Consider the following 72,089-nt stretch of genomic DNA (forward strand, 5'->3'; position numbering starts at 1 on the left):
TAAGTCTATTCTGCTAAGTACCGTCCAAGCCTTTGTGACCCTATTGATCACAGCTTGCCAGGCTCCTCTGTCCATGGGATTCTCCAGGCAAGAATGCTCTCTTCCAGGGATCTTCCCCTCCCAGGGATCAAACTCTAATGGAATATGTTAGGGAAAGAGATGTCTGGTGGGTGGAAGTGGGAGTAAAGAAATAAGAAAATAAAAAGTAAAAAGACACTCAGATCCTTAGGAATCAGCCCTGTTTATGAAGAGAAAGAATGGGACGAATTAAGAAGGTTAGTTTTCAGTGGGGACACTAGATGACGCCTGAGGAACTGTAAAGGTGTTAGACTTACTTTCCTCAGTTAAGTTCAGTCGCTCAGTCGTGTCCAACTCTTTGCAGCACACCAGGCCTCTCTGTCCATCACCAACTCCCAGAGTTCACTCAAATTCACGTCCATTGAGACGGTGATGCCATCCAGCCATCTCATCCTCGGTCGTCCCCTTCTCCTCCCGCCCCTAATCCCTCCCAGCATCGGAGGCTTTTACAATGAGTCGACTCTTCGCATGAGGTGGCCAAAGTATTGGAGTTTCAGCTTTAGCATCATTCCTTTCAAAGAACACCCAGGACTGATCTCCTTTAGAATGGACTGGTTGGATCTCCTTGCAGTCCATGGGACTTTCAAGAGTCTTCTCCAACACCACAGTTCAAAAGCATCAATTCTTCAGCGCTCAGCCTTCTTCACAGTCCCTGTCACACCCATACATGACTACTGGAAAACCATAGCCTTGACTAGACGACCTTTGTTGGCAAAGTAATGTCTCTGCTTTTGAATATGCTATCTGTGTTGGTCATAACTTTCCTTCCAAGGAGTAAGCATCTTTTAATTTCATGGCTGCAGTCACCATCTGCAGTGATTTTTGGAGCCCAAAAATATAAAGTCTGACAGTCTCCACTGTTTCCCCATCTATTTCCCATGAAGTGATGGGACCAGATGCCATGATCTTCATTTTCTGAATGTTGAGCCTTAAGCCAACTTTTTCACTCTCCTCTTTCACTTTCATCAAGAGGCTTTTAGTTCCTCTTCACTTTCTGCCATAAGGGTGGTGTCATCTGCATATCTGAGGTTATTGATATTTCTCCCGGCAATCTTGATTCCAGCTTGTGCTTCATCCAGCCCATCATTTCTCATGATGTACTCTGCATAGAATTTAAATAAGCAGGGTGACAATATACAGCCTTTACGGACTTGCTTTCCTACTTGGAACCAGTCTGTTGTTCCATGTCTAGTTCTAACTGTTGCTTCCTGACCTGCATACAGGTTTCTCAAGAGGCAGGTCAGGTGGTCTGGTATTCCCATCTCTTTCAGAATTGTCCACAGTTTATTGTGATCCACACAGTCAAAAGCTTTGGCATACTCAATAAAGCAGAAATAGATGTTTTTCTGGAACTCTCTTGCTTTTTCCATGATCCAGCGGATGTTGGCAATTTGATCTCCGGTTCCTCTGCCTTTTCTAAAACCAGCTTGAACATCTGGAAGTTCTCGCTTCATGTACTATTGAAGCCTGGCTTGGAGAATTTTGAGCATTACTTTACTAGTGTGTGAGATGAGTGGAATTGTGCAGTAGTTTGAGCATTCTTTGGCATTGCCTTTCTTTTTGATTGGAATGAAAACTGATCTTTTCCAGTCCTGTGGCCACTGCTGAGTTTTCCAAATTTGCTGGCATATTGAGTGCAGCACTGTCACAGCATCTTTCAGGACCTGAAATATCTCAACTAGAATTCCATCACCTCCACTAGCTTTGTTTGTAGTGATGCTTTCTAAGGCCTACTTGACTTCACATTCCAGGATGTCTGGCTCTAGGTGAGTGATCACACCATCGTGATTATCTTGGTCATGAAGATCTTTTTTGTACAGTTCTTCTGTGTATTCTTGCCACCTCTTCTTAATATCTTCTGCTTCTGTTAGGTCCATACAATTTCTGTCCTTTATCGAGCCCATCTTTGCATGAAATGTTCCCTTGGTGTCTCTAATTTTCTTGAAGAGATCTCTAGTCTTTCCCATTCTGTTGTTTTCCACTATTTCTTTGCATTGATTGCTGAAGAAGGCTTTCTTATCTCTCCTTGCTATTCTTTGGAACTCTGCATTCAGATGCTTATATCTTTCCTTTTCTCCTTTGCTTTTCACTTCTCTTCTTTTCACAGCTATTTGTAAGGCCTCCGCAGACAGCCATTTTCCTTTTTTTGCATTTCTTTTCCATGGGGATGGTCTTGATCCCTGTCTCCTATGCAATGTCGCGAACCTCCGTCCATAGTTCATCAGGCACTCTATCTATCAGATCTAGTCCCTTAAATCTATTTCTCACTTCCACTGTATAATCATAAGGGATTTGAGTTAGGTCATACCTGAGTGGTCTAGTGGTTTTCCCTACTTTCTTCAACTGAAGTCTGAATTTGGCAATAAGGAGTTCATGATCTGAGCCACAGTCAGCTCCCAGTCTTGTTTTTGCTGACTGTATAGAGCTTCTCCATTTTTGGCTACAAAGAATATAATCAATCTGATTTCAGTGTTGACCATCTGGTGATGTCCATGTGTAGAGTCTTCTCTTGTGTTGTTGGAAGAGGGTGTTTGCTATGACCAATGCGTTCTCTTGGCAAAACTATTAGCCTTTGCCCTGCTTCATTCTGTATTCCAAAGCCAAATTTGCCTGTTACTCCAGGTGTTTCTTGACTTCCTACTTTTGCATTCCAGTCCCGTATAATGAAAAGGACATCTTTTGAGGGTGTTAGTTCTAAAAGGTCTTGTAGGTCTTCATAGAACCATTCAACTTCAGCTTCTTCAGCATTACTGGTTGGGGCATAGACTTGGATTACTGTGATATTGAATAGTTTGCCTCAGAAATGAACAGAGATCATTCTGTCGTTTTTGAGATTGCATCCAAGTACTGCATTTCGGACTCTTTTGTTGACCATGATGGCTACTCCATTTCTTCTAAGGGATTCCTGCCCACATTAGTAGATATAAGGGTCATCTAAGTTAAATTCACCCATTCCAGTCCATTTTAGTTCACTGATTCCTAGAATGTCGACATTCACTCTTGCCATCTCCTGTTTGACCACTTCCAATTTGCCTTGATTCATGGACCTAACATTCCAGGTTCCTAGGCAATATTGCTCTTTACAGCATCGAACCTTGCTTCTATCACCAGTCACATCCACAACGGGGTATTGTTTTTGCTTTGGCTCCATCCCTTCATTCTTTCTGGAGCTATTTCTCCACTGATCTCCAGTAGCATATTGGGCACCTACCGACCTGGGAGTTCCTCTTTCAGTATCCTATCATTTTGCCTTTTTAATCTGTTCATGGGGTTCTCAAGGCAAGAATACTGAAGTGGTATGCCATTCCCTTCTCCAGTGGATCACATTCTGTCAGACCTCTCCACCATGACCCGCCCATCTTGGGTGGCCCCACAGGGCATGGCTTATTTTCATTGAGTTAGACAACGCTGTGGTCCTAGTGTGATTAGATTGGCTAGTTTTCTGTGAGTATGGTTTCAGTGTGTCTGCCCTCTGATGCCCTCTCACAACACCTACCATCTTACTTGGGTTTCTCTTACCTTGGGTGTGAGGTATCTCTTCACTGCAGCCCTTCTGGATATTGAACGTGGAGTAGCTCCTCTTGACAGTTTCAAGGCATGCTGGGAGACAAAAGGTGCACTGGAAATACGTTCTGTTTGCTTGAAGAGGACTTTTTTTTAGGATATCACAACATAAGACTCTTTAGGGGAAAAAGAGAGGCACCTGCCATTTTCCAGAGGAAGAACTCAAGTTCTATTGTGAAAAAGCAAACTTTTCTTCCTGCCATGAGCCTCCCGCCATGTCACAGGACCTCTGGTGAGGATGGAGGTTTGCACACCCGCAGATTATTCCCAGTGCTTGTCTAGCGCCCCTATGCCAAATATCTACTTATCTTTGGTTTATAATGGAATCAGAACCCTGAATCAGGACAATTCACACAGTTTTGCTGAACCACATATAAAATCAGAAAGGAAGGGCCAGCCAGATCAAAGGTCTGAGTTTTCAGTCTTCAGGTCATTTACCCTTCAACTCTAACCCCCAAATCTCCAAGCTTCCAAAAACCAGCATGAACCAGAATATAAAGGTGTTCTATGAAATTTAAACTGAAAGAAAGAAAAAAAAATGTTAGGTTTTTGTTGTGTTTTGTTTTCTAAACTTAGCTGAGCCTTCCTGGAAAGATTACAGAACCATGGAGGAAAGTGGACCAGCAGGTCATATCCCATTATTTCAGGCAAAGCTGTAGTGAAGGCAGTGCTTATTCCTCTGAAGTTTCAGAAGTTAGTCAAGCCCAGGAAAAAAAGAAAGGCGAAGTCCAAGACAGAACCCACTGTAAAAGTGTTGATTTTCACCAGGCTCCTAGGAGCACATCAGAGACAGTAACAACAGTTTCAAGTCAGGGATCAGAACAAAATTTATATGCTTAGGCTAGAAGTCAGCAAACCTTTCCTGTAAAGGACCAGCTTTAATAAGTATGTTAGTCTTTGTAGGCTATACAATCTGTTGCCACTATTCAACTAGGTCTTAGGATGTGGAAGAAGCCACACCCAATGCAGGAATGAATGGGTATAGCTGTATTGCAATAAAACTTGACATATGGATGTCAAGCTTGGTTTCATATTATTTTTATGTCACAAACTACTATCCTTTTGATTTTTCAACCATTTAAAATGTAAAAATCATTATATTTTTCAACAAATGTGATAAGCTAGTGATATGTTTTATATAAATGTAAATGTAAGTCTGCGCTTCTCTGGTGGCTCAACGGTAAAGAATTCACCTGCCAATGCAGGAGACATGAGTTCAATCCCTGGGTTGGGAAGATCCCCTGGAGAAGGAAATGGCAACCCACTCCAGCAGTCTTGCCTGGGAAATCCCAAGGACAGAGGAGTCCTGGTAGGCTACAGTCCATATATATATATATATACACATATATATAGTGGATTGGATTCTGCCCCCAGGCTGTAAACAGCCTACCCTCTAGTTTAGACAATTGCAAAACAGACCATGGTAACAGCCAGTGTAGTAAAGGACTAGAAATGCCTCTCATGGGAACAAATCAGAAGCAATTCCTTATAGGGCTCACATTTAGTTCTACACTGGTGTGTGTGGCAGAGAAGCAGGCTTCAAAAGGCAGTTGGGAGTAAGGAAGCTTTGAATAGGCTGAAGAGGAAAGAAGGGCATCTCAAATAATTGTCTGGGCATGGCACTTGGGCAAATTTCTAAATTTTACAAAAGCTGTTCTCTGAGACAGGAAGCACTATGTGTTGAGGAACTTCCTCCAAAATACAGTAAACACAGGGCCTGATGCCATAGTTATTCCATAATTGACCTCTGAAGGAAGATTCTCCTGAGTTTCTATTTGGTCATCGTGGTCTCCAAGCAATTGGCACAGACTGACTGATACCTGGGTAAGGTTGAGATTCATGGGACTTTCTCTTTGCATCATGTGTTTCCACTGTCTCTCTTTCCTTCAAATACCCCTGAAAGTCTGGTCAGGAGCACACCAAGGTAAGGGTTTTGGGAAGATCACCTTGCTTGTAATAATTATTCAAGAGGCAAAGGATGTGACTATTTTTTAAATTTTTTGCTTGATAACTGTATTTATATGTGACCTATTCAGGTTTTAGACTCCTTAAAAAGTGGGCCTTTTGAATGACTGTAAGTAAGTAAGTAAAGTCACTCATTCATGTCCGACTCCTTGTGACCCCCTGGACTGCAGCCCACCAGGCTCCTCAGTCCATGGAATTCTCCAGGCAAGAATACTGGAGTGGGTTGGTTGGATTAATTCAATCTCTGTATTCCTGAGAAGGCGTATCAATCAGGATGATACTGTATCTGTCAAGATTCTCCATCTACACTACATGTCTATTGCTAGGGAATTCTACCAATCACAGTAAATCAGGGACCCCATCCACTGGATGTTCCACCTCAAGCCAAAATTTCCACAAGCGCTGGGGCAGAAGGACTAAGCGAAGTGCTCACTGGCTCATAAATTTTCCACCAGAAAGTAACACATTGTTTCAACTCACATTCCATTGGTCAATGTGAGTCAAATATTTGGGCTAATTTCAAAGATAGCAGAAAAGTGAAATCCAGCATGTGTGATGAAAGTGCAAAGCAGAAAATCTTGAGTTCACCATGCTGATGATTCTCACAGAAAATGGTACTATTCCAAAAGAAGAAGCCAGAGCTGCCAATGGCAAAGTTTCTATCCAGAGTCTGAGTGTAACCCTTCTGAGATTAAGCAGAATAAGTCGGTAAGAGCTATAACTTCTTTGCACTTAAATTTATATAAAGGAAAGAATTTAGTTCTTGGACTTTCAATGTGGGGGATTTTTTATATTTTTGACACTATATTACTTGAAGGATTTTATGTTGTAATCTGGGCTTACTGCCTGATTTCTGATATACTCTATCAACTAGCAACTGAGCATAAACTGAAATGAAAAATAGAATAGGGACTTATTTTCAGCCAAGAATGCACCTAAGATAATTAAAGATAAAGTTAGTTTAAGATAAAACCTAAGATAGTTTAATTCATGCTCCTCCTCTGTACCATTCTAGAGCTTTCGGGTAACAAAAGCTACAGCTCCCACCTGCGGTCACAGGAGGATACTCAGAGGAGTTGGGGTTAGTATGAAGAGTGTGGTTTCAAGAAATAAGGAGAAGAAATTTACCATCTTCTCTGCCAAGGGAAATCATCACACTGGGCATGGAAACTTTAAGAATTAATAAAGAGAAAAAGCCAGGGATTCTCAGGGAAGATCATTACCTGTCGAGGTCCAACCCCAGTGGATCCAGGGAATTCGAAGGGGAGACAGAGTCGGCGTCTTAGGAAAGAACTATTTAATCAAAAAAGAGAGATTAGGAAAGAATGTTGTAGATAAGAAAATAGAGGAGAGAAAAAGGCTGATATTCCTTGGTTTACATAGAGAACCAATAAAACTTAAAGACAAGAAGTTTGCCCTGTTCACGGAGGCCACAGGTGCCCTCCCGGTCTCCCGAGAGAGTGAAGACACAGAACATCTTCCCATTCAGGTCTTAGAAACCAGGGCAGATAAGTGAACACAGGGAGCCTCTATGCTCCAAGGGGTCAGCCTGAAAAAGAGAGTGAGAGGGAGAGAGAGAGAATGATTGACACGGGGAGACCAAGCTGCTTCATTGAGTGAGGCCCAATAGCTTTATTTTCAAAAGGACTTTTATATCTTTCCCACAAATGATGTGTACATTATCTTCTGGCCTTGGAGGCCTGTGAACATTTTAAGACCCTCTTTTGATAAAGGCTGCTCAACCAGAAAACTTATTTTCCCTTGAAGTGTTTTTCTTTACATTTCTAATCTATGTCAGCCTCAGGAAGTATCAAACAAAGTTACATTTTCATGAAGCAAAGGTGCAGTAAGTCATAACAAAGAAAGAACCAATTAGCTCAAATGTCTGATGTGTTTAGTTTCAAGACTACATTTGTTTTTTCTTACATTCTAACTATGTTAACAAGTGTACTCCCAGGTGCACAGTGGGTAAGAGATATGGGAACTTAGCAACAAGTATTGGCTCAACAGTGAAATCTTACATCAGCACTACTCTAATAACTTTTTTTTTAATTACATGCATTCCCAAACATGAACTCCCCACCTATAACATCTTTCTGTCATTTACCAGGCTGCTGCATCCAGACATAGACTGGCTTCAATTCACGTATTACTCAGCAGTTGGAATCAGGATGAGATGGATGAAAACTGGAATACAGAGTGTGTATAACGGACTTTTGGACTCAGAGGGAGAGGGAGAGGTCAGAACTTTTAACTCTTTGAAAGGCTCTAAGTTAACTGGAGCTCTAAGTTAACTTTTTCCAGAGAAAGATGGTCAGGGATATCCCCCCTGTAATGTCAGAAGAATAGGTGGAAAGCATAATGCAGTAAGGCAGGTAGACTCTGGTTTTGGGGGTAGATGCTCAAGAAAGCCCAGGGAGGGGGGGTTCCTCAAGGCCTGATCTCGCCTTTGCGTTCTGTCAGGCCCCTTTCCTCATGACATTTGCCACGGGCAGGATTCCCCACGCTGGCTCCCAGCAATTACCCCTTTGGATGAGCAGTCCTAAGTCAAGGCTTAGAGAAACAATATTAGGATACCTAGTTGTTGCCATGGATCCAGACTGCAATCCCCAGTTGAGTGTTACTCATAATAAAGCTGATTTTTTTAATTTATTCATTTATTTTAATCGGAGGCTAAATACTTTACAATATTATGGGGGTTTGCCATACATCAACATGAATCAGCCACGGGTGCACATGTGTCCCCCCTTCCTGAACCCCTCTCCAACCTTCCTCCACACCCTATCCCTCTGGGTTGTTCCAGAGCACCAGCTTTCACTGTCCTGCTTCATGCATCAAACTTGTATTGGTCATCTATTTTACATACAGTAATATACATGTTTCAATACTACTTTCTCAAATCATCCCACCCTCACCTTGTCCCACGTAGTCCAAAAGTCTGTTCTTTACATCTCTGTCTCTTCTGCCATCTTGCATACAGGGTTGTCGTTTTAACTCTCCATCTAACTACTGCGTCTACTTCTCAAATAGTTTGAAACTTGGAAGAGGAAAAGATGTGACTAAAACCAGAACAGACACACTTAGAAAAGCTTCAAGCAGAACATGTCTTTCAAATATAATCTTAGAGCCTGAAAATATAAGACAAATAAAATTGGAATCATTTTAGTAAAAGAAGAAAAAGGGAAGTTAGGAAGTCCATCCATTCAGCATGCCCCTCATCTCCTATGGAGCCTCTGAGTGCTCTTAAGAGCACAGCTTGAAAATCACTGCCTTACATTGAAACATGTATACTATCATGTAAGAATCGAATCGCCAGTCTATGTCCGATGCAGGATACAGCATGCTTGGGGCTGGTGCAGGGGATGACCCAGAGAGATGTTATGGGGAGGGAGGTGGGAGGGGGGTTCATGTTTGGGAACGTATGCACACCCGTGGTGGATTCATGTCAATGTATGGCAAAACCAATACAGTATTGTAAAGTAAAATAAAGTAAAAATAAAATTTTAATTAAAAAAAATTTCAACCTAAAAAAAAAAAAAAAGAAAGAAAATCACTGCCTTAAACAATTAGAATCACCAGTCATTTGATGCATATGGTGGACTAGCCAAAAACGGCAACCCACTCCAGTATTCTTGCCTGGGAAAACCCATGGACAGAGGAGCCTGGTGGGCTATAGGCCATGAGGTCACAAGAGTCGGACATGACAACAGCTAAATGACAGCAGTAGATTGGCCAAGGACCTATGAGCTGTGCTGGCTCAAAACCCTGAGCACAGCTGATCAGATGATTGGCTCAGGGAGTCCAAGAAGACCACACACACAAAACTAAGGCTATTAATGTAGGTGACCCTGAAAGGGTACTAAGAAGGGACATGAACTTGAAAAGAACCATAAAGCATAAAGAAAATGAAGAGGCAAAAGCTGTTAAGAGGGAAAACCTAATCCAGCAATTAAGTCAAAAGGAAGCAAAATATGCAGAATGTGAGTCCCATTAGGGACTTCCCTGGGGTTCAGTGGTTAAGACTTCATGCTCCCACTGCAGGGGGCTTGGATTCCATCTCTGGTTGGAGAACTAAGATCCCACATGCCTCTGGGAACAGTAAAAAAAAAAAAAAGTGAGCCCCATTAATAGTGAAGCTGCTGCTACTGCTAAGTCGCTTCAGTCGTGTCCGACTCTGTGTGACTCCATAGACAGCAGCCCACCAGGCTCCCCTGTCCCTGGGATTCTCCAGGCAAGAACACTGGAGTGGGTTGCCATTTCCTTGTCCAATACATGAAAGTGAAAAGTGAAAGTGAAGTCGCTCAGTCATGTCTGACTCTTAGTGACCCCATGGGCTGCAGCCTACCAGGCTCCTCCATCCATGGGATTTTCCAGGCAAGAGTACTGGAGTGGTTGCCATTGCCTTCTCTGTAATAGTGAAGTGCTTAAGTAGAAATCTACCAACGGTTGTAGCTGAGGTCCCTTCACAGGGCATTGGGATTCCTTCCTCACCTGCACACAGTCAGCACTTAAGAAATAGATACTTTAAGAATTGAAAACAAAGACTGTTGTGTCTTGTCCCATTCTCCAGTCCCTGTTCTTCTTGAAACCTTGATGCTTCCTTTCCCCAGTTTCCCACATCCTCCTCTGACATGCTCCTCATTGCTTGGCAGCTTGGATGAGAATTTGTTCACACCAAAGCGAAAGAATGTGCCTGAAGCAGGGACATACCACATTTAGAGTACTTTCAGAAAATGGAGGTATAGAGGACAGAACCCCTGGGAATATATTGAGAGAACTGGAGCTCAGGAGAGAGGCCAAGGCAAAAGCTGATCTGAAGGTCATGCCCATAAAAGCTCTACAAAGCAGATCACACAGAGAAAAGGAATAAGCATGTCCTGAGGAAACCCTTCACTTAGGGGAGGAGAAGAGACACAGGAGGTAAAGGAGACAGAAGTCATATTTTTGGAAGGCCCCAGCCTGTTTTGCATTCAGTTCAGTTCAGTTCAGTCGCTCAGTCGTGTCCAACTCTTTGTGACCCCATGAATCCCAGCACGCCAGGCCTCCCTGTCCATCACCAACTCCCGGAGTTCACTCAAACTCGCATCCATCAAGTCGATGATGCCATCCAGCCATCTCATCCTCGGTCGTCCCCTTCTCCTCCTGCCCCCAATCCCTCCCAGCATCAGAGTCTTTTCCAATGAGTCAACTCTTCGCATGAGGTGGCCAAAGGATTGGAGTTTCAGCTTTAGCATCATTCCTTCCAAAGAACACCTAGGACTGATCTCCTTTAGATTGGACCGGTTGGATCTCCTTGCAGTCCAAGGGACTCTCAAGAGTCTTCTCCAACACCACAGTTCAAAAGCATCAATTCTTCCATGCTCAGCTTTCTTCACAGTCCAACTCTCACATTCATACATGACCACTGGAAAAACCATAGCCTTGGCTAGATGGACCTTTGTTGGCAAAGTAATGTCTCTGCTTTTGAATATGTTATCTAGGTTGGTCATAACTTTCCTTCCAAGCAGTAAGCATCTTTTAATTTCATGGCTGCAATCACCATCTGCAGTGATTTTGGAACCCCAAAAATAAAGTCTGACACTGTTTCCACTGTTTCCCCATCTATTTCCCATGAAGTGATGGGACCAGATGCCATGATCATCGTTTTCTGAATGTTGAGCTTTAAGCCAACTTTTTCACTCTCCTCTTTCACTTTCGTCAAGAGGCTTTTTACTTCCTCTTCACTTTCTGCCATAAGGGTCGTGTCATCTGCATATCTGAGGTTATTGATATTTGTCCCAGCAATCTTGATTCCAGCTTGTGCTTCTTCCAGCCCAGTGTTTCTCACAATGTACTCTGCGGGTCCTCTGTACTCCTTTGCGCTGACCATTCAAACACAGCTGCTTTTATCTTATACAAAACACTGTGGTAGGAGACCTCTTTCCCTGGCTTCATGTTTTCATGGAGAGGGACTATTGCAGGAGAAACTATCCTGGCTTCTTGCCCACCCCGTTACTCACACCTCCCCAGGCAAGGAGAAATGACTTACCTAATTGGTAAACAGGAAATTGAAATAGGCTTAGTGGGCAGACTCTGAGTAAATGCAACTGGGGATGACATATGAGTGAACCCATTAGCCTCTCAGCTCTGCAATAATCAGTCTAAGAGGATCTTTTGAAACCATGTGCCAATCTCTCAACTAGTTCTAAAATTCGGGCAGGACAAAGAAAGGTGTTTTAACTTTCTATTGTAGACTCGTTACTCATTACTCATTATTGCAGACTTTGAGACCGAGGTCAGCATGCAGGAAGGTGGCTGGGGAATGAGGAAGAGAAGAGGGAAAATAGGAGATGAAGTTAGGCTGTGATGTCTCTCGGGGCTGCCAGATTTAGTAAATGAGCATGCAGGGTACACAGTTAAACTCAAATTTCAGAGAAATAGCAAAAAGAATTTTAGCAGCAATATGTTCCATGCAATATGTGGGACACACTGATTTTTAAAAATTATTTAGTGTTTATCTAAAATTCAGATTTACCTAGACATGCTGTATTTATTTTATCTGGCAACCCTACAGCCTCAACCAGCTGACAGGGGGCCCTGGACCTGGGACAGCCCTTCCAGTCTGTCCTGAGTAGGACGAGTGCTGGGATGTTACAGCTGCACTCAGGCTAGTCAGCGGACACAGAGGCTCCTGAGGAGAGGGTGGAAGCTTGAACAAAGTGGTTCTCTTTAGTCACAAGCAATTCCTGGAAAACGACTGGCAGCTGGAGAGCGTCAGCCAACTATGATCCCAACAGCTCAGGGTGGTGGGAGGATGTCCTTCAGACCTGGAGGGGGTAGTCTAGGTAATGCAATACAGCTTCCACATCCTATGTTTCTTCCCCACAAAAACCCTCTAACAAAGAAACATTATTTATTTAGTCCCTTCTGTGTTTTCAGCAATGTGCTAAGTACCATAGATACTTATCTCATGAAAACTGTCACTTGATGAAAAGAGAGAAGCCAATCTAAATGTCTGATGAATGAGTTCTCAATTTTTTTATATTGAGATTCTCCTGCTTTTTCCCTTGGTGTTTCTAAATGGGTGGACCCTGTCACAGTTTTCTTTTCAAAAAAATTTTTGAAGACACATTTAATTCTATTCCCATCTTAGATGGTAAAGAATCTGCCTGTGATGCAGAAGACCCAGGTTCTATCACTGGATCGGGAAGATCCCCTGGAGAAGGGAATGGCTACCCACTCCAGTATTCTTGCCTGGAGAATTTCATGGATGGAGGAGCCTGGTGGGCTACAGTCCACGGGGTCTCAAAGAGTCAGACACGACTGAGAGACTAACATACTCAAATAAAAATTTACAATAAGATAAGGAAAAAAGATCCTTCCTTAATTTGGAAAGTAGTTTCTACCAAAAATCTAAAACATTTTGTTCTCTTTTATTTATTTAACTCTTTTAACTCTTTATTATAAAAGTTTTCAAACATATACAAATATAGGGAAAACAGATTAATGAGCTACATGTATCTATTACTCATCTTCAACAATTACTAACATTTTGCTAATTTTCAAATGTCATTCTGAAAAAAAAATTAAACCATATCTTCATAAAAGTCAGGAACAATATATAATGATACCTACGGTCAATAATTTTGTCCTAGAGTTACTAGTCAACACAAATAGGGCAGAAAAAAATAAATATGAATATTGGCATGGTAGATAGATACCAGGAAAATTCAAGGCAATCACATAATATCTATATGGACTACTTAAATATTTCTAGAGACACAGAAACAAGATTAACACATAAAAATCTACAGCTTTTCTATAATACGAATTTGAAAACGTAATAGAGAAGAAAACCAAATTCAGTTTCAATGAATCTCTGAATTAATTAGGAAAAACTTAAAATTATGAAACTTATTGAAGATAACCATATAATTTTAATGAAAGCCATAAAAGATATTCCTGATTAAAAGGTTTAATATTATCCAGATATTAATGTTCCCCAAGTTAAATTTAAAATATGATGCAATTTGGGGGTATTTAATAGAACTGGGCTTCCCAGGTGGCTCAGAGGTAAAAAATCTGCCTGTTAATGCCAGAGCTACAGGAGACGCAGTTTCGACCCCTGGGTCAGAAAGATCCCCTGGAGGAGGAAATGGTAACCCACTCCAGTATTCTTGCTGTGATAATCCATGGACAGAGGAGCCTGGGGTTGCAAAGAGTCAGACATGACTGAGCACACAGTTTACAGAATTGGCATGCTAGTTTTAAAGTTTATGAGATGAGCCAAAAAAGCCAAGGGTTTTTTCTAGAACAAGAAACAGGGCTAACTTCAGCAGGTATCAAAATGTATATTATAAAGCCACAGTAATTGAAATAATGTGGTACTGTGAAAAACAGTCAATGATCTTGGAATATGATAAATGAGGCATTTAAAAATCAGAAAAGGTACTGGCATATTATTTTAAAACTGGTGTTAGGACACAGAGCCTTTCTCACATCATACATAAAAAAACATAAATTCCACATGTATTTAAGATGCAAATTTTTTAAAGGATAAAAGAAAATATGGGAAAATATATTTATACCTTGGGGAGAGAAAGCAATCTTTTTTTTGGCCACAGGGCTTGTGGGACCTTAGTTCCCTGACCAGCAATTGAACACTGGCCAGAGTCTGAACTACTGGATTGCCAGGGAATTGCCCAAGAGAAAGCTATCTTGACAAAACATAAAACTCAACATACATTATGTGTATGGCAGAAGACATATAAACAAAGTCGAAAAGCAAGTGAATTATGACAAAATACATTTGCAACTGATATAATAAAATTTTATACTTTATTTTACTTTAAATATATATGTATCTCAGTTTATTTGAGTTATCTAAATACAGACAAATATTTTAAATACATATATATTCATACAAAGAATCTACAGATCAGTAAAAAAAGCAACCCAAGAGTTGACATCTATCCCTATGGGGTTTTTCTTATAGACTCGCATGCTCACATTGTTGGAAATGCCTCATGGAGTTCACTAGATGGTTTTGCTTCATTCACAGAACTATTTGTTAGATCTCTGGAAAGAACTATAAGAACCATTAAAAGTATGAGAGACCTAGTAGTTAATCTGTCCACCTTAGGTATTAGCATATCCCACAGTCTGTAATATTCTTGGGTGTAATAGCTTTGAAGTGTTTATGACTTGAACTCATTAAGTTTAAAGGGTGTCTGAAATTGAAAACCTAGGCAAGTCCATCTACACTGACCCTAAAAATCACCCTAAAGTAAATTACTTGAAGAATTAGGTCCCAAAGATCCTAGGTGGGGAAATGTTTGATATTATCAGTGTGTGCATATTCAAGTGGAGATAAAACAAGTCCAACTAAAAGAATTATGGGCTGACTGACAGGACAACTGCGGATTAAGCATAGATTATTTTAAAAAGAGATATCTTCTTAAAATTGCTTCCTAAGTTTCTTTTTAAATTATCATCCCTTTTGAAGACACTAAAACTAAAAGTTAAAAATGATCAATTACAGATTATTTATTGGAGAATGATTACATGGTATTCAACATCCAAAGACCTTGGTCTTACATACAAATATCTGTGAGCTATTACACTTATCTGTTTTAAGTTAAAGTAATGAAAGCATGTATGTGCATTATTTATTTATGATTCTTTGAGGCTCACAGACAATTTTCCATTAATTACATCTTCATAGAAGGTAAAGGTCTTTTCCAAGTTCACACCATTCAGGAATATGGAAATGACACTAAAACTTCATGCTACTCTTGGAACTCTGTACTCAATCCTAGGATCAGCACCAGGCATCATTTAGAGATTGAAATAAAGCAAAACTTTGAGGGTGGGAAAAGGGCTGTCTTGAATTAAACCCTGACTCAAGCTTTGGAGGACCTAAAGTGACTTTGATGGAAAGTGGAAGCAATCACATGTAAAATTCTTTAAATAATGTACTGACTTTAAATAATTTTGCCTAATGTTACAAACAAATTTTTAAAACCCTTATACTGTTAAAAAAAATCAACCATCTAATTAAAAATAATTTAATATATTAATTAAGAATATAAGAATACAACTTGCAGATGACAAGATACAAATATCCAAAACCATATATGAACTATTGTTCATATGATTAAATTTAGTTAATAAAATAATGAGATATAAAGTTAATGAAAGTAAGTTAATAAATCATTAATAAAATAATGAGAAATCAATTTTTTAAACATTTGTTTATTTAGCTGAGCCAGGTCTTGTTGTGGCATAAGGTATTTTTAGGTGCTGCCTGCAAACTCTTAGTTGCAGTATGTGGGACTTAGTTCTCTGACCAGGTCCCCTGGATTGGGAACACAAAGTCTTAACCACTGGGCCACCAGCAAAATCCATGAGATATCAATATTTTTTTAATTTATGACATATCAATTTTTGACCATCATTCTAAGTTAGAAACTGTAAAAGGCCTGTGATTTTACCCTACTTGAAAGCTGACAAGTTAGCTTACCACAGTGTTATATACATTCTGACAAAAGAATATAAGGCCCTCCCGACACACACACACACAAAAAAAAGATGCTCTGATCAGCAAATATACGTATAAAATATGTTTGGTGCTTATGTTCCTAATTTTAAGTAACTAGCGTTCAGGTATATATATTGGCCTATTAGAAGTTTGGTTAGTATGGGTCAATTAGCACATACATGATCACCTCTGAATGTTGATTAACTGATATAGTGATATTCTTGGACCTGTAAATCTAGGAAACAGAGTCAGAACCCATATTGATTAGACCAAAGTATTGTCAACTTGCTGGACAATCAACCTTTCCCAAAGACATCTATCTCTTCAACTCTTTGCAAGCAGGCCTTCATCAAATCAAAACTTTTCAGCTGTTCCTCTTTTGAGATTGCTTCCAACCTCTCTTGTTATCATAGTCATTTCCAGTTTGTTGCATGCACACATACTAAGTAGCTTCAGTTCAGTTCAGTTGCTCAGTCGTGTCCAACTCTTTGTGACCCCATGAATCGCAGCACACCAGGCCTCCCTGTCCATCACCAGTTCCCAGAGTTTACCCAAACTCATGTCCATTGAATCCGTGATGCCATCTAACCATCTCATCCTCTGTCGTCCCCTTCTCCTCCTGCCCTCAATCTTTCCCAGAATCAGAGTCTTTTCAAATGGGTCAGCTCTCCACATCAGGTGGCCAAAGTATTGGAGTTTCAGTTCAAGATTAGTCCTTCCAACGAACATCCAGGACTGATCTCCTTTAGGATGGACTGGCTGGATCTACTTGCAGTCCAAAGGACTCTCAAGAGCCTTCTCCAACACCACAGTTCAAAAGCATCAATTCTTTGGCACTCAGCTTTCTTTATACTCTAACTCTCACATCCATACATGACTACTGAAAAAACCATAGCCTTGACTAGATGGACCTTTGTTGACAAAGTAATGTCTCTGCTTTTTAATATGCTGTCTAGATTAGTCATAACTTTCCTTCCAAGGAGTAAGCGTCTTTTAATTTCATGGCTGCAATCACATCTGCAGTGATTTTGGAGTCCAGAAAAATAAAGTCTGACACTATTTCCACTGTTTCTCCATCTATTTCCCATGAAGTGATGGGACCAGATGCCATGATCTTTGTTTTCTGAATGTTGAGCTTTAAGCCAACTTTTTCATTCTCCTCTTTCACTTTCATCAAGAGGCTTTTTAGTTCTTCTTCACTTTCTGCCATAAGGGTAGTGTCATCTGCATATCTGAGGTTATTGATATTTCTCCTGGCAATCTTGATTTCAGCTTGTGCTTCATCCAGCCCAGCGTTTCTCATGATGTACTCTGCATATAAGTTAAATAAGCATGGTGACAATATACAGCCTTGATACTTCAGTCATGTCCAATTCTTTGTGACCCAATGGAGTGTGGTCTGTCAGGCTCCTCTGTCCATGGGATTCTCCAGGCAAGGATGCCGGAGTGGGTTGCCATTTCCTCCTCCAAGTCCACTTTCTTAGTTAAAAAAATATATCATCCAAAAAAAAAATCATCCAAACTTCAACACATCACTCCAGATACAATCTGAACAGCACAGATAATATCTGTACTGGACCCTATTTTTGTCTGAACGTGCCCTAAATATGAACAGCCTTTTTCACTGGTTGCTACACCTGTAGAATCTTCTCAAGCTTGTATTTAACCCCAACTCCCAAGTCCATGGAAAAGGAAGATAGTGAAAGTATTAGACGAGAGCTTGTGCTGTGGAGTTAGACTTCCTACGTTTGAATTCCAGCTCTGCCATGTGCCGACTAGGTAACACTGGGAAAGTTACTTCATGTCTTTAAATCTTAATTTTCTCATCTGTAAAATAGGAGTGATAAAAACATCCACTTCAAAGAGTTGTTTGTAAAGATTAAGCAAGTTACCTCAGGAGAAATATTTGGTACAATGCAGGCTATTTTCCATGCATCTCACATTGCACTGAATACATCTTGCTTAAGCCTCACAAGAATGCTATGATGGATATATTACTGCATCCATTTTACATACGGAAAATCTTGAGTTGCATCAAGCTCAAGCAGCTTGCCTAAGGTCAAATAACTGCTAAATGGCAGAGCCAGGGTTGCAATAAGATCTTCCTGACTTCAAAGACCAAGTTATTTCTCTTGCACCATTTAAAGGCATTCTCCCCTTTCCTGTATTACTACATTTTTTAAGCCTTTAGAGAGAATAATAAAGGGGTTAGGAGGGCAAGCTCTCTCAGAGCAGACTGTCTTGCTTGATGATCTGGGACAAGTTATTTAACTTCTTCATGCCTCAGTTTCCTCACCTCTAAAATAAGAGCTTTAGTATTTTATTACCTACCTCAGAGATTTCAGGGCTGCCTAAATAAGACAGAATTAAACACAGTGCCTACCGACTGTCTAGGATATAACAGATGTAAGGTGTGTTATTCACACTCCAGGTCACCTTGCTGATATCAACCAAGTCTGCTTAGGAAACCATTTTTGAGTATTTCCAGGAATCCACTTCAAATTTATAAAATTTCTCTGAACTTTCTCAAATACGCACTTTACTATATTTAAGATATATCAGACTATGTCTAGAATTCTTTTACTCACTTTTATGAACCCAAGATGACAGGGTTGCAAAGAGAAAGAAATAAAGGCTATCATAACTCAAAAAAATGCGTAATGAGGCCCAGAAATAATAGACAGTTGGCTTCAGCTATGACTCATCAAGGGCCATTTGCATCAGTTCCTACTGCATTACCACAACTCACTTCTCTTATTGCTCAGCCCTGTATATTTATCACTCTCAACTCACATTTGAGGGTACTGATTACAAAACGTCCTTTTGTACATAGCCCAGCTGCCAGGAGATCCCACCCCCACACTCAGCAAAAGTGGGTTCAGATAACTAAGCTTTCAGTGTTTCAAGACTGAAGGAAAAGGAATTCATAAATCCCACATAAGTTCTGTGAGATATTTATTACTGGCCCTGTTTTACTGCTAAGGAAGATGGGCTTGTCATGGCCATTATTTGTATCTTATCCAAATCACAGCATTGATTAGGGGTAGAGGTAAGAGCTGACTCAAATCTTCCATAATGCCACTCCAGGTGGAAGGAGGAGCCTGTGGGTTGCAAAGAGCAATGCTTCCCGAACTGGTCCTCCATCCATGTGGCACCCGCATCACTTTTGCAACATCTTCCTACCTCCTATGGGATTATTTACTTAATTTTTTTAAAGCAATGCACTTTTTTGCTACCTAAATTAATTAGGGAATTTCTGTCTAAATAATAATTATTGTGAAATAACAAGTTCTATACACCATGCATATTTTATATAATAAATTTTTAAATGTATTCATTTCCTAGGGCTACCATAACAAAATACTGTAAACTGGGTGGGTTACAACAACAGAAATGTATTCTCTTACTATTTACGAGGCCAGAAGTTCAAAATAAAGGGGTCAACAGGGTTGGTTCCTCCAGGAGGAGAAACTATTCCACACCCCTCTCCTGCATTTATGCTCAGTCATGTCCGACTCTTTGCAACCCCATGGACTGCAGCCCGCTAGGCTCCTCTGTCCATGGAATTTTCCAGGCAAGAGTACTGGAATGGGCTGCCATTTCCTTCTCCAGGGGATCTTCCCAACCCCAGGAATGAACTCCCATCTCCTGAATTGCAGGCAGATTTTTTACCACTGAGCCCCATGGGAAGCCCTACACCCCCTCTCCTAGCTTCCTGATGTTGCTTGGCTTGTACACACATCATTCCAATCTCTATCTACATATTTGCACGAGCTTGTGCTCTCTCTGATGTCTCTGTCCAAATTTCCCTCTCCTTTCTCTTATAAAGACACCAGTCATTGTATTCAAAGCCCACTGTAAGTCTAACATTATTTCATCTCAAGATCCTTAACTAATTACATCCGCAAAGACCCTGCAACCACTTAAGGTTACATTGTGTAGTTCTGGGTGAGTCTCTGGAATTTTGAGAGGGACACAATTCAACCCACTACAAGTGAATAATGACCACAGGTTTTTTTTGAAAGTTTATCCATATACCACCAAAAATCATCTTGCATTCTGATAGTGGGTTGCAAACCACACCAGGAAGACACTGATATACATGGTATTCGGAGGTCCTTGGGCACCTCCCCTACTTTTAAAAGCAGCAAGCTTTATCGTCTAGGTGGTTGCACTTCCTTCACTCATTTAAACCAATGCATGTTTTGGTAAATCAAGAAGTTTGTCCCCTAGAGACTTCCCTGGTGGTCTAGTGGTTAAGACTTCACACAGTGGGGTGTGGGTTCAGTCTCTGGTTGGGGAACGAAGATCCCACATGCCTTGCTCGCAGCCAAAAAGAAAAAACAGGGAGTTGTGTCCTCTAGCTAGAGCTGATTCTCTGGTTTTGAGAACTCAGGAAACATTGTTAATAATAGATTGTTTCAAGTGCTATTTCAAGAAGGTAGATGAACACTAGCTTATTACATGATTCATTATTTTCAGAAATCAGCAGCTGTACATGTACAGGTCTCTGTGGGGTTGTATGTGGGGATTTATTACATCTTCTCTCCATAGAGATGACCAAAGGATCTTAAGGCAGATTTGCAATATAAAAGAAGCCACTAGTCAACACTGGACATGGTGAAATTCCATCCTGTGCAAAAAGGCAGGATGCCTGAGAGCACTGTAACCAGGAACCCAGAGTAAGTCCAAATTTTCAGTCTGGAGAAGAAGGATGGAAAGAGGAATTTCATTCTCAGCAGCCTTTATGTGAACTTCCATGTGAATCACAGGTTGAATAAACTTTGGTTTTTCCATCTGAGATACTATTCAGAAGACCTGACACTTCTAAATGCGCAGACTTCAGTTCTCCCTAAAAACTACATATTGGACAAAGGAAATTAAAGATCTCAGGAAAGACATTTTTCCTAACTATTCTTCTCTTTAATGTAGATGCTTTTTTGCTCCCAAATATTAAAAACATAAGAGGGAAAACTATATTAAATTAAAAATTATGAGGTGGTAGAGATCAATTGTTGTATGGGTTTGAGGCAAAATATAATAAAAGATGCATAAGAGCAGATGCTTGGAAACATGTCAACAAGCACATTTCCGTAACCACATATGGTGCAGAGCTTTCACATACATACTACCTTAGTGTTTACACTGAGTTAAATAATTCAAGATGGTGTAACCAGGAAGCCCCAGAAATGTGATAAAACATTTTAAATAAATTGGATTGTTGCCATAACAAATAACCTACGCAAAAGAAACAACAACCAAAAAACAACCCACTTAGACAAGAGGAGGTGGAGAAGGTCCCAAAATGAAAGGTTCAGTATTTGCTGGCAAAACCTCAACGTACAAGATCATACTTTGTGGATCGACCCACAAATATATCTTAAAGAAGCCACCCAGTCGTAAATGTAAAAATGACTGCTGGTCTTCAGTGTTTGTCACTATATGACTCAGTATTACCCAGTGCCACTGCTAAAAGAGAACTTCAATAAAACTCTCTGCAGAATTTCCTCAAACTGTCCACTCACCTCATAAGAAAATGTGTCCCCTTACTTTTTAATCATGCGTAGATTCTCGTGATGTGCATTGCCCAAATGAACAGGAAGGTGTTGAAGGGTTGAGGATGAGCAACTTCAAATCAAACTGTATTGCTTTGCCAGAAACACACTTTTTTAACAAGGGACAGGCAGCATTCTGATATGCTTTTAGAGGGAAGGAACTGGGGGTGAGGGAGGGCAGAAGGGCCCCCTGGAGGAAAAGCTGAAGAATGAGAAAGAAATTGTGGTTGACTTCTACCCCTCTTCAGGAATTCAAAGCAGGTATCAATGTACTAAAAGGTGTATGGAAACACTCCAGGAAAGACATCTGTTTAACTTGGTTTAACATAACCTTTCTCAAACTGACTTGACGGCAAATCCCCTTCCTCACGTAATAACTTTTAACATCCCAAGCCTTCAGGAGGTGTTTTAAGGAAAGTGTTAGCCTAAGCTAGCTCCAAGATGGCCCCTCTGATTCTCACCTCCTAGGAATCACACCTCTGTACAGCCACTTCCCACATTTAATAGAGCTGACCAATACACAGAAAATGATACTGCAGAAATGAGATAGTGTGACTCCTAAGGCTAGGCCATTAAAGACACTATGGCTTTCACCTTGCACCCTCTTGGATTGCTCATCCTGGGAAAAGCCAGCCACTATGTCATAAGGACACTCAAGCTGCCTTTGAACAGAATCACATGTAAAGGGACTCAGCACCATGGGAGTGAGCTGTTGGGGAAGTGAATCCTGCAGCCTCAGTCAAGCTTTCAGATGATTTCAGCTGCAGCTAACATCAAATTTCAAACCACAGAAACTATGTGAAATCACAAATATTTATTGTGGTTTTAAACTATTAGTTTAGAGGTAATGTATGCAGTAGATAACTCATACAGGGAATACTGGGCTTCCCAGATTGCGCAGTGGTAAAGAATTCACCTGCCAGTGCAGGAGACACAGGAGACATGGGTTCTCTGAGTCAGGAAGATCCCCTGGAGGAGAAAATAGCAATCCACTTCAGTATTCTTGCCTGGAAATCCCATGGACAGAGGAACCTGGCAGGCTACAGTTCATGGGGTCACAAAAGTCAGACATGACTTAATGACTATTAATCTAAAGCACTGAGTGTTAATCATTTTGGTTTGTCATGTAACCATCATGAAGCTATAGTGTGGAATGTGCTTTTACACTACTCTACCTCTCTAGACACAGTTAATTGATTAAGGGATGGATTCATACCTGAAGTCAAGCCAATCAGGAGCATTCCGTAGGATTTCTGTAGCTGCCACTGGACAAAAAGATTTATTCTCTGGTGATGAGGCCAAGTATATGGGACTAAGGAGCTGCCAATGGCAATATTTCAAATTTCAAAGTTTTATTTCTAAGGAAAAGAAGTTGACAACACAGAGAGAAGCAGGGTTGAGAGATTAAGGAAAAAATACATAGTAATATTTAAGTTCTTAATTCCAGAGACCCCTGATAGCACCTGCCCTTCACCCTTCTCAATGTGAGGCTTCCAGCAAGTTCTCCTTTTTGCATAAGTTGGTTTCAGCTGGGTTTCTAAACCTTGCCTCCAAAAGAATCTTGACTGATACACCCCGACACAACTTTATGCTTTCTCTAGCACAGCACTGGTGACACTAGGCTGTAACTGCTGTTGCTTATCTAATTCCCTGTCCACAGAGAGTGCCTTCAGGTTCACAGCATCTGCCCTTCCCTGCAAACTGCGCTCAACAGTGGAGGCCTCTGACCACCATGTCTGTATTTCATCACCTTGGGCCCTGCACCATAGTTGATTCACTCAAGATGGACCAATCGGATTCTAGGAGTTTGGCACTGAGGCCTACAGAATCCGGACACAGAAACCCCTTCACACCAACAACAGCATTCTCAGAGAAGACTGTAACTCTAGCCAGAGAGGTGCCCCAAGCTGCCGTAGTCCCTGCTCCTTCTGTGAAATCTCTAAGAACCTCCAGAATTCTTCTAACAATCTTACGCCTGGGTCACTTCTGCTCCCCAGAGCCAAAAGAAACTTGACTAGTGCATGTTCCCATTACTGAATTCTCCATGCAATCAGGAGAGCTCACAAGTTCATCATTACATCTCCAAGGCCAGCACAGCCCCTCGGATGGACTCAGAACTTGATAAATATTTCATGAATGACCGAATCTCACTGCCCTCAGTGGTATATCCTCTTCCTCCCACCTAGATGGGAACATCTCAATTCGCTTATTCTCTTGCCTTCCAGGTAATGAAGTCTTCTGTCCTGGCCTTAGTTCTCCCTTGTGCTACCAGCTACAGGGACCAGTAAGTCCTTTGTAGGTAGCACATCACATCCTTGATCAAGGAAATACATTAGAACTGGAAGTTCCAGACCTCCCATCATCCAAGAAACTTGACCTGTGACTGCACACCCAGGGTCACAAGTCCCACCACTTGCTTTTACTGTGTATCTTGTCTATGCTGACCACATGCTTTCCATGGCCATTGCTGGAGTTATCCTGCATGCCATAAATACAGGTGGTTCTCACCTTCAGATGTTTTTACTCTTCTGGTCCTTGTTCCCAGCACTGTTGCTGTGGCTGTTTTGCAGCCCCATGGACTGGAGCCTGCCAGGCTCCTCTGTCCATGGAATTTTCCAGGCAAGAATACTGAAGTGGGTTGCCATTTCCTTCTCCATCCCAACACTGCAAAAGAGGCTTTTTATCATGACCTCACTGCTTTGGGTCGGACAAAATGAGTTCCAAGGAAATTTCCACCTTCTTATAGAACCATCCTTCTAAAAACAGACTTTGTGTATGATATAGAATGAGAAGAATTGGTGGGGAATGGGACAGAACAGAAGGATTATTAATCAAGTTCAAGAACTTCCAACTGCAAGAACAGTCGTTAAGAAATCATGACTATGGGACTTCCCTGGTGGTCTCATGGTTAGGACTCTTGAGTTTCCACTGCACCGGGGCACAGGTTTGATCCCCAGTCAAGGAAATTCTGCATGCCATGTGGTGTGGCTAGCAGAGGATACAGAAGCAAAGTGCAGTGGGCAATTGTTGAGTTGACTACCTAAAACTTCCCCTTTCTAAAAGTACTCAGAGTTTCCTTTGGGGAGCTCCTTCTCCTCTATGCTTAGTGATGGGGGAACTGATACCCCTTCAGCTCCAGACCTAATTAGCCTGAGCCAGTCACCTTTTACCTCAGTGATCTATCATCATGTAGCACTTCTCTGGTCACAGCAATTACTGACATGACCCAGAGTGGTTTAATCAGAATGAAGCCAAGCATTTTATTTGATATTTGGAGGAGAAAGTCTATCTTTCTCTGATACAAAAGTACATAGGTCCAGGAACTATTGACAGTCATCTTGCAACTATATGGGCAGGAAAACTTTGGATAAAGCTGGCACTTGAAAGGTGAACTTGAAAAGTGAACTAAGTCCCAAGTGACATAACTGAGCTCCCAGATCAAACTAACCCTGAAGGCCATTATACCTCAACTTTGCAATGCCATAGAAAAGCAGAGATATTACTTTGCCAACAAAGGTCCGTCTAGTCAAGGCTATGGTTTTCCCAGTGGTCATGTATGGATGTGAGATTTGGACTATGAAGAAAGCTGAGCGCCAAAGAATTGATGCTTTTGAACTGTGGTATTGGAGAAGATTCTTAAGAGTCCCTTGGACTGCAAGGAGATCCAACCAGTCCATTCTGAAGGAGATCAGTCCTGGGTGTTCATTGGAAGGACTGATGCTGAAGCTGAAACTCCAATACTGTGGCCATCTCATGTGAAGAGTTGACTCATTGGAAAAGACCCTGATGCTGGGAGGGATTGGGGGCAGGAGGAGAAGGGGACAACAGAGGATGAGATGGATGGATGGCATCACCAACTCAATGGACATGAGTTTGAGTGAACTCCGGGAGTTAGTGATGGACAGGGAGGCCTGGCGTGCTGTGATTCATGGGGTTGCAAAGAGTTGGACACGACTGAGCGACTGAACTGAACTGAACTGAAGCCAATAAACCATCTAACAGGTTAGATGAGTTTGAGTTCAGCTTTCTGTTGCTTAAGACCTAAAAGGTATGAACCAGTTCACAAGGGCTAACTAGCAGGAGCCACAAGCTAGACTCTGCACAAAACTACGGGGATGGTTTTCTATACTCTCTCAGCCCTGCCCCTGAGTGGGTAAAAACCTACTGGTTTTAAAAGGGTGGACTTATAGCTACTCTCTCAGAGCTGTGCTTGTACAGTCTCTTTTAGCAAAGCTAAAAAATGTTTCACCCCCCTGAATCATCTATACTCAGTTTTTAAAAAGGTGTGGTATGTACATATATGCAATGTAATTTTATTCAGCCATTAAAAAAATAAGAACTCCTGCCATTTGCAAAAACATAGATGGTCCTTTAGGGCATATGTTAAGTGAAATAAGTCAGATAAAGAAAGACAAAGAACTGTATGATCTTTCTTACATGAAAGTGAAAGTTGCTCAGTTGTGTCCAACTCTTTGATACCCTGTGGACTACACAGTCCATGGAATTCTCCAGGCCAGAATACTGGAGTGTGTAGCCTTTCCCTTCTCCAGGGGATCTTCCCAACCCAGGGATCAAACCCAGGTCTCCCACATTGCAGATGGATTCTTTACCAGCTGAGCCACAAGGGAAGACTCTCTCTTAAGTGGGGAATCTATAAACAACAGCAGCAAATAACCAGGCTCACAGATACAGAGAACAGATTGGTGGTTGTCAGAGGAAGGGGGTGGAGGGTGGAAGAACTGAGTGAAGGGGGTCAAAAGGTATATACTTCTAGTTATAAAATAATTAAGTCCCAGGGATGTAATGTACAGCATGGTGACTACAGTTAATAACCCTGAATTGCATACTTTAAAGTTGCTAAGAGTAGATCTCAAAGGGTCTCATCACAAGAGAAAACAATTTTTTTAACTATGTAACAGATGTTAACAACTTATTGCGGTGATTATTTCACAATATATACAAATATCAAATCATTTTGTTACACATCTGAAACTAATATAATGATAATATATGTCAACTATACCTCAATAGAAAAAAATTTTAATTAAAAAAAAAGAGCTACCCCACTGCTACAACACAATGTAAAAAAGATAGTCTGTTCCCTGCGAGAAAACAGTGAGGCTCTTTTGCAGTTGACAGTACAAAGAACTGCAGTGAAATTTCCCCTTTAGGTCCTACAGAATAAACATGACACTGGACACTTGTCTCACTAAATTCTACGTTTCCATAATGCTGCACACTTAAGACATGCACAAGTGCAAAAACTACTGGATTTATTTTACTCTTGGACCATTTTATATACTGTCCTATCAAAACTTGAGAACTCTGTATAAATTCAGCAGATTTATTTAGAACACTATTTCTTTAATATTAAGACAATAAAAATTGGATTGTGTTTCCACATTTTCAAGGATTTGAGATGGAGGAAAATATTAGCAAACAGTAAGGAAATTAGAGCAATATAATTTCTTGCAATCAATTTTTCTTGCAAATGGTATTTATGATAATAAATATGTTTCTACCCTGCTCACTGTTGAAACTTTAAAAACAATCAATGAATATAAACCTTTGGAAATCAAAATGCTACTTAGGTTTTATTTTGACACATAGGTCTTAAGATCCTACAAAAAAGTGTATAGTATGTATGTATACATACATATACATATATATGTATCTGCATATATATATATATTCATATGTATATGTATGTTTATGTTCATATGTGTATATGTGTGTGTGTACCTGTGTGCGTGTGGGTGGGTGGGCTTTCCTGGTGGCTCAGCTGGTAAAGAATCTGCCTGCAATCTGGGAGACCTGGGTTTGATTCCTGGGTTGGGAAGATCCTCTGGAGAAGGGAAAGGCTACACACTCCAGTGTACTGGCCTGGAGAATTCCATGGACTGTATAGTCCTTGGGGTCTCAAAGAGTCAGACATGACTGAGTGACTTTCACTTCACTTAAATCAACAGGTTACTTAAGAAAAACATATCTGTTTTTCCTCTCTAAAAGGTTCCCTTCTGGATGACTTCCATGACTTAATCCTGGTATTGTACTGATTTCAGCAACCTGGGAGCTTCCTCTGACTCTTCTTTTATTTACACTTTACAAGTTTTAAAACTTGGTTTAAAACACAAAATCAAAACCACACATTCTCCTTTCCCAGTGCTCTCCTAAAAAATCTCATTTATCCTCAAGGAGCCTGGCATCTCCAAGGGAACTTCCATTTTCCTCTGTGCTGGGTTGTCCAGGAGTGCCAAGCTCTCCCTCATAGATGATGTTGGACAGTCATGTCAGCCTGGCGGCAAGAACTTGCTCTGGGCTGAAGAAATTGCCATGAGGCTGCCAAGAAAAACAGCACTGCCATCTCCACTCCCTCGGGGCCTCTGTGGGCCTGAACCAGAACTGTAATCTGGGCTAGGATCTAAACTTCTAGCCGAGGACAAACCAAATGCTCCAGGCCAAGCATCTAGGATCTGTCCCACCTACAAGTGACTCAGGAGTAGGCAAGTTAAAAATCCACCAACCTAAAAGCTAACCTAAAACAGGGGCTGCCTCTGAAACCAAACCACCATTTACTCTTCCTCCAGTGATTTCATTAGCCTCTGAAGCGAGTTATAACTCTACTCTTTTTAAATACACACCCTGAATATCCTATTGGCAATATATACCAATGTTTGATTCAGTGCTATTGTATCACACTAATTGCAGTTCATCCTGCTGCTGCTGCTAAGTCACTTCAGTCGTGTCCAACTCTGTGCAACTCCATGGACTGCAGCCTTCCAGGCTCCTCCGTCCATGGGATTTTCCAGGCAAGAGTACTGGAGTGGGGTGCCATTGCCTTCTCCGCAGTTACATCCTAGGATTGATTATTTGATTTAAAATTGTGATTTGCTACACCTGAATTACATGGATCAGAAATTTTAATCATATAAGTACATTTTACTCCTTCAGAGTATAAAGCTTAGAAATACAAACCAAAAGAAATGGAATATCAACAGGGAAACAGGTAGGGTGGGAGGAATTGGGAGATTGGGATGGACATATTTACACTACTGCTGCTATGTATAAAGTGGATAATGATGACCTAATGATGCCCTACCATATAGCACAGGGAACTCTACTTAATGAGCTGTGGTGACCTGAATGGGAGGCAAGTCCAAAGGAGAAGGGATATATGTATATGTATGGCTGATTCATTTTGCCATGCAGTAGAAGCTAACATATATTGTAAAGCAACTATAGGCAATTAAAATTAATAAAAAAATTTTAAAGAACTAGAAAAAAACCCCCAAGATTTTCTCATCATCCAAATGTACATCATTCTCTTTCCTAAGCATATATAGCAGGATGATATATAAAATATTAACTGCTTTGCTTTCGAAGACTGTGTTTGTTGCTCCTGCTCCCAGCTAGATGGGTGGGCACCCATTACTTTAGAGATTTTTAAGAGAGGTACTAAAAAGAACATACCAAAATTTTTAAAGACCAAAGCCACATTGCAGTGTAAAACAAAGGATTGGAAAGGATATGTAAACAGCTGAGAAAAGTATTTCCTGGGCACTCCCCCACTCTCCCTCCTACTCCCTACCTGGGGAAGGACCTTGGAGTTGGGAAATGGGCAGGGGCCAGGCGAGGGAATTCAGACTTAAATTGAAGAGAGTAGGGAAAACCACTAGGTCATTCAGGTATGACCCAAATCAAAGCCCTTATGATTATACAGTGGAAGTGATAAATAGATTCAAGAGATTAGATCTGATAGAGTGCCTGAAGAACTATGGACAGAGGTTCGTGACATTGTACAGGAGGCAGTGATCAAAATGATCCCTAAGAAAAAGAAATGCAAAAAGGCAAAATGGTTGTCTGAGGAGGCCTTACAAAAGGCTGAAAAAAAGAAGGAAGCTAAAGGCAAAGGAGAAAAGGAAAGATATGCCCATCTGAATGCAGAATTCCAAAGAATAGCAAGGAGACATAAGAAAGTCTTCCTAAGTGAACAATACAAAGAACTAGAGGAAAACAATAGAATGGGAAAGACTAGAGATCTCTTCAAGAAAATTAGAGATACCAAGGGAACATGTCATGCAAAGATGGGCATGATAAAGGACAGAAAATGTATGGACCTAACAGAAACAGAAAATATTAAGAAGAGGTAGCAAGAATATACAGAAGAACTATACAAAAAAGATCTTAATGGTCCGGATAACCACAGTGGTATGATCACTCACCTAGAGCCAGATATCCTGGAGTGTGAAGTCAAGTGGGTCTTAGGAAGCATCAGTACGAACAAAGTGGAAGTCATGGAATTCCAGCTGAGTTATTTCAAATCCTAAAAGATGATGCTATTAAAGTGCTACACTCAATATGCTAGCAAATTTGGAAAACTCAGTAGTGGCCACAGGACTGAAAGAAGGGCAGTCCCAAAGAAGGGCAATGCTAAATAAAAAATGTTCAAACTACCACACAAATGCACTCATTTCACATGCCAGCAAGGTCATGCTCAAAATCCTCCAAGCTAGGCTTTAACAGTTTGATCACAGAAAAATACAAGAGAATTCCACAAAAACATCTACTTCTGCTTCACTGACTATGCTAAAGCCTTTGACCGTGTGGATCACAACAAACTGTGGAAAATATTTAAGAAGATGGGAATACCAGACCACCTTATCTGCCTCCTGAGAAACCTGTGTACAGGTCAAGAAGCAATGACCCAGACATGGAACAACAGATTGGTTCCAAATTGGAAAAGGAGTACTTCAAGGCTGTATGTTGTCAGCCTGCTTATTTAACTTTTATGCAAAGTACATCATTCGAAATGCTGGGCTTCATCAAGCACAAGCTGGAATCAATATGCAGATGATACCGCCCTTGTGGCAGAAAGCAAAGAGGAACTAAAGAGCCTCTTGATGAAGATGAAAGAGGAGTGTGAAAAGCTGGCTTAAAACTCAATATTCAAAAACCAAAGATCATGGCATCCAGTCCCATCACTTCATGGGAAATAAATGGGGAAACAATGCAAATGGTGAAAGACTTTATTTTCTTGAGCTCCAAAATCACTGCAGATGGTGACTGCAGCCATGAAATTAAAAGACACTTGCTCCTTGGAAGAAAAGCTATAAACAACCTAGACAGCATATTAAAAAGCAGTGACATTACTTTGCCAACAAAGGTCCATCTAGCCAAAGCTATGGTTTTTCCAGTAGTCATGTATGCATATGAGAGATGGACCATAAAGAAGGTGGAGTGCCAAAGAACTGATGCTTTCAAATTGTGGTGTTGGAGAAGACTCTTGAGTCCCTTGGACTACAAAGAGATCAAACCTAAAGGAAATCAACCCTGAATATTCATTGGAAGGACTGATACTGAAGCTGAAGCTCCAATATTTTGGCCATCTGATGTGAAGAGCTGACTCATTAGTAAAGATCCTGACACTGGGAAAGATTGAAGGCAGGAAGAGAAGGGGACAACAGAGGATGAGATGGTTGGATGGCATCAGCGACTCAATGGACACGAGTTTGAACAAGCTCCGGGAGATGGTGAAGGACAGGAAGCCTGGCGTGCTGTAGTCCATGGGTTTGCAAAGAGTTGGACATAACTGAGTGACTGAACAACAACAGGAGAGGAAGCGAGATGCTCAAGCGCAGAGTGTGTGGGGTGGCTGGGAGCAACTGGGCCCTGCAACAGACTCTGCTGACTGTGCCCTGATATCCACCCTCTTTCTTACTCTCAGAAGCCCAATTCTGTCTGGGTGCCATTTTCCCAAACTTCTTTGCAGTAAAGCATGCCCAGGTGACATAGTACTAGCCAATCAGATATAAGCAAAAGTCTGCTAGCGATTTCTAGGAAATGTTTTACTTCTGTGATATAGACTTCATCTTCTCCTTCTTCCTTCCTTAAGTGCAGACTTCATACCTAGCATGCAGCAGCCACTTTGTAACCATGAAGCAACAAGCTAACAGGCTAAGCTAGGTTATCAAACAAAAAGATAAAAGCCCAAGATGTACACCACACCGTCCAATAAATAGCCACTTGTTACATGAGGCTATTAAAGAATTTAAATGCAGGAGTTCACATAAACATGTGCTATAATTGTAAAATACACAGTGAAATTTGAAAAATTAACACCCCCAAAACCTAAAACTGACTCCTTAGTGATTTTTATACTGATTGCATAGTGAAATGAAAGCTTGAGGATATGTGGATTAAATTATATTATTAAAGTCAATTTCAACCTGTTTCTTTTGCTCTTTTTAATGTTACTACTAGAAATACTAGAAATTTTAAAATTACATATGCAGCTCTCACTCTATTTCTGTTGGATAATGCTGCCCTGGAACACAGACTTCATGGAGTCATCACACAACTCTTGCTTGTAAGAAAAATAAAGCCTTATTGATTTAAGTTGCGGTAAGTCAGGTTCTCTGTTTCTTGCAACCAAAAGCATTCCTGAAAGATATAAGAATCCTTAGGGTAGAATTTAGAATGGGTGGCAATTTTTAAAAAACATTTAAAATTTGGGGAACCCAGAACAGAGAAGATACGTAAGTTAACTACAAGCTGGTGAGGTACAGAGGAGCAGCAATCAGAGAGGAGAAGGGAAAGAGGGACATGTCCATGTATTAAAGGAGCTCAGTCGGCACCCTGTATCTCCATGGCTCACAGGCTGTCAAGCAAGAGCATCCAAAATCTCACCAGGGCCTGAATGGTGCCTGGAAATAAGCTGACAGAGGAAAAGAACAGCCCAGAAGAAAAGACCATCTTTCAGCCCAGACCAGAGACCACCACAGTGGAAGGATATGTGGAAGGAAGAGACTCGCTGCTTTGGGTGCGTGTTGAAGATGAGGCCCCATCTCCAGAGAGATCCAGCATTAGGAAACCAAGTGGAACCAAGCCAGAGTCTTCAGGCTGATAGGTGGGCAGAGAAACATCTGATGCAGGATGTTGTGGGCAAGATGAAAAAGTAGGCACCCCCTTCCTGTTGCTGGTAAAGTGGCATTTACACAAACTCCTGTTAAATCAATTAAACAAAGAGGCCATTAGACTGATGTGGCTCTGAAGTCCTGGTGGCCAATGTAAGCAAACTAAAATCTTAGCCTGTAAATGCCTCGTGGTTACAAAATCGGAATGCTATGGACAAGCAATCACAAACAGCCATCTGGGCTTTAAGCTGAATCAAATAACTTCCTTCCTTTGCTTCTGCACCTTCTCTGTACATCTATCCCCTGGCTCCTGTCCACAGAGAACTCCTAACCACTTTCTGTTTGGCACTGCCCATTCGAATCAGTTTTTGCTCAAATAAACTCTTAAAAATGTTTAACATGTCTCAGTTTTTCTTTTAACACTCCCCAAGGGTTACCATCAACTCCAGGGGTGGCAAGAGGAATACAAAGAGGAAACAATTCTCAGTCTGAAAGAACTTTAATGCTGAAGTGACTGAGAAACCACTAAAGTCAATTGGGTTCATCTGGAAGCAACTAAGAACCATTTTCTGTATCAGGCAGAATGGGCAGAGATGGACTCTGGGGGTGGGCATATGGGGTTAATAGTCAAAAATTGAGTTTTAGAAAATAATTGTCATATTTCTAGCACACTCAATTTCTGTGGCCTTGGTATATGATACCCACTACAGACACATGCATATATTCACACACACATATATTGAGTTTTGCATATTCTAAACAAAAATAGAACTGTATTGTACATGCTGTTTTATAATCTGCTTTTCTTGTTTAATAACTCCTGGAACATATTTACAGGGACCAGATTTTCATGCCAGGTCGAAATGTACTCAATCTCTGGGAGATAACATTTTCCAAAGGGGCCTCAATAACATCTCCCATCCCATAAGCTCTTCTGCAATGTGAGCCAGCCACTCTACAATCAAGAATTGGAGGCTAATTACCCCTCCTCTTGATCCTGGGATAGCCTTACTGACCAAAAGCCCTTAGGCTTGCTGAAAAAGGTCCATCTAGTCAAAGCTATGGTTTTTCCAGCAGTCATGTATGGATGTGAGAGTTGGACTATAAAAAAAGCTGAGCGTTAAGAACTGATGCTTTTGAACTGTGGTGTTGGAGAAGACTCTTGAGAGTCCCTTGGACTGCAATTAGATCAAACCAGTCAGTCCTAAAGGAAATCAGTCCTGAATATTCACTGGAAGGACTGATGCTGAAGCGGAAACTTCAATACTTTGGCCACCTGATGGGAAGAATTGACTCATTGGAAAAGACTCTGATGCTGGGAAAGATTGAAGGCAGGAGGAGAAGGGGACGAGAGGATGAGATTGTTGGATGGCATCACCGACTCAATGGACACGAGTTTGAGGAAGCTCCGGGAGTTGGTGATGGACAGGGAAGCCTGGCGTGCTGCAGTCCATGGGTTCACAAAGAGTCAGACACGACTGAGTGACTGAACTGACTGCCTTAGTGACTCATTTATACCAATAGGATACGGCAAAAATGACTGTTTTGTGACTTCTGAGACTACATCAGAAAAACCATGCAGGGCTTCCCTGGTGGTCCAGTGGTTAAGAATCTACCTAGCAATGCAAGAGACATAGTTTGAACCCTGTTCTGGGAAGATTCCGCAAGCCACAGAGCAACTAAGCCCGCACACCACAACTGCTGAGCCTGCACTCTGGAGCCCTGGAGCCACAGCTTCTGAGGCTGTGTGCAGCAAGCTGAAGTCCGAGCGCCCTCGAGCCTGTGTTCTGCAATGGGAGAAGGCACTGCAATGAGAAGCCTGCACACGTCAGGTTTCTCATTGCAGTGAAAAATAGCCCCCACTTGCTGCAACTAGAGAAAGCCCACATGCAGCAAGGAAGACCCACTACAGACAAAAAATAAATAAACAAATAATAAAATCTGAAGAAAAGAAAAGCCACAGAGCTTCCCCCTGGCATGTGTGTTCACCATCTGGATGCTCTGTCTTGGCACCCATTCACTCTGCCGCAACAAGCCTACGTCTCATGCGGAGGCCAAGTGTAGGTGCTCCAGGTGACAGCCTCAATTAAGTCCAGGTCAGGCACCAGACGTGTAAGTAAAAACTCTCCAGCCGCTCACCGATTGAGTCATCCTTAGCTATTCAAGTCTTCCCACCCGAAGCCCCAGACACTGTAGAGCCGAGGCAAGCGATCTCTACAGTCGCACTGGATTCCTGATCCACAGAATCTGGGAGCATAAGATTTTTATTTTCTACCACTAAGTTTACAAGGGTTTGTTCTGCAGCAATAGAAAACCAGGCCGCAGATCCAACAGTATCCGGGGGGCTATGGACAAAATGCTTATGTTCCCCCCAGAATTCATATGTTAAATCCTAACCCCCAATGTAATAGAATGAGGAGGTGGGCACTTTGGGAGGTGATTAGATGATGAGGGTAGTGCGTTTATAAAAGAAACCCCAGGGTTTTCCCTGGTGGTCCAGTGGTTATGACTCTGTGCTTCCACTGCAGAGGGCATGGGTTCAACCCCCAGGTGGAGAATTAAGATGTCTTAACCCTAACCAAGACCCTGCATGTCTTGTAATGCAGCAAAAAAAAAAAAAAAGAAAGAAAGATAAGACCACAGAGAGCTCCTTTGCCCCTTCCACCATGTAGACCACAGCCATCTATGCACCAGGAACAGCGTTCTCACCAGACACCGGATCTGCCACAATCTTGATCTTGGACTTCCCAGCCTCCAGAACTCTGAGAATTAAATTTATATTGTTTATAAGCCACCCAGTCTATGGTACTCTGTTATAGCAGCCCAAACTAAGACACAGGGAAAACCTAATGTTACCAGCCTAAAACTAATTAACAAAACAAATTCTTTATAAACAGCTAAAGCAGTACAGTGAAAGCCGAGTCCCGATTTAATGCTTTAAAATTCTTTCTGCTGCCTTTCCCCTCTGTCAGTGTATAGCTTCATCATGTGCAGCTAATGCACATTACATGTCAGACACTTTACTAAAGCACCAAACACACTTAAACCTTTCATTTAATCCACAAGAAGCCTACTTCATTTCCATTTACAGATGACAAATCTGAGGCTCAAAACAGTTACTCAGTTAATACATGGCAGAGATTTACATGCCAAACTTTTGGCCCCAAAACAATGCACTCTGCCCACTATCCTCTAAGAGACTTAGTGAAAGTGAAGTCACTCAGTTGTGTCTGACTCTTTGCAATCCCATGGGCTGTAGCCTGCTGGGCTCCTCTATCCATGGGATCTGGAGTGGGTAATTTCCTTCTCCAGGTGATCTTCCCAACCAAGGGATCGAACCCAGGTCTCCCGAATTGTAGGCAGATGCTTTTACTGTCTGAGCCACCAGGGAAGTCCCCTGAGAGAGTTGGCTGTGTAGCAGATGCAGAAAATCTTACAGAGCATAGTAAAACCATGTTTTTACCACTCTCCAAATAATAGAGGGAGGATTTCAGTGAAATTTGGTTATGGAGAGGATTCCACTGCCTCACCCCTAGTTCCTTTTTGTGATGGTGTACTCTCACAATGCATCCACTCCTCTTTTATTTCACTGAGATGTTTAGATAAATTAATATCCTTTTCTCAGACAGTTTTTTGTCAAACCTGTTTGTTAGCATATACACAGATAAAAGACTCCCTCCACCAAGAAACACCAAACGTTAACACTGTCAACACCAATATGCATTTAGCTGTTCTGCTGCTGCTGCTGCTAAGTTGCTTCAGTCGTGTCTGACTCTGTGCGACCCCACAGACGGCAGCACACCAGGCTCCCCCGTCCCTGGGATTCTCCAGGCAAGAACACTGGAGTGGGTTGCCATCTCCTTCTCCAATGCATGAAAGTGAAAAGTGAAAGTGCAGTCGCTCAGTCGTGTCCGACTCTTAGCGACCCCATGTACTGCAGCCTACCAGGCTCTCCATCCATGGGATTTTCCAGGCAAGAGGACTGGAGTGGGGTGCCATTGCCTTCTCTGAGCTATTCTTCTACTTTGATTTTTAAGAGGGCATATGCTAACTTATGGAGAAGGCAATGGACTAAGGTCCATCTGATTCCAAAGTCCACGGCTCTTAGCCCTGTCTGTCCTCTTTCCACTTGGCATATGCCCTCTTCAGGGCAGCCCAGCATCTATTTTACATTCTTTGCAGGTTTGGCTTTTTATCCACCTTATAAGCACCACTCTCAAAGGTAGAAATCAGAAACTCACTTTCTTGGCCCTCTCTTGCAGCTAGGCTTGCCGACGTGTGACATAGGCTTTGCTAATCAGATACACCCATATGTAAATTCAACTTGCAGAACAATAGGAGACAACAGGTAGTGTACAAGATTATTCTGGGAGAGGGGGAGGTGCCCAGCGTGAAGGCTGCAGATGTCCCAGTGCGGGTGCTCCAGCAGGGTTTTCAGTGGCTGATGCTGTGAAGCAGTCTTCGGTGTAATCTTTTCTTTCCAGCTGTGAGGCTACCACTGGTGGCTTAGAGGGTAAAGCGTCTGCCTGCAATTAGGGAGACCCGGGTTCAATCCCTGAGTCAGGAAGATCCCCTGGAGAAGAAAATGGCAACCCACTCCAGTACTCTTGCCTGGAGAATCCCATGGATGGAGGAGCCTGGGAGGCTGCTGTCCATGGTGCCGCAAAGACTCGAACACAACTGAGTGACTTCACTTTGACTTTAACCTTTGTGAGGCTACCAAGTCTGACTCTGACCCCCTCAGAGTTTCTCTGAGCTATGAATCAGACTTTAATAAGTTATGTTCCTACTGAAACTGGCTAGAGTAAGTTCAGTTACATGGGACTAAAAACCCAACTTGACACAATTCCTTCAGAACTTCAGAACAAATATTTCAAAAGGAACTACCATACCTGTTTGTTTGGTTTTTCACAAGCTCCAATCAATTTTATCATTAATGATTTATTTTAAATGCACACAGCTTTTTTCTAAGTGGATGAGTCTTCAAATAATTCATCAAAGGCAGCAGGACTAGCTACCCTCCTCAGCTATGTAGAGAGGTCTACTGACTTTTTCACCAACTGAGAACCATTTCTTTCAAAAGTAGAAATTCCCCCCAAAACTTCAAATGTCCTATTTTCCCCTTTGGAAGTATTTTCTTTCTTGACTTTTTTGCTATTAATATTAATGTGATGTACCTGATTCCAGCTGTGAACTTAATCAAACTCTTACTCCATTGTCTTAACTTTATTCCTAAAGCCAAACTCTGAAACTTTTGCTGATTCTGGTCAGATATTTCATTCTTATAAAATATAATCCTTATCTTCTACCCCTGTTTTACTGATGGATTGATTACTGCACCTTAAATGATGTTACATAATTTTGAGACATTCAAAACACTTTTAATCTGATTTGCCTACTCCCTGTCAACTAATCAAGTCTTCAATGGTATATGTGGTGTGCTTATATCAGAAACATGGCCGACAATGTTGATTGTCTACTTGACAGCCCTCTTTCCTTATTACTTGCAAAACAACTGTATCAGAATTTGGGCAAGAAAACAGAAGCTACTCTAAGGTACACAAATAGAAACAGTTTAATAGAGGGAATCAGAGGTTTATACAACCAGAGTTTAGGGTATGAAGATCAGGGGAGAAGCCACTGGAAGCAGTGCTTCACAGGACTCCATCTGCAAGCCATGGCTTTAATCCCAACTGGTGAAGGACCTGAGGGCCACTTCTAAGAGCTGAGAGCAGTCCCCAGTGACAGCCAGCAAGCCAATGGGGATTTTAGTTCTACGGCTGCAAGGAAATGAATTCTGCTAACAATCTGATGCTGGGAGGGATTGGGAGCAGGAGGAGAAGGGGACGACAGAGGATGAGATGGATGGATGGCATCACCGACTCGATGGACATGAGTTTGAGTGAACTCTGGGAGTTGGTGATGGACAGGGAGGCCTGGTGTGCTGCGATTCATGGGGTCGCAAAGAGTCGGACACGACTGAGTGACTGAACTGAACTGAACTGAACAATCTGAGGGTGTGTGGAGACAGAGCTTTCCCCAACCAAGCCTCCAGATAAGGATACAGTCAATCCACACCTCGATTTCAGCCTTACCATATCCTGTGCAGAGGAGCCAGCTAAAACATGCTGAGTTCCTGGCCTGTGGAAACCATGAGTTGATAAATGTGTGCTGTTTCAGGCTGTTATATTTATGGGGATTTGTTACATGGCAGTAGAAGATGAACACACCAACCATGGTCTGATGTTTGGATGAGCTGAGGAGATTCCCTTCACCTTACAGAAGGGGTCAGTTTTGATATCCTCTAGAGCAGGGGTCCCCAACCCCCCAGCCATGGACTGCTACCAGCCTGTGGCCTGTTAGGAACCAGGCTGCAGGGTGGGCTAAGCATCATCTGTATTTACGGCCGCTCCCTATCACTAGCATTACCACCTGAGCTCCACCTCCTGTCAGATCAGCGGCTCCCACTGATCCTTTATTATGATGAGTTGTGTAATTATTTCATTATGTACCACACTGTATCAACAACAGAAATAAAGTGCACAATAAATGTAATGTGTTTAAATCGTCACGAAACCATACCCGCCCCCCTACAAAACTGGTCATGAGTACCAAAAAAGGTTGGGGACCATTGCTCTAGAGAGCAGAAGAGGGGCCATACAGGTAGGAAAGTATGAGAGAGAGAAGATGTCCATCGCCTTACTATGTTCCTGCAGATGTCTGTTACCTGACCTAAACTACTTAAAACTCCACCAGATGATCCAACTGTGGCATATCCTATGGTTCCCAGAACTCACTCTTGATCTGACCCCTGGCTTTCCAGAAGGAGCGCTTGGGTTCTCTCAGTTGCTGAAACCAAACTTGACCTGGAGATCTGTTCAGTTTATCTTCTGAGACCCTGCCACAATGACTGCACTTGCCACTCAGCTGTCAAAAATCTGAACAATATATTACCTAATGATACATACAGGCGGTAAACATATAAAGCAAATCAATGGGAAATTAACCCCCAAAAATCAGACTAATGATTATCCGCTGAGGAGGAGGATGGAAAATACGATCAAAGAACACACACAGGGAATTTCAAGTCACTGCAATGTTTCATTTCTTAACCCAGGTAATGCAAGTATCATTTTGTCATTATTCTTTAAACTCTCCATGCATGTTTTATACAACCTTCTGTGTATATTATACTTGCTACATAAGTGCTTAACAAAAGTAGCATTATTATAAAATGAACAGGTGTAAAGACATGAAGTTAAAGATTAAATTTTCATCCTGACTGCTTTGCCCTTAAATGCCTTTTCCTAAAATTTACTAAAATGTTAAAAGTATTGGCTGTAGGAAATTGTTGTTGTTGTTCAGTCACTCACTCATGTCTGACTCATTGCAACCCCATGGCCTGCAGCACACCAGGCTTCCCTGTCCTCCACTATCTCCCGGAGTTTACTCAAACTCATGTCCATTGAGTCAGTGATGCCATCCAATCATCTCATCCTCTGTCATCCCCTTCTGCTCCTGCCTTCAATCTTTCCCAGCATCAGGGTCTTTTCCAATGAGTCGGCTCTTTGCATCAGGTGGCCAAAGTACTGGCAGGTTCAGCATGAGTCTTTCCAGTGAACATTCAGGGTTGATTTCCTTTAGGATTGAATGGTTTGATCTCTTTCTGTCGAAGGGACTTTCAAGGGTCTTCTCCAGCACCACAGTTTAAAAGCACCAATTCCTTTAGGAAATGGAAACCCTAAAATCCAGGAACACTTCAGAGTTTCCATTTTTGAGAAAAAGGTAGAATATTCAATAAACAGGATTAGATTGGATTCATACCTGTGATGTTATGATTTGTACATTTCTCATATTTATACACTCATATATATTTATACATTTCTCATATATGATTTATACTTTTCTCAAATATACTTCCCAAATACATTTGGTCTTCATCCACAATTCCTGGCTCTCAGCTTCCCAAACCCTTGGAATTTCCTGAGCAGTAAGAGCAGTGGGATATTTGATCTCTTGTCCTCAGTTCTGGAAAAGGGGTCAGGGAAGGTGGTTTCTGGATTCCACCCAAGAATGGGGGCTGGTTGTCAGGAAATCCAACCATGTGATTAAAGGGTTGGAGCTTTCAGTCCCACCTCTCAACCTCCAGGGAAGAGCTACTGGCTGGAGACTGAATCAATCAACAATAGTCAATGATTTAATCAGTTGTGTCTATGTAATGAAGCCTCCAGAAAAACACAGAAAGCCAGGGTCCAAAGAGCTTCAGAGTTGATGAACAGGTGGAGATTATGGAGAGAGGCACCCCTGGAGAGGGCATAGAAGCTACAGGCCCTTTCCCCATACCTAGCCCTACTGATCTCTTCATCTGGCTGTTGATTTGTATCATTTAATATTCCTCATGCTGCTGCTGCTAAGTCGCTTCAGCCGTGTCCAACTCTTCGTGACCCCATGGACTGCAACCCACCCAGCTCCTCTGTCCATGGGATTTTCCAGGCAAGAGTACTGGAGTGGGGGTGCCATTGCCTTCTCCAATATTCCTCATACTAAACTGGTAATCTTTAATCACATGGTTGGATTTCCTGACAACCAGCCCCCATTCTTGGGTGGAATCCAGAAACCACCTTCCCTGACCCCTTTTCCAGAACTGAGGACAAGAGATCAAATATCCCACTGCTCTTACTGCTCAGGAAATTCCAAGGGTTTGGGAAGCTGAGAGCCAGGAATTGTGGATGAAGACCAAATGTATTTGGGAAGTATATTTGAGAAAAGTATAAATCATATATGAGAAATGTATAAATATATATGAGTGTATAAATATGAGAAATGTACAAATCATAACATCACAGGTATGAATCCAATCTAATCCTGTTTAGTAAGTAAATAGATTTTCCTGAGTTCTGTAAGCCACTCTAGCAAATTAATTAAACCTGAGGAGGGAGTCACAGGACCCTCCAATTTATAACAGGTTGGTCAGAAGCACAGGTAACAACTTGGGCTTGCACCTTGTGGGCCTGAGCCCTTTACCCGTGGAATCTGGTTCCATCTGCAGGTAGATAGTGTCAGAATTGAGTTGAATTCTCAGACACCCAGCTGGCATCCAAGAATTGCTTGTTGATGTGGGAAGGCTCTACATACACACACACACTGAAACTGGATCTGGGAACTCTTTTGGAATACCTCAAATTTCACATCAAAATAAATTTCAGGTGGATCGAGATTTACACATCAGAAAAAAAAAATGAAAACCCTAAAGTACAAGATGAACATACAGGAGCATTATTTTCCAATCTGGAAGTAGGGAAAGCCTTGGTGAAGGTGACATAAAACACAGAAGCTATAAAAGACAAGCTAAGTCTAAAATACATTTTTTTAAATTCTGCCCAAGAAAACAGAAATGCCAAAAACAAACTCAAAAGACATGAAGAACTGGGGACAACCATTTGCCTTCCTACAAATCGATAAGAAAAAAGATCACTAATGCAGTTGAAAATGGGCAAAGGATATGAACAGACACTTCCCAGGAAAGAAATTCCAAATGGATTTAAATATATGAAAATAAACCCAACCTTCTCCATAATAAGGGAAATATAAATTAAAACTACCAGATTGGCAGATACAGATTTTGATACCACCATGAGGATGGAGGTTAGAGAAACAGATGCTCTCACATATTGCTGGTGGGAGTGTAAACTGGCTCAGTCCCTGTAGAGAACAATTTGACAATATCTATCAAAATCTAAAATGCATGTTTTGGCAGGCACCATGAGTTTACACCCCAAAATCATTCCTCCATGTTCCTTGCTAACAGAGTCCAGGTGCTCAGGTGGCAATGGGCCAAGCTCCAAGCACTAAGTTTATATGTTGATTCATTCATAATTATTAAGCGCTTACTCTGTGTTAGGCACTGTTCTGGGGATACAATATTGAATGAAGTCGACCAAACTTCAGCCTTCATGATAACCCTGCACCTACTGACTAAAATTCTGGAGAAGAATGGCAGCTGAGGCATTTTGATGTATATTTCAAGTAATAGAGAACCATATAATTTTCCACCCAAATCAAGACATTTTTGAAAGCAAATGACACACTATTAATAAAATGTACTGGGACAAATGGGAACAAACAAGGATAGTTCCAAGCAAACTGGGAAATATGGTCACTATTAGTAATTGTGAGATAATGAGGGTTCACCATCATCTCAGTTGCTGTTCTAAACTAACTCCACCAGGAAACTCTGTTAAGAAAAGTAGGATCCAAACTAGTTCTGGAGAAAGTACGAATGAAAAGACACTTAACCTCTTTAATTATGAGGAAAACTGGAATTAAGTCAGTAAAGAGATGCCTTGAAAGAACTTGAAATAAAGGATTTAGTCACAAGGCTTTCAAAACATATGCACCTTTGTGTGATTTGAAGTTTCAATGCAGTATGTAATTTTCCAAGCATAAATCTCCAGACATAAAACAGATTAAATAAAACATACTGCTAAATTAAGGAAAAGCAGTAATAAACTAACAGATTTCAGTTAGTAAAAACAGCTCAGAACACTAGAATACTAAAAACCAATATCGCATATGTATGGCTGAGTCCCTTTGCGGTCCACCTTATTTTATATCACATTTTTAATCAGCTACACTCAAATACAAAATTTAAAGTTTTAAAAAAAATTAATACTGTAATAACTAACCATTTTTGCCAGATAGTTTTCCAGAATGTAACCCAACAGGGATGAGAAACACTGGGAAACAATGGCCAGAGTGCTTCTGGAGAGGCTTTCTTAAGGGAAAATTTCAAAAGGGGAGTTTGCTGGAGTTGCCTCTTCTCAGGCTCCAACCCTGAAAGTGGCCATAATGCCCAGAGCTGCAACCATGCGGTGACGATCATGAAAATGTTACATTAAATGTTGACCAAAGCCACCTGTCTTGGCCAGGCTTGGTAATAACCTCTTGCTTGAGTTGTCTCACAATGGTAGGTCCCAATAAGAAATAGGGTGCTGCTGCTGAAAACTAAGGGGGAGAATTCAGGGCCAAAAGCAGGGAGGAGACGCCAGCTCATAATATGTCTTGAAGCAAAACTAATCTGGAAGAATTCAGGAAGGGCCAAAATGAGGGAGGACTCAGGTTCAACCTCTGGGTCAGGAAGATCCTCTCAAGTAGGAAGTGGCAAACTGCTCTCTGTATTCTTGCCTGGAAAATTCCCATGGACAGAGGAGCCTGGTGAGCTACAGTATATGGTGTCACAGAGAGTCAGATATGACTGAGCGACTCAGCACACACACATACAAACTTATCAATCCTTCAGTTCAGTTCAGTTGCTCAGTGGTGTCCAACTCTTTGCAACCCCATGAATCGCAACATGCCAGGCCTCCCTGTACATCACCAACTCCTGAAGTTCACTCAGACTCGCATCCATCGAGTCAGTGATGCCATCCAGCCATCTCATCCTCTGTCGTCCCCTTCTCCTCCTGCCCCCAATCCCTCCCAGCATCAGAGTCTTTTCCAATGAGTCAACTCTTCGCATGAGGTGGCCAAAGTACTGGAGTTTCAGCTTTAGCATCAGTCCTTCCAAAGAAATCCCAGGGCTGATCTCCTTCAGAATGGACTGCTTGGATCTCCTTGCAGTCCAAGGGACTCTCAAGAGTCTTCTCCAACACCACAGTTCAAAAGCATCAATTCTTCAGTGCTCAGCCTTCTTCACAGTCCAACTCTCACATCCACACATGACCACTGGATCCTTACACACTTAAAAATATTGTCTATCTTGATCGGTTGGTTGATTTTTGGTGGCTTTTTTTTTGGTTGGTCGCATTTTAGTGGAAATACACTTTGAAAAAAAACATGTAATTTGATGAAAATGCCACACAAAGAACTAAATTATAGACAAAAAGAACCTTCAATATCAACTTTCACATTACACTGACAAAGATTAAAGTGGCAGAAATCATTATCAGCAGTATTCAGACCCAGGTATTCAGACCCCTTTCACTGAATTTATTTGCACTCAATTCAAAGTACTGAATTTATGTTTTATTTTTATGTTTTAATTGTAGACAAAATGTGACTTTCTTAACGCGGGAGACCAGTATTCGATCCCTGGGTTGGGAAGACCACCTGGAGAAGGAAATGGCTATCCACTGCAGCATTCTTGCCTGGAGAATCCCATGGACAGAGAAGCCTGGTGGGCTACAGTCCATGGGGTCGCAAAAAGTCGGACACGACTGAGCATCTAACACAACACAACAAAATGGGACTTTCTTCGTTTTAGACCCCAAACACCTGTGCGGAATGCTTTGAGAATTTACGTTATCGGTTTTTTTTTTAATACCGACTTACATGCCGACTTTGTTTTTCAAAAATCACTTTCCACACCTATGGTTTCAAAGACTAAGCCTGCCAAGCTTGTTGGCGTACGAGTCCTTCCTCTGAGATCCCACACATCTCGTGTGCCGCACCGTCTTTAGGGAGAGCACCGCGTGAAATGGCCGTGATCTTCCCAGGTTACTGTCTGGCTATACTTCACTGGGACACCAGAGGGCGCGCGGAGGGCTGGCACTTGTTTTTCTTTAAATTCTGAATCAAAGTCCTCGCAGAAAACAACAAAAGGCTGGGAACACGGCGGCCGGGAGACAAAGGAACGAAGAAAAAAAGCCGCATGCCTGTTTTACTGGCGTGGAAATCTGCTTCCTCATCCACCCACCTCCCTCAAGGAACTACATATAAACAACTAACGCTGCAAAATAATGAAATCTTGGACTGACAAGGACAATCAGAGAATGGATTACTCACCCGAGTTCTAAGAAAGACTATCACCAGGTGTATGTTTGAGCCTTCTGCTTTGCCTCTTATTAGCGACTACCGGCCCGCTCCCCGCCCAAAATATTTCTTGTTTTTCTGCGTTTATGAATAATACACGCACATAGTAGAAAATTTAGAAAATACAGAAAAGAAAAAAAGAGATCAACAGCATACTCTAACTTGGATACAATTACTTTGAACGTTTTTCACCTATTCTTTCCAAACTTTTTTCAATATTTGAAATGCATAGAAAAATAGTACTCCCTGTAATTTTGTGCTGGCTTTCTTCTTTTATTATATCATCAACTTCATTTCTATCAATAAATTCTGATAACATAACCTTACTAATCTCATGAGTGAATCACAGAAGAATAAGGAATGTAAGAAGGGCCACAGCTTTTTCCCCAAGATAGCACCTTCAATGTCAAACCCAAGTTGTGCATATGAGGCAAGAATTTTTCTGTTGCTTTGCATTTAGAAGAGGAAACAGGTAAAGACTAAAGCAAAGAAACAGAAACTATTTCATCCCACCCCAAATAATGAACTTGTCCTTCCCAGTGGTCTGAGGATGAGTTCAAAGGGCCAGGGGAGAGAGTGGGTCACCAAGACCCATGGTCCTGCGGGTGGAGCCAGTACATCCCTTAAGGTCAGACAGATCTGTCTGCACAGCTACTAACCAGCAGGTCAGCAGGTGACCAGGTGGCCCGGGAAAAAGTCGGAAACAGCAAGCTCAGTGGCCTTGGGTCTTGGGGCCAGGGCTAGCAGATGTCTTCCTCAGAGATGGGAAAGGAAGCAGGGACCAGTCTGGGCAGATAACCACCAGGGAGGTGATGAAGATCCAATGCCCTGGAACAACCACCCCCCACCCCTACTTTTACACCTAATCACTCAGTCCTCAGATTTCCTAGCATTAGTACAGCAAGGGGAAAAAAGGAGGGTAGGAGCAGGGGGGAAGAGTGGTGTTCTCAGTCCTGGAGTTCTCTGAACCTCTGTCTCCATGTCTGTAGAAGTGAAAGGGAACAAAAGATCTAAGGTTCCTGCCAGTCCCTCAGAGTCTATGATTTCTTACCATCCCCAACTGTGCACAAAAATGAGAGATGAAGATGGTCCCTGCCTCCTGCAACCCAAAAGTAGCAGCCCCTCTCTTTCCAGGTGCCACAAGTGGTAAAGAATCTGCCTGCGAATGCAGGAGATACAAGACACACAGGTTCAATCCCTTGTTCAAGAAGATCCCCTGGAGAAGGAAATGGCAACCCCCTCCAGTGTTCTTGCCTGAAAAATTCCAAGGACAGAGGAGGCTGGAGGACTACAGTCCATGGGGTTGCAAAAGAGTCGGACACAACTGAGCATGCATGTATATGTATATACGTATAAATCCCCAAACTCCTTCACAAGTTCTGTACTTTAGCACTTAGTGTTTCTGCCTTGAAGAAGTGCTGGAAAACATTCCTCCTTTTCTTTCAAAGTTCATCATCGTTTGCACACCCAGCTAGGTTTTTTCCACATACCTGAGGCAGAGGTACTCCTTCCTTCGCTGTGATTCCGTACTATTTTGCACATACTTCCATCACTTTCTACCTGTGTAACCATAGCCTTCCTATCTGGTTCCTCATCTGTAAAAGGGAAGAATTATTGTACCAAACTCAAAGAATTATAATAGGATTAAATGGTTAACAGATGTAAAGCACTTAAAGCAGAGCCTACACTTATCAGGCCTTAAGAAGCATCCCTACAAACAAAGTTAGTGGAAGTGATGGAATTCCAATTGAGCTATTTCAAGTCCTAAAAGATGATGCTGTGAAAGTGCTTCACTGATTATGCCAGCAAATTTGGAAAACTCAGCAGTGGCCACAGGACTGGAAAAGGTCAGTTTTCATTCCAATCTGAAAGAAAGGCAATGCCAAAGAATGCTCAAACTACCACACAACTGCACTCATCTCACACGCTAGTAAAGTAATGCTCAAAATCCTCCAAGCCAGGCTTCAATAGTATGTGAACCGAGAACTTCCAGATGTTCAAGCTGGTTTTAGAAAAGGCAGAGGAACCAGAGATTAAATTGCCAACAACCGTTGGATCATCAGAAAAAAGCAAGAGAGTTCCAGCTGCTGCTACTGCTGCTAAGTCGCTTCAGTCGTGTCCGACTCTGTGCGACCCCATAGACGGCAGCCCACCGGGCTCCCCCGTCCCTGGGATTCTCCAGGCAATAACACTGGAGTGGGTTGCCATTTCCTTCTCCAATCTATGAAAATGAAAAGTGAAAGTGAAGTCGCTCAGTCGTGTCCGACTCTTAGCGACCCCATGGACTGCAGCCCACCAGGCTCCTCCGTCCATGGGATTTTCCAGGCAAGAGTACTGGAGTGGGGTGCCATTGCCTTCTCCCAGAGAGTTCCAGAAAAACATCTAATTCTGCTTTATTGACTATGCCAAAGCCTTTGATTGTGTGGATCACAATAAACTGTGGAAAATTCTGAAAGAGATGGGAATACCAGACCACCTGACCTGCCTCTTGAGAAATCCGTATGCAGGTCAAGAAACAACAGTTAGAACTAGACATGGAACAACAGACTGGTTCTAAATAGGCAAAGGAGTACATCAAGTTTGTATGTTGTCATGCTGCTTATTTAACTTATATGCACAGTACATCATGTGAAATGCCAGGCTGGATGAAGCACAGGCTGGAATCAAGATTGCCAGGAGAAATGTCAATAACCTTAGATATGCAGATGACACCATACTTATGGCAGAAAGTGAAGAACTAAAGAGGCTCTTGATGAAAGTGAAAGAGGAGAGTGAAAAGTTGACTTAAAACTCAACATTCAGAAAACTAAGATCATGGCATCGGGTCCCATCACTTCATGGCAAGTAGATGGGGAAACAGTGGAAACAGTGTCAGACTTTATTTTGGGGGCTCCTAAATCACTGCAGATAGTGACTGCAGCCATGAAATAAAAAGATGCTTACTCCTTGGACGGAAAGTTATGACCAATCTAGACAGCATATTAAAAGCAGAGACATTACTTTGCCAACAAAGGTCATCTAGTCAAGGCTATCATTTTTCCAGTGGTCATGTATGGATGTGAGAGTTGGACTATAAAGAAAGCTGAGCGCCAAAGAATTGATCTTTTGAACTGTGGTGTTGGAGAAACTCTTGAGAGTCCCTTGGACTGCAAGGAGACCCAACCAGTCCATTCTAAAGGAGATCAGCCCTGAATGTTCATTGGAAGGACTGATGCTGAAGCTGAAACTCCAATACTCTGCCCACCTGATGCGAAGAGCTGACTCATTTGAAAAGACCCTGATGCTGGGAAAGATTGACGGCAAGAGGAGAAGGGGAGGACAGAGGATGAGATGGTTAGATGGCATCAGTGACTCAATGGACATGAGTTTGAGTAAACTCTGGGAGTTGGTGATGGACAGGGAGGCCTGGCATGCTGCAGTCCATGGGGTCACAGAGTTGGACACAACTGAGCGACTGAGTGATTAACTGAACACTTACCAGGTTCTCAATGAGCCTGGCCTATGCCTCCACCAGAGCACTTAACAAACTGTATTATAACTGTATCAATCAAAGGGTCTACCTCCCGCATGATCTGAGTTCCTCAAGGTAGGATGTGAGTCTTATCCATATCGTTGTCCCCAATGCCTAGCTCCATGCCTGGCACAAAGAATAAAGCAATAAGGGTCGGTTGTGCCTTTTAATACATATTTTTATTTATTTCACTGTGCTGCATCTTAGTTGCAGCATGCAAATTCATGTTGAGACCTATGGGATCTTAGTTCCCCAACCAGGGATCAAACCCTGGGATTGACCCTTAGTCACTGAACCATCAGGGACATCCCCATGGGTGTGTTTTTAATGAGAAGGAAAAGGCTGATTGAACTACAGGGGGCACACTTTTGTCTTTCAGTTTTAACTTTGGATTATTTGTTAAATAAATCAGGCCAGGAAAAAGTGAAGTATGCTTTTTTTTCCCCTTAATAATCTAAACATGTACCCATCTAGGTCTGTCTTCCAGACCCAAACCATAAACATTAACTTTGAATTTTAATGTTTAGGGAGAGTTAATTCTCATATTTGCATAGGAAGCTCAGTGATCTAATATATAAAAATAATGTTCCTGTGAATGAACGATTATCGAATCCAGAAGCTACTCAGAAGCAATTTAGACTCTTCTTTAATTGTGGTAAGGAGGGTAGGGAAGAAGAAAGGTTGAGCAGTGAGTTAGCCCAAGTTCTTATTTACATTATGCCCAAAAGTTGGGTTGAGAAAGTGAGCATAATAGAGAAAAAAGGGAAGAGACATGAGAAACCAGGTCATGCATGCTATGGAAAAAAAAAAGTTATTAAAGAGAATAAAAATACAAGACACTGACACCCATATATATCACACATATATGTTGCTATTTCTCAAGACATATATCAGATACGATATATCTGATAAAAAGACTAGTAATCAGAATGTACAGAAAACTTTCAACAATTCTATAATAACACAACCCAATTCTCAGATGGCCAAAGACTTGGATACACAAATAAATCCATGAAAATATGCTCAGCACCGTTAATTATGAGGGAGAGGCACATTAAAACTATAGTGAACAGAGGGTCGGGGAGGGTTGCATTAGGAACTTGAGTCTAGCAAATGCAAACTATTATATATAGAATGGATAAACAACAGGGTCCTATTGTATAGCACAAAGAACAATATTCAATATCCTGTATTAACATAATGGAGAAGAATGTGAAAAAGAAAATAGATATATGTGTATATATATGTATAACTGAATTACTTTGCTGGATACCAGAAACTAATACAACATTGCAAATCAACTATACTTCAATTAAAAAAAATTAACATCAGCATCACAAAAAAATTAACTACAATGAGATCCCACTACACATCTATTGCTGTTGTTGTTAGTCACTCAGTTGTGTCTGACTCTTTGTGACCCCATGGGCTGTAGCCTGGCAGGTTCCTCTGTCCATGGGATTCTCCAGGCAAGAATACTGGAGTAGGTTGCCATTTCCTTCTCCAGGAACACGTCTATTAGAAAGGCTCAAATAAAAAATACAATAGCAAGTGCTGGCAAAGATATGAGACAATAAGAACTCTAATATATTGTTGATAGAAATGCAAAATGTTACAGCCACTTAGGAAAACAGTTTGGCAGCTTCTTGTGAAGGTAAAACCCTAAGACTCAGCAGTTCCATCTAGGTATTGACCCAAGAGAAATGAATATGCATGTTCACACAAAAACCTGTACACTAATGTTTGTAATAGCTATTTTGATACTAGTCAAAAACTAGAAAAAATGCAAATGTCCATTAACTAGTGAGTGTATAAACAAACATCCATACAATAGAACACTAATCATCCATTTAAAAAATACTACTGATACACACAACATAGATGACTCTCAAAAGCACAATGCCAAGTGAAAGAAGCTATATTTAAAAGGCTACAAGCTGCACAGATCCATTAATATGACATTCTGTAGAAATGAAAATCTGACCCGTGGTGCCTGGGACTGGAGGCAGAGAACTGACTGTAAAGGGCCATAAGATGACTTTCTGATGAAAGTGATGGAAATTGCCCATAACTTGATTGTAGTGAAAATTCATAGAATGGTATGCCTAAAAAATGAATTGTTCTGTTTGTACATTATACCTCAATAAATCCTAAAAATAATAAATAAATAGTAGTGAATCAGAAAAACATCTACTTTTGCTTTATTGACTACCCAAGGCCTTTGACTCTGTGGATCACAGTAAACTGCGGAAAACTCTTCAAAAGATGGGAATACCAGATCACCTGACCTGCCTCCTGTAAAATCTGTATGCAGGTCAAGAAGCAACAGTTAGAACTAGATATGGAACAACAGACTGGTTCTAAATAGGAAAAGGAGTACATCAAGTTTGTATGTTGTCATGCTGCTTATTTAACTTATATGCACAGTACATCATGTGAAATGCCAGGCTGGATGAAGCACAGGCTGGAATCAAGATTGCCAGGAGAAATATCAATAACCTTAGATATGCAGATGACACCACCCTTATCGCAGAAAGTGAAGAAGAACTGAAGAGCCTCTTGATGAAAGTGAAAGAGAGTGAAAAGATGACTTAAAACTCAACATTCAGAAAACTAAGATCATGGCATCCGGTTCCATCACTTCATGGCAAGTAGATAGGGAAACAGTGAAAACAGTGTCAGACTTTATTTTGGGGGGCTCCTAAATCACTGCAGATGGTGACTGCAGCCATGAAATTAAAAGACGCTTGCTCTTTGGAAGGAAAGTTATGACCAACCTAGACAGCATATTAAAAAGCAGAGACATTACTTTGCCAACAAAGGTCTATCTAGTCAAAGCTATGGTTTTTCCAGTAGTCATGTATGGATGTGAGAGTTGGACTATAAAGAAAGCTGAGCACCGAAGAACTGATGCTTTTGACTGTGGTGTTGGAGAAACTCTTGAGAGTCCCTTGGACTGCAAGGAGATCCAACCAGTCCATCCTAAGGGAAATCATTCCTGAATATTCATTGGAAGGACTAATGCAGAAGCTGAAACTCCAGTACTTTGGCCACCTGATGGGAAGAACTGACTCATTTGAAAAGACCCTGATGCTGGGAAAGATTGAAGGCGGGAGGAGAAGGGGAGGACAGAGGATGAGATGGTTGGATGGCATCACCGACACCATGGACATGAGTTTGAGTAAACTCCAGGAGTTAGTGATGGACAGGGAGGCCTGGCGTCCATGGGATTGCAAAGAGTCGGACATGACTGAGCAAATGAACTGAACTGAATGAATCAGAAGGCAAAGTTCTTAACATAGCTTAAGAGACTTTGTCTCACTTCCACTGGCCTTTCAGCCTTGTCTCTTCTGTGACCTTCCTCATGCTCCCTGGTCGAGTTAGCCTTCTTTCAACCCCTATGCTCACCACATTTCCTCAGTTCCTATAACCTCTGCACATCCAGTTCCACCTACCAAGAAAGCTCTTTCTTCTGCATCTTCTTAAAAACTGTCACAGTTGTAATTTTATATTTTTTTGTTGTTGTCGTTGTAGTTATTCTGTGTCTCCACTATTAAAATGGAAGCTCCATGAGTTCAGGGTCTGTCTTTGTTCATCACCATATCTCCTGCCCCTCCACACTGTGCTGGTACAATGACCGGTACAATGAATATTCAACTATTACATTCAACTGCCTTCTGTATGTCTCAGTCTTAACACATCCCAAACTAAAATGCTTCTTCTCCCCCAAAATACCACTGCACTGGCAGAGTTGCCATGTTGCAGAATTCAAGGAACAATGGCCATGGCCACAGAGTGTCCAAGGTGGCAAGAATACACAGAAGAACTGTACAAAAAAACTTCATAAATAAAATAAATAAAATTTAAAAAAAAATCTTCATGACCAAGATAATCACGATGGTGTGATCACTCACCTAGAGCCAGACATCCTGGAATGTGAAGTCAAGTGGGCCTTAGAAAGCATCACTACGAACAAAACTAGTGGAGGTGATGGAATTCCAGTTGAGCTATTCCAGATGATGGAATTCCAGTTGATGGCCTGCCTTATTACCAGCTGTGCTCCTGACATTGGACTCTCCATATGGATAGTGTGCTCTGAAGTTGAGTGTTATTCTTCTTGACTTCAATTGATGGTAACTCTATTCTTTCATCAGGCCAAAAATTTTAGAAGTGTCTTTGATTTCTCTTTCACTCTCACACCTCACAATAACTTTACCAGGAGATTCTATTGGCTCTGCCTCTAAATTATATCAGCTCCCACCCCAGCGTGAACCACTATCACTACTGCAATAGACCTCTTGTTCTCCTTGCTGCTTCTCTTGTCCATGATCGTCTACTCACAACTGAGGAGCTAAGAACCCTTTAAAACATAAACTAGAAACTTCCCTGGTGGTCCAGTGGCTAAGATTCTGTGCTCCCAGTGCAAGGGCCCAGGTTCAATCCCTGATCAGGGAACTAGATCCTGCATGCTGCAAGTAAATATCCCATGTGCCACAACTAAGACCTGGTGCAACCATGTAAATATTAATTTTCTAAGTTAAATAAGTTTAAAACACACACACATAAACCAGACCATGTCATTTCTCTGTTCAAAGCCCCATAATAGCTCCCTATTTCTCCTCAGAATAAAAGCCAAAGTCTACAATGAACTTTAAGGTCCCACAGGCTTCCCAGATAGTTATGTAACTACACCTCTTACTTCCCTCAAGTCTGTTCAAATGTTACCTTCTTAAAATGAGGCTTACTTTGACCATTCTATTTAACTTGCCACTCTTCAAACCCATTTACAGTGCCATTTTTTTCTATTTGCACTCTTGTCACCATCTAACATATTTATTTATGATCATCATCATTTTTGGTCTGTCCTCCTTCTGTTAGAATATAAGCTCCACAAGAACAAACCTGTTCTTATTAATTAAAACCTTGTGCATCTAAAGCAATGTCGGGGATACTGGAGGCTCAATACTGAATGAATAGCTGCAGTGTCTGCTAAGGAATAGAGATTAATAAATATTAGTATAGGAATAAGTGTGACATACAAAGTGATAGAAGCTTTTCTCCCCATGACTCATATTTCTTTGTTAATATACATATATGTGGAACTGTGTAGCAGGGTAAAAACTGCACAAGATTTGCAGTCAAGGTTTGAGTGATTCCTGGCCTCTCACCACTTCCTACCTGTATAACTACACAAGATTCTCTTATTGGAATAAAACACTCGCCCTGTGACCTCACGGGGCTTGTTGGGAAGACAAAATAAACGTGAATAGTTTTGGAAGCTATCCAAACAGTTTAGGAAGGCAATATTCAAAACTTTCAGTAACATCAATTGCCATCACACTGTTTACCTCCAAAGAGTTCTGTGCCCTCTGTACAGTCAGTCCCATTTTAGCCTTTACTTTCTCCCAGTGCTGACACTGAGAAACCTCTGAGCTCCCTTACCCTGTTCAGGTTAGTTACCCTCTCTCTTCCTTTCCATTTTAGGAAGATGGACAGCAGGTGTGGAGTTCCCTGCTCCACGACCTCTGCTGACTCAGGCTGCTTCTTCCTGTCCCTCCGGAGGATAAGAGAGGAGCAGTACAACACATGGGTGGCTCCTGGCATAGCTTTAGCTGAGGTGGAGAGGACGGTGTCTTCTCCCAAGGGACAAAGATTAAGGGTCTTCTTCCACAGTGTGGCTGCTGCTGCTGCTAAGTCGCTTCAGTCGTGTCAGACTCTCTGCGACCCCACAGACAGCAGCCCACCAGGCTCCCGGTGCAAACAGTTCTGGAGACCTGGTTTCCCATTGCCCTGCAGCCCTCCAACTGAGAGATCTAAGGCAAGTCCCTTCAATCTTAACCAGAAAAGGACATCATCGTAGTTATCACAGGGCCCTTTGGACTTCGCAAGAGTTATTGGAGGGTCAGAAGTAGGAGGAGGCCTGGGGACACTGAGTTTTATTGAAGTTCTGGGTGTATTTAAGAGTGAAAGAAAGAAAAAAGCACCAAAACAGGTTTCAGAAATTATCATTTTTTTAAATGTGTTTAAATCCAAAATCTCTTTCCTCAGATGGAAAACACCATGCAACTTGTGCTCTATAAAAATACACTAATTCACAGTACAAGGACTGTGTCTTAAGAGACATAAATTTAAGTTCTATAATAAAAACTTTTAATCATGTAGGTTTGTAACTATATATTCGCTTATTTAGAGTTACCATCGGAAGTTTGTAGGTGAAGCCCTCTTGATTCTCCTGAGAACGGGGTTGGTCCTGTTTAAGAAAAGGCTCAGGATAATACAAATTAACGTTAGTGTACTTTCCTAACTCTATGTTTAATCAATGGCACATCCTTGGTTTTGAATTATTTAAGTGTATTATTATTTAACCATGTAAGTATCTGTCATTTCCGATTAAACTGTAGATGCCTCAGGAAAAAGACCTAAATACAAGAAAAATCAGCGAATACAATTTCCTTTGGCCTACGTGAGTCCTTTTGTGTCTCAAAAGCTCACAAACTGTTTGAAGAGGCACTGGACCATAGAGCAACTCTGACTGCCCAGGACATCTGGCAACCATATGATATTCTTGAACGTTGACTAAAGAAAGAAAATATAAATTTGTGGAAGTAAAGCTCTGCTTCCTAAAACATTATAAATCAACTATACGCCAATAAAGTTAAAATTAAAAAAAAAAAACCACCCTCTGCTTCAACTCACGTATTCTTGGTGACTAAAAACCTAAATTATCAAAACAAAAACCTCCCACCAGAAACCTAAATCATCTGGAAAGCATGAAAAATTCCAGCAAACTATGTTCAACAATTCACCATCACTAAAACTTGAGGCTCATTTTGTTTTATTTATTCTAAATCATTTACTCTTTTCACTGAGAAAAGAGTCCAAGGCGCCCAGAACAGATGTGAGCAGCGATAGACCGACTATTGGGGGTGTTCACATTTGCAGGTGGTTGGCAGAAGAGAGAGAAATATTACTTTAAAGGAACACTTGTGAGGCACTTGGAAAGCAGCTCCTCGTTAGTATAGTGGTTAGTATCCCCGCCTGTCACGCGGGAGACCGGGGTTCAATTCCCCGACGGGGAGGCTAGCAGTTCACTTTTGCTAACCACCACCACAAATACTTCCCATATTTCAACTGCCCGACACAGCTAACAAATACAACATGCTGTTATTGTCTGTAAGTGCGTCTTTTCAAAATGATAACTTTTAAGCTCACCGTGAAGTAAAAGCCAACACTGAAGGTAAACCCTTTATACTGTTTTCAGAAGGATTAAGAAGTAAATACTTGGAGAACTCCCGCTGCTTGCTTCCAGCAACAAGCTGGCTGGCAAACGCCTGCGCAGTAGCGCCCCGCCAAATTCCAAATGGAGGTCACGAACTCGGCCTACGGAACCAGGAGAGGGTAGAGAGGGCCGAGGCTCCGCCCCTAACCAGGCGGCTTGGAACGGAAACCGCTTGCAGAAGGGGAAGGACCGGTTTCCTTTTACCCCGAGACTCGACTAAACGAGAAACTCCATTATCCCGTGTCTGTTAACCCCATCCTAGCCTAGGTAGAGGGCTAGCTGTGAGGAAAGTCTTGCAGCTAAAGGAATCAGTCTCCGATGGAGAAGCAAAGAAAGAATGGAAGGAAAGGCGAGGCGCTCCCGGAAGAGACGCCATTTTGCCGGGGTCCTAAGAAACTGCGCGAGCTACAGCCCAGCAGGACCTCGTGGCGCAACGGTAGCGCGTCTGACTCCAGATCAGAAGGCTGCGTGTTCGAATCACGTCGGGGTCATGGCCTTTTACTTTTAGGCCTTCTGGTTTCTATGAACTAGATGTATTCAAACTAGATGTGTTCCCGCCATTTTCTGGAACTGCCTTTCATTGCAGGATTAAATCTTCTTTGTTCAATTGTTATCCCAGTAATCCTTAGTCTGCAAAAAGACAAGGATCACCTTAAAGGTGGTGGTTTTGGTCTTTTTTTTTTTTTCACTGTTGAGCCTTGTGAATTCTCTGTCATTCAACATTCATAATGCATAGTGATGTGGCTGTTACTGTTGTGCATTAGTGAGCATATTAGCTGATGGTGGTCCGTAACAGGGTACGTACAATACATAAACCGTACAAGCTGTTTCTCCAAAAACAGTTTTGACCTGTTTGCCTTTGGAAAGCAAGTCCAACAAGGTACAATTTCTAACACTGTGCAATAGTTTACATCAACATGTGCATGCTGTACTCTTACAGGTGAAACTGGCACACGGAATAGTGACTAACCCAAGACCCTGAACCTGGTGAGTGACTCCTGATCTCAGTCTTCACTATCTTCTATTAAAAGTTGAAACAAACTATTGAAAAAACTGCCGAAGCCGTTGACCCTAAGTGATACCAATGCATCTTTTCTTTTCACCAACTAATGCAAGTAGTAATAAATTAGGTACCACTTTCAACTATTAGTCTCATAGCAGGAAGCAAAGCTTACTCATTCACCTTTGTAAGTTCCAGGACTCTTAGTACTGAATAGTGCCTTAGAGGCATGTGTCAAATATTTGTTGTACAAAAAGCGAATGGCAAGACTATGAAACATTATTAGATTTGGAGTTTTTTTATTGGGTATATTCCATGCAAGTCCCTGAGTTTTCTTGCTCAGTGTTTTGAATATGGCAAATACTAATTTCTTACATTTCAGCCTATTCTAACATTGGACATCATGTTTTTGTGTGGTTCTTTGCTTTCTTTTTTGGTTGGATTGAGATTAGATCATACATTTCAACAGCTGTTTATGGACCACTGATACTGCAGTAAACACTGAGGAAAAGATTACACCCAGTTAAAGTGTTTTTTTGAGCAGCAGAAAAAAAGATACCTTAAGTACCCAAACACCATAATATATTGGCATGAGTGGCATGAACAGAGTGGTGTGAGGGTGCTAAAATATGGCCATTAGGTAGTTCAGAAAGTCTTCATAGAGGAAGACCTTGAAAAATAATGAACGTTTCTGTGTGACTTTAAGGCATTCCATCCAGTGGACATATGTGAATGCCTTCCAAGGGTCAAGCACTGTCACTTAATATCCCTGGGATCTGACATCTTCCAACTGTAAAAGTTGAGGTTTATATGTATTAGCTTCCTGGGGCTGCCACAGCAAAATACTGCAGACTGGGTAGCTTTCAAACACCAGAAATTTATTTTCTGACAGTTCTGAAGGCTAGAAGTCCAAGATCAAAGTGACAGCACAGCTGGTTTCTTCTGAAGCCTGTCCTTTGCTCATAGATGACAACTTTCTTGCTATGTCTTCACATGGTCTTTCCTGCATACACATACATCCCTAGTATCTCTGTATGTGTCCAAGTTTCCTCTTTCAGGACACCAATCAGATCGAATTAGGGCCCATTCATGGCTTCATTTAACTGAATCACCTCTTAAAAGGCCTTACCTCGGAAATACAGCCACATTCTGAAGTACCAAGGGATTAGGGCTTCAATATATGAATGAAATCAGGGAACACAAGTCAGCCCATAATGGAAGTAATGGTCATTTTTTTCCCCTGGCGACTTTGCATATGCAGCATAACAAGACGCTTAATCTTAGCTGGGACTAAGGATGGTATCTCATTTGTACAAAATTATACTCTTGTGAGGCAGACAGAGCAGTTTGTATTACGTTGTAAATCATTTTATTTGGCAGTCCCAGCAAACTAATACAACTTCTTTGGAGAACTACTATTAATAGTTATTCATTATTGCTGGAGAGGAAGAGAGAAGTAAAGCTATAAAGGTAAACAGGAGTCAGATCACCCAGGACCTTTTGTGCCATTCTAACTAATTTAGATTTTATTCTGCAAGCAATGCAGAGCTATTATTTTAGAATGTGACAAGGTCAGCTATGGCTTTACAAAGAACGTGAAAAATAGCCTAAAACTGCTGTTGCTGGACCAGCATCCTGGAAACAAGTTAAAAATGTAAAATTTCAGGCCCCACTGCAGACTCACAGACTCAGAAAACTCTGTAGGTGGGCCTACCAACCTGAGTTTTAACCAGGCCTTCCAGGTGATTCTGATGCAAGCTAAAATGTGAGAATCACAGGCCTAAAGAGCAAGGCTGGACTGGAAGCCCCACTTTCCTCACAGAGTAAAGAGAGTCACATAAGATAAAATACACAGGGCTTCCTTGGTGGCTCAGTGGTAAAGAACCTGCCCATCAATGCAGGAAATGTAAGTTTGATCCCTCATCCAGGAATATCCTACCTGCCGAGGAGCAACTAGGCCTGTGGCCACAACTACTGAGCCTTTTTGCCCTAGAGCCAGGAAACTGCAACTACTGAGCCCACGTGCCACAGATGCTGATGCCCACACACCCTAGAACCCATGCTCTGCAACAATGAAGCCACCACAATGAAAAGCCTGTGCACTCCAACTAGAGAGTAGCCCAAGCAACAACAAAAACCAGCATAGTCAGAAACAAAAAAATATTTTAAAAAATAAAATACATAAAAGTGCCTTCGATGTTGTAAAGTTCATTAATATATATCGTTGTTTAGTTGCTAAGTCATGTCTGACTCTTTCATAACCCCTTCATTAATATTTCTATCAGCGTCTGCCTGCAATGCAGGAGACCTGGGTTTGATCCCTGGGTTGGGAAGATCCGCTGGAGAAGGAAATAGCAACCCACTCCAATATTCTTGCCTGAAGAATCCCATGGACAGAGGAGCCTGGTGGGCTACAGTCCACGGGGTCACAAAAAGTAACTAACTGGAGAAGGAAATGGCAACCCACTCCAGTGTTCTTGCCTGGAGAATCCCAGGGACGGGGGAGCCTGGTGGGCTGCCGTCTATGGGGTGGGGTTGCAAAAGTCGAACAAGACTGAAGCAACTTAGCAGCATTAGTAATAGTTCTATAACTCTAAAATAATCACTTTACATGTTTTAGCTTCTTTCCCAAGGCTGAACATTTGTACTCTTTCACAATGGCCCATTTTACTAACTTGATGTCACTGTGAAATAACCCAAAATCCAGCATGTCATTTAAACGTCTACAATCATTATATAGGAATGATATAAGGAAAAAGGATCTGGAATACACAAATTGATATTTGAATTCTCAAATTCTGACACTGAATGGCTTTGTGATTTTTGTTCTATTTCATTAACAACTTTCCAGTCTATCATGTATTCTTACAAATGGGTTTATCCCCAGTACAGAATGCTCTGAGCATGTTTCACCCATTTAATAAGATAGCTTTCACTTTTGAATTATTTTTAATCAGTTACTTAGGACTGATGTACTTGGAGGAACTGATAAAATGGAGCCTTTGGAAATGAAAACTAAAAAACAGGTTGTGAATTGATAAGACAAGTGATTTCCCAATTTCTCATACTAATTCAAAGTAGCTATGCTTATAAATCATAAGTAGTTACGATTACAAAATACAAAAGTAGTTATTATGAAATTATATGTGTTCACTGTAGAAATAGAGAAAAACATAAGAAAAATCATCTGTTCCCATCCTAGAAGAAACGACTATGAACATTCTGGTGTATACTCATTTAGTTCATTTAAATATACACATATCCATACACATCTGTTCTTCATAAAACTGAGATCTTACTCTAATATGGGTCTCTTTTTCTTTTCGTATTTTATTTACAGCTGTGTTATAAACATTTTCTCATATTCTTAGATAAATGCCATGTAGTATTTCATCATCTGCTGTTTCAGGTGACATCCTTAAATTCACAACCAAGTCCTATGCAAAACAGGGTAATGAAACATTAAAAAGTCACCTGTATGTTAATAACATTAAGAACTCCAGAAAGGGAGATGAAGTGTTTCCAATTGTTCTAGAAAAACAAAAAATTGTGAGAGTTTTCTGACAAAGTAATTTCATTAAGTCTGTGGCTTCACATAGAAATATCTTTCCATTGTTTCCCAAAGCTTTGGGTATCAGAGCTGTAACATTAAAAAAAAAAAAAACAAACAAACATTTTTTTAAACCTACTACCTGTTTTGACATAAAAGATAATTAAAAATTTTTTTACACTGGATGAATGTAACACAAGATTAAAAAATCGAGTCTCTTTTTTAAATTCAGAAATTTCACAGGAGATGACTGAAAGCATCAAGTCCTTGAGGAGAGAAGGCCGAGACCCACAGTACAACTGACAGAATTCACTCTGATAGGACACCACTTCAATTTAAACAAGAAAGATGCAAAAGAAAATGTGTGCAGACTTGACTATCTAAAGCTGAAGCATTCCCCACAGATGGTTTTTATGTTCTCAATTATGAGACAAGATCACCAGCTAGCTGAAAATCGGGACAAGTTAGAGAAAGGGATGTGAATAATTTGAGAGAGGTGAAAGTATGAATGGTTAATCCAGAGAGTGTCAAGTGCTCCTGTGAGGTCTGAGGTCATGAATTAAAACCAGCTGGTGTATGATTTTTTTTTTTTTCCAGCCATCTTGGGTGCAAGTAATGAGAAAGCTTGTTCCAACAAGGTTCAGTCCAAGCAAGGCTCCAAGTTTCTCCAAGCAAGAAAGAGACACTGGAGTGAGAGAATTGAAAATGTTTGCCAAAGAGTGACTGTTAAGAATTGATCAGGGGATCTCAATCAGTTGAGTTGGAATGATTACATGATTGCAGAAGCAGGAAAAATAGACTTTTTTTTTTTAAGTACTGGGGTTAATGAATTGGAGGTCAGCGAGAATATGACAAATGAGCTGAGTAAAAGAGGCTACTCATTGACCATTGGGATACTTGAAATTGAGATGTATTGAGTTATTGATGACAGGGTTCAGAGTCGTATCACTGGAGTGGATGGATGAGATGGAGTAGAGGAACAAGTAATTGGAGATGAAGAGGTCAAAGACCTAAGAGGCTCAGTGTTGGTGTTACATGAGTCATGCTGAATTCACACAGAATGCAGACAAAACCTAGAGCAAGGAGCAGTGGTCTAATTTCTGAGGGAGAGTGCCCAAGGGGTTGATAAATTTTAGCTGTAAAGATGATAAAGGGGTATTTGGCTAGATGATATGCACTTCAAATGTTTTTGAAGGAGGAAAGAGGAGAAATAGTTTGTAACAAGTCATTAGGAACAAAGGGGCCAAACTCTGTAGCCCAACGTCTTGGCCTTAAGGTACACAGAGTATGAGAAAAACAAATAAATAACCTATTGATAGCACCTTACTTCAGAGCTCTACAGAAGAGTTAAAAAAACAAAATTACCTTAGTCACTAAAAACGGTAGTGCTGGGGATATACCTGGATGCATCTAGGCTAATTCCAAGTCTGAATTTGATAACTCACGGCTTTGGGGATGATGTAGAAAGGCAGTCTGACACCTTATGACATCAACCACATTTCTGGAGAAATGTAGAATCTGCAAATAACCTCCTGTTGATAGCACCCAGTGATAAGAAAAGGAGAGATAATTAATGAAAGGGAATGAAAATTATGTTTCGCTCAGAGAACATTGATTTCAGGCACCTAGAATGCAGTTCTTTCTGAATTATATCTTTAATGTTGGCCTATAGGGTATAGATGGAGAAGGAAACGCCAACCCACTCCAGTATTCTTGCCTGGAGAATTTCATGGCCAGAGGAGCCTAGTGGTCCACAGTCCACGGAGTTGCAAGAAGTCGGACACGACTGAGTGACTAACACAACATAGGGTAAAGTATTGTCTATTTAAAAGAACTTTCAGGTTTGATGCATGAGACAGGGTGCTGAGGGCTGGTACACTGGGATGACCCTGGGGGATGGGGTGGAAGGAGGGTTCTGGATGAAGAACACATGTGCACCTGTTACTGATTCATGTCAATGTTTGGCAAAAACCACTACACTATTGTAAAGTAATTAGCCTCCAATTAAAATAGATAATTTTTTTTAAAAAAAGAACTTTCAGAAGACATACAGATGGCCAACATACACATGAAAAAGTGTTCAGTGTCACTAATCACTGGGGCTTCTCAGGTGGCTCAGTGGTAAAGCATTCTCCTGCCAATGCAGGAGCCGTAGGAAATGGGAACCCACTCCAGTATTCTTACCTGGAAAATTCCATGGACAGAGGAGCCTGGTGGGTACAGTCCATGGGGTAACGAAAGAGTCAGTTGCAACTGAGCACAGACTCATCACTAATCGTTAAGAGAAATACAAATCAAAACCACAGTGAGAAAACACCTCACACCTATCAAAATGGCTATTATCAAAAAGAAAAGTATTGGTGAGGACGTGATTAAAGGGAATCCTCGTGCACTACTGATAGGAATGTAAATAGATGCAGCCACCACGGAAACAGTATGCAGGTTCCACAAAAAATTAAAAATAGAGCTACCATATGATCTAGCAATTCCACTACCGGAAAACAATGAGGAAAAAAAGCACCCCTATGTTTATTGCAGCATCATTCACAACACTGAAGATATGTAAGCAAACCAAGTGTCCATCCAGAGATGAATGGATAAAGAAAATGTGATATACATTGATACAGACACACATTCACACACAAACACACACACTCTCACAGGAATACTTAGCCATAAAAAAGAATGAAATCTTGCCATTTATAGCAACATGGATGGACCTGGGAGGTATTATGCTAAGTAAAATGTTAGACAAAAACAAATACCATGTATTTCACTTTTATGTGGAATCTGAAAAACAAAACACAGGAATAAACAAAACAGAAACAGACTCTCAGATACAGAGAACTGGTGGTTGCCAGAGGGGAAGGCAATTAAGAGGTACAAACTCCCAACTATAAGATAAATCATGGGGGTTGTAATGTGCACATAAGTTAATAGTAAAAAATATTTTACCAACTTTGTACAGTGATCATTTCATAATGTATAAAAATATAGAATCACTATGTTGTACACTTGAAATTAATAATATTGTATAGTAATCAAAAAATTAAATAAGACAGCTTTCAGATTCAACAGGTGACTTTTTTTCTTTTTTGGCTTGTGGTAAAAGGGAGGATTAAACTGCCTGGAAATTTTCTACTACAAAGGCCCTACGGTAAAAAGGCATAGTATCCTGATAGCTTTCCCATATGGCTCTCTGATTCCATCATTGTATTTGCATACAGTTTACGTAGGTTTTTATTTTCATGTGTCAGTCAGTGATGCCGCCTCCTCTGAGAAAGCACGTCAGGATCCACTAGCTACCAGAGCCTGGAGATCCTTCTATGATCTACTCTCCTCAGATCAAATCTAGCCCTGGTAACTCTGACCCTTTCAAAACAAAACCTACCTTTTAAAATCTGTAAGTACAGTCAGGCCAAGAGCCAAACCCTTCAACTAGTAAGGTAAACACTTAACAGGATAATTTGCTAATTTAAGTAGGGTAGAATAAACCGATTAATTGTGGCCTTGCAGAGATTATGCTCAGGACTTCTGCTCCGCACATTTTAAAGTTAAGACTCTACGGAAAGAAGTAACTGAACTGTGGGAGGGCACACCACAGACTGTAGTCTCATCCCACACTCACGGAGTACGTTTGTGGGGTTACCAGTCACTGCAAAATCATGGTCGTTTGCCTGTCAGCTCACTTCACCCTCTTAAGATAAAACACTTGTTTCTGTACTCAGCGAAGCTGGTGGTAGGGGTTGAGGTAACTTTTACACTGCGATCTAAAAATCTTCGAAACAACTTGATAATTAAAACACAATTTTGAATTTGCATTCCTGATCTTAATATTGCTCAAATACATGTAAATTTTAAAAATTTTTAGAAAATAATTAGTAAAATTGTCTCTAGGTTAGAAATGTCTCCATTTCAACAAAATAAAATGGCTTGATTCATAGGAAACATTTTTGGTGAAGGTTCTTTAAATTTACAAGAACTTAACCATGCAGAAATCAGATAAATTTTCTTTTGAGAGGAACTTATAAAGCATAGTCTGGAGGTCAGAATTTGGGAAATGATTAAGACAACCTAATTCTAAGATCACCTTTCTTTTCTTGAAACATATAAATTGGTAAGGTAGACATGTATTTGTTATCAATGGTATTTGTTTTCAAGAAGACATTTTTATCCTAACAAATTTCGGAGACTCCACCAGGTTTTAACTTGGATCCTTAATATGGCTCTGATTAGTGTTTCCGGCCTAATTATAAAATCACTAGGCTTCCCCTAAGATTAAAATCTAGAATGCACCTATCTCAGTAATCTTAAATTGCCTATTAAGGCATTTCTAAATCATTTCATTTCGCTGCATTATTAAGCATTTAGGTTTAAGTTATGGTTTAAGATACTCACGGGTGGAGGGATCCAACCCATAGACGGCTCTCAACAAAAATGCAGTTGAGCCCAAAAAGCTAAATGAAATTCTTTAGGAATGCCCCAACCTTCTTTAGGTTAAGAGGCAAGTGCAGTATTTGGCAAGACAATTTCGTCACAAATTCAACGGCAGGTTAAAGTGCCCTGTAGTCGAGGTCTGGTTTTTCCTAAATTTCAGAAACAAAAGAAGCGTTCGCAAGCAGACAGGGATTGAACTCCCGCTCTCCCCCCTAGTAAATCAAATCGAGGAAGATGAGCGTCCACGAGCACGCCTCGCTTCTTTTCTTTCCCTTCAGGGCTAGCGTTTGGGGAGGAAAGGCTGCGGCTCTTCTTCCCGGGATTGAGACAGGCCCAGCCCCCAGGTCCTCGCAGCTGCCCTGAAATTCGGCCCGTTAGCGGCGACGGACCCCGGAGAGAAAAACATCTTCTCCAGCAGGGGGAGAGGAAACGGCGCACAAAAAGCAGTGCGACTTGTCCCTTACCGCCGTCTAAGGGTAGGGAAAAAGGAAAGAGAAACGGGCCACACTCAAGGGCTCCCGCCCGAGCGGCTTTTAAACTGCGTTTCCACCACCTCTCGCAGGGCGCCGCGGCTAATGGAACCCGCGCGAGGCGTCCCGCCAATCACCGCCGCGCTTCCTCCGGCCGCAGGCCAATGGCGGCGCGCCTTCTTGGGGCGTGGGCGAAAAGAATCCTCTCCCCTGGCTGTGGTGTGTGGGCTGGGGTTGGTGCGGACTCTTGGCTTGGCCGCACTGGGCCGCACTTGTCTTGCGGGGGCTTTTGTGTCCGCCTTTGGCTTGGCTTTGTGTGCGCGGGTTTCCGCTGGGCTTCGAGGGGCCAGTCCCGGCCGGGAGCCGTGAGGCTCGGAGGCGGGAACGCGGCGCCCCCCACCGCGGGCGAGGAGCGAGCGCGCCGGCGTGAGCGGAGGGTGTGAGGGCTGCGGGGAAGGGGATTCGCCGCCGAGATGCCGGAGTTCCTGGAAGACCCCTCGGTCCTGACGAAAGAGAAGTTGAAGAGTGAGTTGGTCGCCAACAATGTGACGCTCCCGGCCGGGGAGCAGCGCAAAGACGTGTATGTGCAGCTCTACCTGCAGCACCTCACGGCGCGCAACCGGCCGCCGCTCGCCACCAGCGCCAACAGCAAGGGGCCCCCGGACTTCTCCAGCGACGAGGAGCGCGAACCTACCCCGGTTCTCGGCTCCGGGGCCGCCGTCGCGGGCCGCAGCCGCGCCGCCGTCGGCAGGGTAAGGACGCCCGGCCGGGGCCACAAAGGCGGGCGTTGAGCAGTGGGCGCCCCCTCGGGCCTCGGCGGCGGGATAGGCACCCCACCCGCCCAGGGGGCTGGCCTCTGGGTCTGCGGACGCCCGACTCGGCCTCTTGGCCTCGGGCTCTGAGAGGGGAGGGGCCGGAGCGGAGAGCCCCGAAGTTGGGGCCGCGGGGCGCGCGTCTTGGCCGTGGTGTGTCGTGGGCTGTGAAGTTAGCTTTGCCCTCGGGTTGCGCGCGGACAGGTCCCTGCACCCCCGGCCGTCGGGAGCGGGTGGTGAGACCGGGACTTCCCAGCCCTTTTTGAAAAGCCCTGAGAAGGGTTAGCTCGAAACGGCTACAGGTTACGCTCGAGCGTTTTCCCGCTTTATTAACCGAAATGACTGGTGAGCGGATCTCAGAGCGCTCCCTGGAGGGCAATTTGTGACATGCTGATATCTAACCAAATTTTTAAATAAAGAAATTCCCGCCTTTTTATGTTTCTTTGCATAAGGAGGGCTTTTTGAACGATTTGTGTTTTTCCTGTTGGGGTTACCCCTTGCTAGCACCAGGCTGTTTTTTGGCGGGGCAGCATTACTCTAAATTCAGCAAACTTTTAAAAATGTATCTTTGAAAGCCTATGAGAGACGCTCAAATATTTGAAAATCCTAGGTACTAATGGTTTGGGAAGGTTGGTTGTTTTGGTGTATTTACGTGAAGAAAGGAGAGCCTTTGGAATTAGGAGAAATGTTTATTTCGTGACATTCTGCTTTGTTGGTGTTGCAGTTTGAAATATTTAATCCCGAATTCAGATTGGCTCCAGCAAATGCGCATTTTGTTTGAGAATATTTTGGGTTTTGTTCGGTGGGTTTTTATGTGCTGTTTTGTTAGTATTAATAAGCCTGGTTGTCACTTCAAATCATAATAGGATATGGTTAAAACTGATTGGTGTAAAGTATAGTGCTTTGTAAAACATTAAAAGTGGAGTTTGGAGTTGTTGGTACTGATTAAGGACTGCTTCTTTCAAAGTTATTTTAACTTTAGTTTTAAAAAACTTATCCAGTGTGTTTTCTGGACTACCTATATGGGAATGAAGGAAAGATATAATAGACACATGTAGATTTAATTAAATTTTAAGCCTGGGCTTTAGAGAAATTGAAAATCTTACGTCTTAAATCGGTATTTAGCATATGGTAGTGCCAAATAAATATTGGTTTGATAAATAAAATTCAATCTCAACTTATTGTTTCTGATGCCTTATTTTTGTGGATTTGAAAAAAGCCACTGTATTTCATAAGAAGAAATTTATTTTTGAAATAAAGGATATCCCTTACCTGTTTTTCCCCAGCCCCTCAGAAAACAAAAGTAATATTTTAGTAAAAATTTGGCTGAGAAATGAAATATTTTCCATTTAAATCAGCACTTTTTTTCCTTAATCTTATATAGACTCCTATGTTGGTCTTCTGTACAAATGTATCATTCTTGAATCGTGAAAGTATTTGGTTGTATGTGTGTGATAGGATTATTTCCTCTTATTCTGATGATGATTTGTTGTCGACAGAAACAACCATCTCAGTTTTGATGTTTTTTCTCCAACTTTAGAAGAGAGTATGTCCCAATGTGACCTGTGTTTGGGGTATAAGAAGACCTGAATGTAAAAATTTTTATTTTCAGTTCAGTTATCCAACATTGTTGAGTTCCTATGATGGGCTCTTAACTGCAAGAGTTTGTTTCCTGTAGACCTACCAACCACTGTAATTAATTTCTTGGATTAGCTCAGTAAATTACCAACTTTATCCAAATTAGTCAGCACAATGCAAATAAATAGAGATTCCCAGGTGAGCTCAGTGGTAAAGAATCCGCCTGCCAATGCAGGAAACACTGGAGACTAAGATTCTGTCCCTGGGTGGGGAAGATCCCCCTGGAGGAGGAAATGGCAACCCACTCCAGTATTCTTGCCTGAAGGATCCCATGGACAGGCTGCCAGGCAGGCTACACAGCCCATAAGGTCGAAAAGAGTCAGAAGCAGCTGAGCATACACACATGCAGATAAACTGAGTGAAAGAAAGTAACTTTTTAAAAGAACCTTTGTCCAGTAACGTGTATCTCAATTACTGTTTCAATCGTTATAGAGAACAACTGTATCATAGACATAGCTGTAAGTTTTCTCTACCTTGTGCGTTTAAAACTCAGAAATGTGTACCCTGGGTTGGACTCAATGGTATCAACAACTTGAGAAGGTTAACAGTGGTAGTTGGTTAGCAACATCATTTTCTGTTTTAAAGCACATTAAGTAAAAAATGAGTTCTATTTTAACTGAGGGGTCTGGTTGATTTTTTTTATTAGGCATAGGAAAAACATTGAATTTATAAGAATACTGTATGCTATTTATAATCGGTATATGAAATTATTCTCCTTTTTTATACAATTATTCCTCTTGTATATACAGTGTTTACGTTCCAGTCATTTTTAGCCCTATGTGTAATAACAGTATAGAGTCAGGTGTTTTTTGTTTGTATTTTTTTAATTTTTTTCCCCACCCTGCAGCATGTGAGACCTGAATTCCCCAACCAGGAATCCAGCTGGTACCCCCTGAATTGGAAGGCAGAGTCTTAACTCCTTGACCCACTGGGGAAGTCCTTAGAGTCCTATTTCTTAAAAGAATATTTATAACTTAGGAGAAAGCCAAATTTAATGGTGAATTTTTTAACATTTTAAAACAAACATTAATGTGGATTTGGCCAAGGACATAGTGTATACCTTCGATTTTCATATGGGTTTATGTAGAATATGTTTAATTAAAGGAGTTGTTTGATTTCAGCCACTGCCATGAGCAGGTTCACTTGGTGTGATAGGACAGAATGTTTACATGTTCAGAATTTGGTTTTTGTTTTTAGTTTTCTTTTTTCTAAGCTTTCTGTGTCATCCATCTTGATGGTAACCAGTATTTTCTGGTGATGGAATTACTGATATTTTCGACAAAAATAAACATTTACAGAGGTGATGGTCTGCCTTTCAGTTCCAGGGTGTAAAACATTGTAGCTATTCGGTATCCAGGAGAGCATGGCATTTTTGAATGGTCTAATCTGTTGAATTATGAATTCTTAACAAATACTTAATGACATGGAGCAGAACAGTGAGGAGTATGTTATATAGTAAATGTTAAATCATAAATGGACCACCTACAGTGAGGTGTTAAGGGTACGGGCTTCTGATTCAGAATTACAGATTCAAATCCCAGGTCTGCCCTTATTCAGATGATCTCAAGCAAAGAACAGTGCCTATCAGATGCTCAATTTTCATCTGAAATAGGAATAATCTAATAACTATTTAGATTGAGGATTACATGAGCTTGCATTTGTGAAGGCATGTAGTACTCAGCAACTATAGCACATGATAGCTGTTACAACATGGGATTTCTGGATGTTGTTGCCTTTAATGCCAGAGCAATACAGTTTTACCATAATACATTCAGAATTGGATGAGGTAAGTTTGTGAAAGTGATGTATACAAAGTCTGCTCAGGTGTTACCATATAACTTAGTATGCAGATTGCTTGAGTTAACTAAACAACTTTGGGCTTCAGTTTCCTTTCTTGTAAAGTGGAAGTATCTATCGCGTAGGATATTTAGGATTCAGTAAGTTGGGCTTCCCTTGTGGCTCAGACAGTAAAGAATCTACCTACAATGCAGGAGACCTGGGTTTGATCCCTGGGTTGTGAAGATCCTCTGGAGAAGGGAAAGGCTACCCACTCCAGTATTCTGGCCTGGAGAATTCCATGGACTACTAGAGAGTCCATGGGGTCGCAAAGAGTCAGACTCAACTGAATGACTTTCAGTTTCTTTCAAGTTAATACGTAAGGCACTTAGAACACAATTTGGTATATAAATGCTCAGTAGAATCTGTTTTATAGTAATAAAGTTATATTAATACTTCCTGGGTGGCTCAGACGGTTAAGTGTCTGCCTATAATGCGGGAGACCCAGGTTCGCTCCCTGCCTCGGGAAGATCCTCTGGAGAAGGAAATGGCAACCCACTCGAGTACTCTTGCCTGGAAAATCCCATGAACAGAGGAGCGTGGTAGGCTGCAGTCCATGGGGTCGCAAAAGGTTGGACACGACTGAGCGACTTCATTTTCACTTTTCAGCATCTTTGCTGGTAATGGTAGAGATTTAAATGAGTGGCTCATTAGGTGATATAAAACTTTTGGATTTTAAAGTTAAAAAAAAATTAGAGATCGTCTGGTAGTTGGGAAGAAACTAGAGAGTGGTGCCTGGCACCTAATTGGTACTTGATATTTTTGACCAAAGGAAACAGATTACATATTTACTTAAAGGAACAAAGCTCGTTGGAGGCAGAAATCGGTGCAGCTAATGTTTCCTTCTTCCTGGTTGAAACTGCTGGTTTGATAAACATGTATACTGCACTACTTGGTAAATATGTATACTCCCAATTTTTATATTCTCATTAAATCTGATATTTCATAGAATGGCATTACTTTTCTGGGACTTTTTTTTTTTTTTTTTTCATTAAAAGTAAAGCTCAGGTGTCGTGATATGAACACCTGCACTATGCGAGTTTATTGGCCTCTTCCTCAAAATTTCTTTGTACAGCTGTAGTTTTTCACTGTTTCAGGAAAATGTAAGGACGCTGGTTTCCTGCTTGGGTTTGCTAAGGCTTTGTTCTTTCTTAATAAGAAATTGATTTTTTTTTAATAAGTGGCTAATTTCCCCTTCATTGGATGGCACTTTGATTCATTCATTCAACGAAACATCTATCAAGGACCTTTTCCTATGTCAGGCACTCTTTTTAATTTCAGATGCTTGGGTTACAATATGACAGTACTCCTGTTTTGTGTTATCCTCTTAAATGCTGCATCCAAAATTATCTAAACTACACATTAGAATAAAGATTCTCAGGCCCATGATTAGGACTCAGAATGGAGTAAGATATTTTTAAATAGGGGCAACTCTTCCAAAAGTTCTGAGATTTTGCTAACAGACCAGACTGAAGGAGTTTATCATCTGGAAAAAGTAAAGCATATGTGCAGATAACTAATAGAAACTAAGTATTGAATGTGATGAGCACCAAAGATAGAGTTCTTGAAAACCTCAGGCTGCATCCAGACGTTGAAATTCATAGATGTTAAGAGAATTTTAATATCCTTGTGGTTGGAGGAATTTTTTTCTACAAGTGATCTATACCTAAAGTATTTATGTTACACAATGGAGTTTTTCTTCCCAATCTATTTGGAAAATTCAAGTAGGTGACAGGATTAGGTCTTTTTGGGTTTTTTTTAAAGCCTTTTGTAAAGAATTCAAGGATTTGATATCTAGAACTCTTAGTGACTCTAGGAAGCTATTTTGATACCAGGTGTAGGTTGCTTGAGATTTGAGTTTGATGATCCTAGATGAGTACAATTTTAAAGCTTCCTAAAAGTACCCTTGGTAATTTTTCCGACACTTAAAAAATTGTGTTGACAATTTCTCTTGTGTTGATGACATTGTTCTTTTTATGCTCTTTCAGTTCAGTTCAGTTCAGTCGCTCAGTCGTGTCCAACTTTTTACGACCCCATGAACCGCAGCACGCCCGGCCTCCCTGTCCATCACCAACTCCTGGAGTTTACCCAAACTCATGTCCATCGAGTCGGTGATACCATCCAGCCATCTCATCCTCTGTCGTCCCCTTCT

The 72,089-nt window shown here is 41.4% G+C and overlaps 1 protein-coding gene, 1 long non-coding RNA gene and 2 other non-coding genes across 10 annotated transcripts in view; 3 read left to right on the plus strand and 1 right to left on the minus strand.

Moving 5' to 3' along the window:
* Window positions 1-14,394: 14,394 nt before the first annotated feature.
* On the minus strand, window positions 14,395-56,248 carry LOC132659462 (uncharacterized). The gene is made up of 2 exons (XR_009599959.1): window positions 56,128-56,248; window positions 14,395-17,953 (listed from the first exon to the last, which is right to left on the minus strand). It is a non-coding gene; the product is annotated as an uncharacterized LOC132659462 (long non-coding RNA).
* Window positions 55,923-55,994, plus strand: TRNAD-GUC (transfer RNA aspartic acid (anticodon GUC)). The gene has a single exon. It is a non-coding gene; the product is annotated as a tRNA-Asp (tRNA).
* Window positions 56,249-56,613: 365 nt separating the features above from the next.
* On the plus strand, window positions 56,614-56,685 carry TRNAW-CCA (transfer RNA tryptophan (anticodon CCA)). Its single transcript has one exon. It is a non-coding gene; the product is annotated as a tRNA-Trp (tRNA).
* A 9,155-nt stretch (window positions 56,686-65,840) lies between these two features.
* The window catches only part of TMPO (thymopoietin), a 26,273-nt gene continuing 20,024 nt past the window's right edge, over window positions 65,841-72,089 (plus strand). For 6 of the 7 annotated variants that reach the window (XM_027967642.3, XM_060413076.1, XM_060413077.1 and 3 more), the window contains exon 1: window positions 65,841-66,403. In XM_027967642.3, the coding sequence (XP_027823443.1) occupies window positions 66,125-66,403 (279 nt within the window). In that variant the 5' untranslated portion in view covers window positions 65,841-66,124. The other variant, XM_060413078.1, reaches the window with a different exon arrangement.

The sequence above is a fragment of the Ovis aries genome, chromosome 3, assembly GCF_016772045.2.
Source record: "Ovis aries strain OAR_USU_Benz2616 breed Rambouillet chromosome 3, ARS-UI_Ramb_v3.0, whole genome shotgun sequence".
Taxonomy (NCBI): domain Eukaryota; kingdom Metazoa; phylum Chordata; class Mammalia; order Artiodactyla; family Bovidae; genus Ovis; species Ovis aries.